The sequence below is a fragment of the Haemorhous mexicanus genome, chromosome 6, assembly GCF_027477595.1.
Source record: "Haemorhous mexicanus isolate bHaeMex1 chromosome 6, bHaeMex1.pri, whole genome shotgun sequence".
In the NCBI taxonomy this organism is placed as follows: domain Eukaryota; kingdom Metazoa; phylum Chordata; class Aves; order Passeriformes; family Fringillidae; genus Haemorhous; species Haemorhous mexicanus.
In genome coordinates, this window is record NC_082346.1 from 30,791,525 (window position 1) to 30,859,275 (window position 67,751).

Below are 67,751 nucleotides of genomic sequence, written 5' to 3' on the forward strand. Positions count from 1 at the left end.
ATCTGATCTGAACTGCAAGAGGAAAACTACAGGCAGTAATTTTGCAGAGCAAGCAGACCTACTAGAGAAGTGTCTGCTTTTTTAATATCTGGTCTGGCAATGTGCAAAGGAGTTAAGATCTCACAACAAGCAGAGTTGTCTGGAAAGTTCCTAGTTTGGCAATGTCTTTGAAAACCAGGGCTTACAAGAACTGTCTTGCATATCCCATCCATTTCCATTGTCTTATGTCATGACACAATCTTCAATAAGGTAATGGTTTAATGCCTACTAACTTTGTCATTCCTGAGAGGTACCAAACCCTGGCCTCTCGGAAGGCTCTTGCTGTGCTAGGCATACTTGCTTGGGCTGATGTCAAAGAGAGAGTTTTTGCTGTTTTCCTGCCTGGTCTCAAAAGTTCCTGCAAGTTGTTGATGGTGATTACAGTGGCCTCTGAGGAGAAACAGGTTATTTCAGGAAGTGTGGCTGACGATACAGTAAATGGTACTGTCCCCTAAGAGAGCACTTAGCCACTCTGTTGGCAGACTGGCAGGCCCTGCAGCTCAGATAGCTGTGCTATCCTTGGAAGAGAGGTGAGACAAAGGTGTTTTATGATCCTGACCTTTAACATGCCTGTGCTGTTATTGAGTTTGAAGGGTAAACTGCAGGGCCTGGGTCAAATTTCAGTGTAAAGGCATTTGTACATGTTTTCCAGTTGGATATAGTTATTCTGCTTGCTTTTCTCTCTCTCTCTCTCCTAATATGCTGAGGGTGCTGCAGAGCACAGTTAAGCAGATGGCTCACTTCATCCTAGAGACACATCCATTTCTGAGCACGGGGATACTTGTATCTAAAGAAGTGCTCAAATGAAACCATTTGAGTAAAAGCTGCATGGAGATAGTTAAGCTCATTTACCACATATATGGGTGATTTGCTTACAAGAAAACGGAAGAAAAGCTACGAAAGAGGAATGCTTCTTGCTGTATCTCCAACATTTGTCCTGCAGCATATGGGGTTTTCCTGAGGATGTGCATTCCCAGATTTCCTACAAGCAAATTTGTGAGGTCTGGTGAGCACAAAGCCTCAGGCAGTGTGGTCACAGACTTACCATCTGTGTGCAATCCCAGTAGCCTCAGCCCTGCAGTTTACGTGAGGTTCTCTTCTTTCAAATTGTGTTACAAAAATGGTTCTGTTCCCCATCCAGACAGCTTTCCAGGCCAGGCCTCATCTTCCAGGACACTGCAGTGATGGAAGGTGGCCAGCATTGTGTGGCATCAGTATAACTGTGTGTATACGGAAAGCTTAAATGAACGTTGGGTGAGGAAACATCATTGCTTCATCCTACAAAGAGAAGAGAAATTCTAATGGATCTTGATGTGTGAAAGATTTTCAAACTCATTTAGTTGGTCCATGTAATATTGCCAATGTAAGGTCCCAAGTGTGGATGTGTAGAGATTAGTACTATTCCTATTTAATCAAAGCTCACTGAGGAGTTCACTGCAGAAGATTTATTTAGTGGTTCCTGCAACACACTGTCATTGCATTGGTAGGCTGTTTGAATGATATTTCTTTCCCCATAAGCTGTCATGCACAGCTTACATAAATGATATTGCCCTGAGGAGAGTCAGATGAGCAGTCCGTATGGACCTACTTGTCTGTGCACACCTGTCACAATAATTTCTTAGCCCTTAGCAGGAGTGTCATGGCAGCTCAGGAAATAAAGATTTCCTTATGTTGAGGAGACTGAATAGAATCAAAAAGGACCATTTTCCTCCAAAATGAAAATATCTGTATTAATATAGATTTTTTTAAAATTACTCATTGACTGTGCCTCTACTTGATTTTCTGATTGCATGTCCTGTCAACTAACTACCCAATGACTGCAGTAGCCACACTTCATTTCATTTTTAACCCATTGGTTTTCAAGTAAGTATGGTTTGCTTATGAGGATCAGCCTAGGTTAATCTCTGATTGGGCTGTTGCTTTCCTTCATAAAGTTGTACAATTATTTGATTGTTTTCATCACAGTTCTACGGCTTAAAAATACCAGTACTAAAAAATGCAGAGTAGTTAGAAGAATAAGCTATGCTTGACCTTATTAGCAAGATTGCTTATTCTCTACTGGGAGGCTTTAGTAATTTTGTAAATTGTACTGAATAAATTTGATTAAAGAGGACTATGAAACAGACAAACATGTGCATTTAAAAAAATGAAATTCCTATAGAAAGAGAGATATGGGATGAATGCGGCTTTCTATGTCTACTTTTAAAAAAGTTCAAAGACAGAAGAGACATTTGATCTGCCATAAAAGCCAGTATGGATAAGAAAGTAGAAAACCCATGAACAACACAAAAGTTCAGGCAACTGCTTCTGTGTCCTTGATACTCACCTGAGAATCAGTTTGAAGTGATCGATTATTCTGCTCAGATGAGAGTCCAAGGTTTCATCTCAAAGGCTAGTAAGTCATTAGCCATATAATGTTCCTCTCCACTCAACTTTCCTTTTTAGGAAGGAAAAACAACAGTGAGTTGAATAGATGGATAATTTGGATGGAAAATATACTCCAGTAATCCTGGAGCTAAAATCTGGAAGATATTGATTTCACCACAGGTCAGACAGCAGATTTACAAAAGCAAGAAAACTCATTTAACCCACCCTTCTTTAAATCCAAATCTTGTTATGACTTGGAATAAAAAAAAATTAAATAGAGAGAGACTTGGTAAAGTGTCAGACACTAAACAAGGATTATTTTGGGGCTGTACAGCTGTATAAGAATGCATAGCTTGGTACAGCTTAGCTGTCCTGTTTCACCACAGAGCCCCAGCCAATTATGTAAGGACATTTCCTGCTGGGCAGAAATGCAGTTTCCCACAGATGCAATTTTTTACAGATGCAGCACTCTACATGTGAACAAAACACTTTGCTTCTGATTTGTCCCATACTGGGGAAGCCCATCCTGGAGAAACAGCCCTATTGATGAAGGGTGATCATTGCCCAGCCTTGTGGTTTTTTCCCTGGGACAACAGTATACGCTTCATGGCACTGAATCAAGCTGTGAAGGACAGTCATGTAGTGTATGCTGATGGCAAATGTAAATTTTTGACAGATTTGTAGTCATACAGTTTGCCTGTATTCATCTCCTGATGTTCCTATTACCATTATTTATCACTGCATTATGATAGCTTCTGAGTCCCAGCGCAGCCCCAGTGTGCTAAGTACTATGGAAACACATTCCTGGCTTTGCTGGTTTGGCTTCACTCCAGTAGATCAGCTATATTAATGTATCTCCTGCCTTGCTACTCTAATTTTTTTCCTGTTCAACAAAAAGGAATGTTTAAAACGCTGGGGAGAAGAGACTGGGGGGAATGATCAAATAAGATAATTTGATTTTTAATCCATAAGTGTCCTTGGTCTACTCTCTATTGCACTGATAGAAAAACATGACTAGTTCTTTGCTGGATGTGCAAATACCAAAATGTTCTGTAAGTTGCCACATACCTGCTGACTTCAGTATGATCTGCAAAGTAAAGGGGTGCTATGGCTCTTTCAATTTTACAGACGACACTCTGGTATCAGTGTGTGTTCATCAGTTGTTTGGGGCAGATGCTGAGTCTCTGTGATGTGAGCATAATTAATTTAACCTACTCTTTCCTACCAAAGCCTGGTGTAAAGTATTTACAGCTGGCTCACTCTTGGCTGATGTGGCTGAGAGAATATCCTAGATGGAGGATTCTCACATGTGCAAAAATTTACTGGACAGTGCCCTCCTACTAAGCTACCTTGTCCCAGCTTTGTGCATCCTGAGCTCAGGGTCTCAAGTACAGGCTCTGGAAGTTTCTGTGAAGTGGCATAGCAGCTCTGATCTCAGTCTCTGATGATGGACAGTGCAGCACCAGCATGATGGACTGATACTGTTCTGATACCCAAGGGATCTACCTTGCTTCTTTGGGACCTACTGAAGCAAAGTATAAGATAACCTGTATTTGGGTAGGGAAATCTGGAATTTTTTAATGCAGCCTGTGATAGGAATTTTGTAAGTCCTGCAGAAGAAGGGATAGATCCTCCTGAGAGTGGGATTTCTCTATAAATTGCAGATATCAGAGCCCATGCTGGTCACCAATTCACTAGTAATTTCTTACCCCATAGAGGACCTTGCACCTTAGAGGCTATAGGGCAAAAAAGTGAAGCCTATAATGATGCTTTCTGCAGCCACTTCTGAAGGCAAGGCAAGAGGAACACACACCTTCTCAGCCACATTTGCAGTGACCAAGGAAACCCTTCTCTGGAAATACCTTGATCAGACTAAGCAGTCAAAAGGCCATGTAGCTGTTGAGATGAAAGGCCCCCATAAACTCATGCCGCCTCTACCAAACTGGGTATGTTGCGTTTCCTCTCTTCAAAACAGTGTCCAATTACCTTTGATAAATGCAGTATTATCCAGCAGGGAAGGAACACTTTGTTATAGATCATTTTTCACAGGCCCAGCAAATAGGTCAGGTTGCCCACCTTAGACATTAGTGTAAAATTCCCGCTCGCTCTGGACCCAGGGAGGAGCAGCCCTGGCTGTGCAGCCATTACCTGGACTCAACGCTTGGGCCACTTGCCTGCTTTCAACTTTGGATAGTGTGGAAGTACAGATGAAGAAGAACAATGCAGCCAGGATGGAAATAAGGTTTTTTTCTGTACCTGTTGAGGTGGGGACATGTAAAATTTCTCTGAAGGAAGAAAAGATATTAGAGTTAACAGGCAACCAACAGCAGTAAAAAATAATGCAAAAGGAGAGCAGGGAAAAAGAGCTCAAATTAAGGACCGGCCCAGCCCATTGGGTACCTGAGACAAGTGATGAAGTGTGCACAGTAAGATTTAATGGTAGGTGAGGATGTCTATTTTAGATAGACAGAAGGTGCAGAGAAAAAGCATTTGTGACTCATTGGACAGAGCAGAAATTAAAATTTTTCACTGAAGTGAAACGGACACCTTTTAGCATCATGAGGCCTGCAGTTGTTGAAACAGAGATATTGCTAGACAGTTTCATTAATGTTCTGCCACCATTGCTGCTTGCTGGATTTTGTAGCTCTCTCCAATCCTGAAATACAGAAATTAAGTGCTTCTTTTTACTTCCTGATCTGGTCAGCCTGTCCATGCTTTGCATCCTCCCACTGGGAAGCACAGGGCTCACTGCCAAACTGAAGCCCTCTGTTTTTCAATAGAAAATACAGTAAATCAGGAAAATAAATCTCGATTTCTTCATCAGGCTAGAGAGACCCTATTTTATTAAAGAACTCTTTCAGATCAGTCAAGTGCCTGACTTCAAGGTGTAAAAATCAATGACTTTGCTGTTTGGCCATATTTGGGGTTACAATGCACAGTAAAATGATGGCATTCAAAGCTTACTGAGAGGTATCTACCAAATGCCAAGGCTGTGGTGCAGTCCAGAAATTGGGAATATTAGATTGCTAGACATGTGCAATAAACAGGATGCATGGTGAGAAGATTGTTTTGCTTTTTTCCCCTTCCCTGTCCTGGTGTCTTGGTTTGGAAAGAGTCTGCTAAGGAAGGCAGGAGCCTGCCCTGAAATGGAGAATGTAAACCCTCCTCACCCCTCCAAATTGCTATAAATTTTAAATTAAGGGGCTCTCAGGCAAAAAATATGGGAGCAGGAAATAACAGTTCTTTAATAGGGAAGAAAAATAAAAGGATAAAATAAATAATACAGTACACTAGAACAACACTTACAGAGTCAGAACTCAACCTGACACCCTGTGGGTCAGGGTGTTGGTAGCAGTCCAATTGGAATTGTGGCTGCAGTTGTCCTGAAGTGTCAGGTGTGGTTCTGCTGGAGCAGGGGGTCCTGTAGAAAAGGATGTATTCTTCCTCCGAAGATCCAGTGGAAGAAGAGGCGGCTGCTGTTCCTCTGGGGAATCAGTGGAGAAGCTGTGCTGGTGTTTCAGAACCTCTGGATTATGTCTGGGTAGCAATGCTTGGCTCCTCCCTCTCTGCGGAGCATCTCACAATGGGATGTTATAGTTCTTATCAGTCATGCAGTGACATTCAATAGCTTGTTATCAGCAGATGTCCCCTCCCGAGGGAGGAGTGATTATGATCACTCAGAGAGAGAGAGAGATATGGAAAATTTCCCACTTGACATAAGACAACTGCCATACAGAAGGTAATAGAATACATCTTGCCTTGCAATCTGGAACACCTGGGCAAGCCTGCATTGTCAGCAGACACTGTTTGCTTGTTGGCAGTGACTGGACCATGGCTGTACTCCAGGGCCCTGCTCTGCCCTTTGGAAACAGGGGGGGAAATAAAACATTGGCTGGTTGCCAATCCAGCGAACAAATGCACACAAGTAGAGCTGTATGGGATGGAGGCCATGCTCCAGAATTGCCTGTCAGCTTCATCTGCCTCTTGCTGGATATTGGCCTGTATGTGACCTGTGATGCTCTGGGGACATGGGGCAGTTCTGCTTCTCCCATCAGTCCCCTCTGGGTGATCCAACAACTGTAGATTGTACTTACTGCATCATTCTTTGTCATGGGCTTTTACGTTGACAAAGCCAATGCAGCAGCAGAGATGCTAAGGTCAGAGATGTCTGCAGAGACACAAAAGTCAGCATCTGCAGTTGCTGGTTTTAATACATGATCATATGCAAGATGACATAGCTTGTGCTCCTTTGCTTGGAAGCTTATTTCCCCTCCTGCCTGCAGTTGTTAGCAGCCATGTGGCATCCTGACATTTCATCTTTATTAACTTCTTGACAGATAGCCTTTTGGGGCTTACTGGGAGATTAATTGTTTTCAGGAAGCTTTTAGACTGTTAGCAGGGTTTCATCTTTTCTTTCCCCATTCTTTCAAACAGGAGACTCTAATAAAGCACTATGAGATGTAGTTAAATGCTCTGAGGATGCCAGGAACATTACTCCTAGTGTCCCCCAATTCCTCTGCTCTTTGCAGCCCAGAGCTGAGAGCAACAAGGGGTGGGGGGGACACACAGTTTTGAGAAGGGCAGCGGCTGCAGCCATCATTGCAGCCACTTTAGTTAGATTTTCCCAGTGGCATTTTTCCAGGGGAAAAAAAAGAGCTTACAAGCCTGGCTATTTTTTTTATAGTCAATGCATGTGATTAGCAGTATTTATAAAAATGGCGCAGAAAACAGCATCTCAGGAAAAGGAAAAGAACATGCAGATGCACTGAGCGAAAGGAGAAATTAACAGACTTTGAAGTCAGCAAAAGTGCCTGATTAAGGATTTAAAAATCAGAATTTTGCAATTTGGCTGTGCTGTGGGTTTCTAAAGCATAATTCAGAGATGGCTTTTGAGGCCTATGGAAGCTATTTTGTAAATGACTGCATGTGTAATGCCATCTGAAGATACCAGCAACATAAGTGTTTTCAGGGTGGAAAGAGAGAAACTTCACAAGCAAAAATGTTAAAACAGAATATGGGTGATGAACTCATGACAGCCCCCTCTAACATTTCCTTTCGCTCCTTACACATTTTGTGATTTCAGCATTTTCTTTGCATTGCCCATACATTTCTCTCTTTGGTTTGTTTACATGCCTTTCCCTCAAACCATGAGATAAGGATTTAAAAGAACATTTTCCCATTCCTATTTATTATAAACCAGTGGCAAATTGCTCATTTCAGAAGTAATTCAAGCCCAGCAATTTTTTATTAGCATAAGAATTTAAATTTTCCTTGTGCTTCATTGCAGATCTAGATTTAATGGAACATAGAATGGGACTTGGAGATATTTACTATTAATCTGTGAGTTCAAATGCAGGTGGGAAGAATCTGAGGTGCTGTGATGATATCCTTGTTAGGAGCCTCTATGTGTTTTGGAAACCACCCAGAGTTTAATGATAAGGCTTCATAAACAATACTTTTCACCTGATGGCATATAGCTAGCTTGTTTGTTCAGTCTCTGCAGACTGTTAGAAATGTGCACAGAGATGGTTTTCCGTCCTTTTTTAGATGTAGTCCTCAGTTTAGCTGTGCTTATTTGTAACTATAAAGGGACTCCTTGGTAGTCTCCCTGCTGTACCCATAATGTGGTTTGGAGCACTCAGCGCTAACAATCCTGTATCCACTGGAGATAGCAAACGTAAATTAGGGACAGTCTCTTCTGTTATGCATAGGGGAGCATAGTAGCATGAGAGTCCTCATTAGCTCTGACCATAGAAATACAGAAAAATAATTCCACTGCAGGGAGAGTGACACTAAATGGCACCCGAACACCAGGACTTGAAAAGGTGTCAATTTTTATCCAAATGTTTTATGCATTTTTGAAGCACACAAATGAAATGAATACGTCTAAATATTCATTGCTTAAGGTGCCTTTCTCTGACATCAAAAGGTCTGTACACAAATTCCTCATTTTATGTGATAGCTTTCATTATCTCTCCATCTGTAATCCACACCTCCTGCTAAGAGGGACAGAACTCCAATGCTCATTAGGACTCTCCCTTCAGAGGAAGCCAGGTGAAAAAGCCCTCATCTTTTATGCTATAGCTGAAGGTGAAAATGTTACCAGATTAACAATTCTTTCCAGCAGTGCTTTGGCTAGTCTCACCATATAATTGAAAACTGATTCCAAGCAATCAAACCCCATTATTTCCCACCCAGGAATTTTTACTTTTCAGCCCCTTGCCCATCTGAAGACATACTTGCTAAGGAGAGGTGCACAGTCAGCAGGAAAGATGAGCAACATGAATAATTAAAATAGAGGTCGAGTTTACATTTGCTACTGAAAAGAAATGGTTTGCACAAAAATAGAATGAAACAGGGCATCAGAGATGCTCCAGAAGGATGGCTGTTAAGTCTGGTGGCATTTTTCCCTCCAGGAGGATTGTTCATGACAGGATCATAGAGGTCTTTGGTGTAGAATGGCGACCTATCATAGTATTATTTTGAAACATTCTGGTGTGGATAACACTAGAGAAATGTGTTTGGCAAAGGTAGAAACTGCTAACCAGTAGCAGCTAACTAATTAATGGCGATCTGCAGTTTGCATACATGAGAATTACCCCATGGAAAAGCACATATTACACAAAATATTATCTCAGTGACAAAGACAAGGACCCAGGAATCATGAAATTGAAAAATTAAGGTTAGATTTGATTTTTAATCTAGTTGTGCTATTAAATGATACCAAGTACTGTGTTTTCATGGCTTTCTTCTGAATTCAGTATTACAGGTGGACAGTGCACTTCTGTTCAGTACTTTTTCTTCCATTGTGCAATCTTTTTTACTTATTTTTACTTACTTTGCCAATTAAGCAAATCTTCTTTTGAAGAAAAGATTAATTTTCTCAGAACACTTACCATCCCAGCCTCATATTTTTGCAGAAATTGTTAAATTTATTTTCATGAACCACTCAGAACCAAAGAGCCTGTTATCACTCCCCTTGCAGAGATGTAGCTGTGAGACACTGAGATTACAAAAATCTTATTTTGAATAATAAACTGTGAGAGATTTTAGAGACCTTAACTTCTCAGTGTGCAGAGAATTACAAAACACACAAAGCATGACCAGCGTTACTTTATTTGCATTGAGGTTCAGTACATCTATAAATCCAACTCTGAAAAAACTTCATTAATCTAATGCATGACTATACTACTGGCACGACTAGAGTCCAGTTTTCCAAACCAGCATCTTTCTGTCTGATCTGGTCACTTTCTGTAACCTTTACTTGGTAACTTCACATCTGTCAACACCTGAAACATGTAAAGCAAGTATTTTGCAGGCACCTCTTCTTCATAGAAAACAAGCCCAGAATATTCACAAACTATACAGTGACTTTAACATATTGAATGAGATAGGAATCCTGGGAAGAAAAAAATAAAAGCGTATGTGGTTTTGCAATTACAGTCTGTCTCCTAATGCATTAGTATGAGAGGACTGAATAGAGAGCAAACAAGCCGCATGATCTTTCTTTTGCTCTAAATTCTTGATTGCTCTTGTACGATAACAATATTCCTTTCCTGTACATCATGCACAGTAAAGTACTTCCTATACTTTTTTCACACAGGCCTCTAATGGAAGGGCAAGAGATTCCATCACCCATTACAGTCATGGGCCATCAGCAAGGTGATAACTCCAGGCTCTCTTAGACTCTGCTACTGCCAGCAAGGGAATGCCTGATCTTAGCAGGAAAGGCTCAGGCACGGTGAGTCCCTGGAGGTACAGCTAGCTTGACATAGGGCTATTGGACACTGTACAGCAGATTGGGAGTCTGTAGTTGTCAATCTAAATAAGGAGCTTATTAATCTTCAGTTTTTTGTTTATTCCTCCACCCACTGAGTGTTGTTCTTCACTCTATAAATGACTGATGACTGACGATTTCACTTAAGAGCCAAAATGCCAAGGACCATACCTAGGACTGGAACCATAACATCTATTGTTCCCACATGGCTAACTAAATTAGGGCTACCCCAGCCAGCTCAAGCTGGATGGATATGATGCTGAGAAGCAACCTGTGGCCCACATCTCTTTCACTTTGAAATGTGAAGTTTTCACCTGACCTTGGCCCGCAAATACCAGCGGGCCAAGCTCAGGTGAAAACTGCAAAACCCTGGTATCTCCTCTTTTGAGCAAACAGCTTCGAACGAGCATGTCCATTTTCGGCACTGGCGCCGTCCTTCTCGTTATGCACCACTCAGGCGAAGCGCAGCTCACTTTTACTTGTGGTGGGACGCTGGGGCAGCACAACCCTTCGCTTCAGGAAGATCTTTCCCCGGCCAGCGACCGAGGGGCGTTCTCCGGGCACCTGCCCCCCGCCCCGCCCCGCTCCGGGGCCGCTTCCTGCGCGCCGCCCCGCCCTCTCCGGACGTGCGCGGCGCGGCCATGGCGGCTGTGGACATCCGAGGTAGGCCCGGGGCTCGGGCGGCGCTCGGGGCTCTCTCCCCGCGGCTTCGGGGCTCTGCCCGCCGGCCTGGGCTCAGCTCCGCCTGCGGGGCAGAGCCCTCCGCGGGGCGGCCGCAGGAGGGGGTCGGTGTGGTGGTGTGACGGTCCTCGGAAGCTGGAACGGCCGGGCGGAAAAGCTTCCCAAAAAGCAGCTTTCTTGGATGTGCGGCAGGCTGCGAGCGTGTGCTCAGGGCCGCCTGGGGAAAGCAGGCTTCCTTCTAGTAGACTCTGCCTTTTCAGGGGGGATAAAAAGGTCCTGCAATGAGATGAGGACGTAAGGGAGAAGCTAAAGAAGAGAGTTCCAGCTCTGAAGTGTGGGGGAAAGTGGGAAGCCCTGGCGCGTGTGTGGGACTTGAACAGGACCAGAGCAGCGAGTGGGGTTGGTCATCTTAAGAACACTTCAGGTGGATGTGGTGAGGCGGGCCAGGTGTTAGGAAAGCCGGAAAAAAGCTGAAGTAAAAAAAAAAAAAAATTTGAGTGTGGAGTAAGGGATATGAATAAAAAAAAAATTATGTTTGAAGAAGTGATATTTGACTGAAGTGTTAAAGAATATTTATGTTGTAAGCAAAGTAGAAGTTAAATTGTTACCATGAATTTGAGCTTTGAGAGAAGTTGTGGTTCAGAGGCCACAGGAACGGAAGTTGTTTTTCTCTGTAAGAGTGTCTGGATGGAATAACATCAGAAGCCTGTGTGGTGGAGTCTCAGAGAATGAACAAGAGCAGGTATTTAGGGAAATCTCACGAAGGATCAGTTTTGATAATGCCCCAGGTGTTTTCTCCTTTTTTGTCTTCAAATTCTTAATGGTTATGTGTGGTCCTGTGTGTTTTTCTGACTGCCTTGTTTGAGATTACATGAAGGAGCTATGTAGACAATTAATGGAGGAGCGCTGTTTTAAGTTATTAGCTGATGTGAGAGCCTTCTGTCTTACTCCAGCTAATTTAAGCTCCCTCAAAGTCTTTTATCTCATATAGTTCAATATATTAAGTAGATTTTGAGGCATACTTCTATTTTTAATCTATCTGCAGTGGATTAACCCTGGCTGGGTTAAAGCCACTCTGTCACCTCTTTTCTCGACCAGACAGGGGAGAGAGAATATAATGAAAGCCTTGTGGATTAAGATCTGGACAGGGAGAGATCACTCATCAGTTACTGTCCTGGGCAAAACAGACTCGCTTTGGGGAAATTATTTGAATTTATTACCAATTAGATCCAAGGAAGATAATGGGAGATAAACCCAAATCTTACAAACACCTCCATCACTCCTCTTCTTCCTGGGCTTAACTTCACTCTGAAGTTCTCTAACTCTTCTCCCCCAAGCAGCAAAGGTGGACAGGGAATAGGGTTGTGATCAGTTCATGCATGCTGACACTGCCACTCTGTCCTCCTCACCAGGAGGACTCTTGACAGTCTTCACTGCTCCAAGGTGGGATCCCTCCCACAGGAGACAATCCTCCGTGAATTTCTCCAATGCTGTTGTTCCGAAATGGGCTTTTTCACCTGGTGGAAGAAGCCCACCTACACAACAGAGTTGAGGTATCTGATTTACTGCTCTTAAATCCCGTATCAGCCTGTATGTCTGAGAGCAAGGCTTCTTTACATTAAGTTCATATTGCTACTCTGAGCAGCAATCAGTACTGCATCCAGGATGTCCTTTTCAGGATCCTTTGAGGTCTGGTTCATTGGTAAGCAGATTTGAGCTTTCCATGCCTTTTTCTTTGAGATGCATACTTATAAACAGTTCTCAGAAAAAGTTACTTCAGCATTCAGCTTGCATGGTAAGTCTTGTCCTGACAATGGAAGGGGACATTCTGGCATGTAGAAACTCATGAGTCAGTTTAGTAGGTCCAATTGGGACAGTCCATGAGCTGTAAGAATGGCCATAAAACCCTTTTTCCCATTGCCCCAGCAATCTGTATTGTAACTTTACTAAGCAGGGCCTTGCCTCTCTTTATTACAGAATGTGTGGCTCTGCTGTTGATCAGAAGTCTATTGTTCTATTTTCTGGTTGTACTGGAGCTATGAGGTCTGCCAGGAATGCCTTGATGTTTTCCACCAGTCCCCTCCTCTCATAGTCAGAAGTAATTTTTACATCTAATTGTCCCTTCCTGCCTGCCAAGAATACATTGATTCAAGCCAAAGGGTGGGAGCCCTTTCTGACCCCAGTGCCCCCTGCCTATTGCTTTCCTTTTACCTTCTTTAGTACCATTCTCCTCTTCTTCACTGTAAACAGGTATTGAATATAGCCTGCATAACTCCCCCAGTTAGGGTTATTAGTCAACATGATAGTTTCCAAAAGCTGATACATTCCAGTAAAACAGATTTAAGCCTAGCCACTTTGGTTAAGTACCTAAAAAATGAATGGGACTCAGGTAGGGGTGAAGCTGATATAATATTCCCTGAATTTGGGGAACAGAAAGGTTAGAAATTAAGCTAGAGTGTTGGATGATCAATGGGTCTACCTATGAAAAACCATCCCAGATGTCTCTGCATGACACATCAAAACAAGTAATGAAAAAGCCAAAATTTTGCAGCTCTGAAAAATGGTGTAATTTTACCATGTATCCCTTTGGGCCTACCATCATGTGGGGCTATCATTTAAATTCGAAATGGAATGTAGTATTAGTGAAACTACAATGAAGTATTAGTGAAACTACAACAACTGCATTTTCACCAATCCAAGAGTATTAGAATATTTTCTCTCCACAAATTTTTGAAATCAGGCCATGTGTTGTCTGAAATACAGGTCTTCAATAAATTTTGTTTAATCCATCTTGGTCTCTGAAATTGGCAGAAGTAATAATGCCGATCAATATTCGGCACTTAAACCAACCTGCTCACAATTTTTAAGTGCCTTCTGTGCAGGATGGTTATCTTGGTTACACAGGCAATCCCTCACTTTTCCAAAATTACCAACATTTCTGCAGCACCCAGAGCTGAGTCAGGATGGACCAGTGCCCATTGTCACAGTGACCATGGCCTCTGACCTGCCTTACCCTCTGGACCAGCTTTGAGGCTACTTTGCCCAGGTGAACATGACCTGGCAGCTCTGCAGGGCCTGGCAACTTGTGGGGCTGCTCGGCGTGGCTGGTATTGCACTCGGCATTGGGAGAAATGTGAACAAAGTGCTCCAGCATGGGTCCCCCAGAGGGTTGCAAGTCCTGCCAGCGAACCTGCTCCAGCTTGGCCTCCTCTGTCCAAGGGACCAGAGGTCCTGTCAGGAGCCTGCATCGGCGTGGCTTCCCATGGGGTCACATTCTCCCTTGGGCATCCACCTGCTCCAGTGGGGGGGTCCTCCAGGGGCTGCGGCTGGATCTCTGCTCCACTGAGGGGGACAGACACTTTATGGTCTGTGCTTATCTCTGTAGGACATGGAGGAGCTTCCAGCAGCTTCTCACTGAAGCCACCCCTGTAACTCCCCCTACCAAACCTGGTCAGGAAAACCCAATACCCTGTCAGGCTACTTTAGTATTCTTCTTGCATTGTCAAAGCATAGTGCTGAGCTACCTGGCCAATAAGGCCAGGTTCAGCACATTGTGTGAATTACTCTTCCTTTTTGCCATGGGTTGCTGGCTTGTCTTCCAAATTGTCTTGAAGGTCATGACAGATTGGCAGTATTGTCAGAAGCAATTTACTTTTGTATCTGTGATGCAAATTCCACAAGAAATGCTTTGCACAAGATGTCCTATTTTTGAAAGGAACAGGGAAGCAGGAACGCCATTCTTTCTTATACCCAAAATAAACAGTACACCCTTCAGTATGACAGCTATGTCGGGTTCATGGTTTGTTTTATTCTTCCCAAGAATAGTTAAGAGAACAATCTTGCGAGTTACAAAGGCAATTATAAATACTGGCACTAAGCAGCTGTGGATAATTGAGTCTTAGAGTCCAGCTTTATATTCCATTTTATGATACATTCATCAGTCTATATACAGCATGATAGATATATATATATATATATATCTCTAAGGCTCGCCTGACAATCCTCTGAGAATTGCAGGTATTGTTAATCATACAAACAAAGAAAGTTTGTATTTGAAGTATAATGTGAGAGCTTATTATGAGAAGAATGCAGGTGCTTAAGATTTTTTGAAAGGATAGCTCTTTTGGATTTGAATGGCATTTGGAATAAACAGCATTACCAACAACTTGGGTGCTTAATAATGGATCTTAGTGCTGTGTTTCTGAGATTTCCTTTTCTGTAGTGAGGAGAGAGAATAGTCTGTGTGAAATAACTTGAATGCCTCTAGACTTCTCCATCCCTTTCCCTGCCCTGCATGAAGCAGTTGGGCTAAAAATGCTGACATTAGCAAGGAGAAATGGTTTACATGTAGCTATTTCTGTTGCATTTTCCCTGGTTTGCTAAGGAGGTAGTGTTGCTTTATAACTCTTCCTCAGAAAAGCTGCTAGTAGTGTAGAGCTGACATTTTTGGAAGTGATCTGATGATCCTTAAGCATGCTGAATTGTCACAGAAGTAAAATATTCTCATTGGAATGATAACTAGGAGTTCAGGGTATGTATATAATGTGTGAACTTTAGGGAGTGGTTCCTGTGAGGAGGGAATTTGAGATCTTCAATCAGTCTTCAGTGACTTCTCATCACATATGTTTTTTTTTAATCTAAACAATGCATGTCTCTTCCTGCTTTCTTGTGTCTAGGAAGTTCTGTTTGCTGCTGCTATGAATCAGTGAATTTCAGGGCTTTTTTCCAAGGTTCCTCCTGGATCTCCAGTGTTAGCAAGTTTGTTGCCTGTGGAACTGGTTGTTGACACTGGTTTCTTTGATGTGCCTGAAGAACATTTTGCTGCAGCGTGATAACAAAATGCAGGGACTTTAATTCCTATTTCCCTAAATCTGCAAGAATTTAACTGGCCTATTATGACTTGTAGCTTATATGATCATTTAAAAAGCTTGCTTTTTAATATAATTGTTAGTGTTCAGTAGTTTGATACCTGTAATATCCACTGAGTTATGGAACAAGTAATTTGCTGCAGGCAATTTAGCAGATTAACTTTTTAGCCAGGAGTAGAATCTCTTGTTCAAGATTAGTGGGAAGCAACTGCCCAAATATAGCATCTTTGTGTTTACTGTTGGTTTTTGGGTTGTGTTGGGGTTCTTTTTGTTTTATTTGTTTGTTTTTTGTATACTGCTAAGAAACCTGAAGAAGGTTAAAGGTTATCAATTATTATTTGAACTCTATGAAATAGTTCTTTCTTGTTAACTGGTGTGTTTGTGTTCCATCTCCTTTCTCTGCTGTTGTTGTTAACTGCTGTAAATTTACTCTTGGATGTATTTGTAATGGTTTTGACTGCTTTGATATTCAATGTAGATTTATTTTCCCAGATAATCTGTTGGGGATTTCCTGGGTTGACAGCTCCTGGATTCCAATATTAAACAATGGGAGTGTGTTGGACTATTTCTCAGAGCGAAGTAACCCTTTCTATGACCGAACATGTAACAATGAAGTCGTCAAAATGCAGCGGATGACCCTGGACCATTTGAAGTAAGTTGTAATTTGCATCTGGTTGATGTGCAGTATCCCTTGTCCCTCCATTCAGAGGCTTTGGTGACTGATTGGAAGCATGCTGGAAAGCTCATTCTGTTCTGTGCTTTTTAGTCCCACCACTTTCCAGCAAGGCCAGCTTTTTCTGTATTTGGATGTTTTCTCCTTCTTCTTATGCCATCTCAAGGAGGTGTTAAGCTTTAAGGATTCTGTGTATCTTTTGAGATTCCAGTAAATCACCCTTTAGATATTTCTCTGACATAGAAAAGCTGTATTCTCTAATCCTCCCTGCTCAACAGCACCTGAGTAGTGTAATGTAGTTAAATGTTTTTTCTGCAGTGAATAGAGTTTATGTTGGGGGATACTTTGAGTTCATAAATAGTTTGTGTTTCCATATACTGCTGGCTGTGTGCCATAATTAGTACATAATTCCTCCAAGGAGCTGGCTTTTTAGTTTGGATAATAAGAGTAGTGAGTGTTGTAAATAAACTGGTCACATATGGTTGTGTATTGAGATTGCATGTGCAAGTTAACTTTCTTTTCAGTTCCCCATCTGCTATGCTGAGCACAAGCGAGTTGTTCGAGAGCTATTTAAAGACTCCACAATATGATAAGGAGTTTGCAAGCAGAGTTAGAAGTCCATTGGTAAAGTCACTTGTGCTCAGTGTGGTTGCAGAGAGGCCTTTACAACAGACACACAGATGGTCACATCATACACCAGTTCTTTGTTGCTGTATTTAAATGACATCTCCATGATGACAGATTATCTTTTTTGCTATTTATCTGTTGCTAATATATTCTAGTTGTGTTGTGTCAGGTTGTTATAACTCCCTTTGTCTATGCACCTAGGGTTTGATAGCTCAGTAAAGTCCTTTGCCTTTATTTACTGCACATTACAAAGAAGAGCTTTCAAAGCATCAGGACTTTGTTGCTTTGTTGCCAGACCCTTTGGTTGCTCTTCACGTCCTACAGATTTTACTTGGAGGAAGATACTTACTGTGGTTGTTTCTTTCTCAGCCAGATGGTTGGAGTGGAGTACATCCTTCTCCATGCTCAGGAGCCCATTCTCTTCATTATCCGAAAGCAGCAAAGGCAATCTCCAACACAAGGTACTGTCACTCACTTCTTGCCCCTGTTGAGAAGCCCAATCAGTCAGTTGTTTTTATCAGTTCCTAAATTGTGTTTAAGCATTTCTGCTTCCCCTTTTCTGTCTTAATCTCCAGTCGAACTGGGAGGGTATGAGGCTTTGTGGTGGGGAGATCCTTTCTGCAGCAGTTCCCTGCAGTGTGCCAGCAGCAGGGAGTGCCATCTTGTGGGGAAATGGGAACAGCGAATGAGAGAGAGCAACCCTGTGCTACATTTTCCTACAGGAAATTGCTAATGGCATTCATTCCATTTATCTGTTAGGCCATCTGTTAGCAAGAGTGTCCATATCTTGTTATGATGGAGTCTTGTGGTAACAGCACCATTCCTTCCTATAGTGTCATTTTCCAGTTTTTAAATCAAACACCTTAGCTTTTTTTTTTCCCCATCTGCGTGCAGTTGGCTTTGTTATTCCTTTTTAACCTTGAATTTGTTTGCATCCGTGTGATTAATCAAACATGTAGCCACATTTCACTAGTTATTGGATTGTCTTATCTGTTTACTACATGTTCATATAACATAATTTAGGTTATTTCAGAGTAAGCTTTGTAGGAAAGAAAGGCAGGGTTAGTGCTAAATATTTCTTCTCTTTGTTAGGGGTTTAGGTTCTGTATATGCATTTTGGTCTTTACAGGGCTTTGCCTTGTCTTGTAATGTTTCTTATTTGCTTGTATCAGATAATAGTCTGTTTACATTGCAGTTCCAAACTGAGAAAACATGTATGATTGATTCTTTAGTATGTTGTTTTATTTCTTAATTAGAGATTTTCAACATAGCTTCTAAAAGTGAGTATAGAATTATTGTACAGCCCTTAATTTCTGGCTTTGACACCTTTCAGATTGAGACTAGAGTTGGAGCTACCATAGTATGTGTGTTTAGACTTATGCTGTAAGGCAGATGTATGTTTGGTGGAACTTAACTGAGAATTTTTTTCCCACTGTGACTGTAGAGTTTGTGCTGGGTACCTTAACTGAGTTGCATAGTTCCCTAGCTGAGATGTTACCATGTGTTTTATTTCATCAGGGTACAAAAATGAGTGTATTTGCCACATGGGAATGGGGATGTAAAACTGAGATTTAATGAGTTCATAGCTAGTGTAGGATACTCAAATACAACTGATGCAGGCCTGTCTTATGACTTCTGTGTGTTTTTAAAACATATTTATTTATATATTAAATTCTTAAAGACTGTTTGAAGTGATATTAGAAAAATCTTTAGATCAATGATTAGGGAGAGTTGCCTGTCTAGGAGAGTAGGACCTGGTACAGAGCTGTGAGACAAAAAAACTGCAGTTCTGTGTCTTGCTCGATTTGTAAAGAAGTGCTAAGCATCCTTCTTCTTTTGAGAAGTGGTACTGGCTGTAATATGCACCCAGCTGTCTGGGACTGCTAATTTAAGTAGGTGTCCATGCTTCATAAAATGCAATTACTGGATGAATTGTTAGTAGAGATGGAGGAACTGGAACACACATGTGCACAAGTAATGTCCTTAGGAATGTGAAGCTGGGAGCATTGCTATGGTTTCTCAATTGAACAGTGTTTGGCAGAGTTACGGGGGCAACTGTAATGTTCCTCTGCACTGCAGTTCTAATGAACAGGAATTTTTGATTGGTCATGAGAGGTTCCAAATCTGATTTAGCAAATGCTTTTGGAAGGTAGTCTTTTTTTGGCAGAATGTTACTAATTTAGAAAAGCATGCTCTGTGTGTGCTTCACTCCATTGGGTCTGAGAAATCTAGCTGAGAGGACTGTAGAAGTTAGAGAAAACGGAGTCCAGAACAATGATATCTTACATTGTAGTGGGCTTCTATTGGTAGCCAAGGCTAGTGGAATTACTTCCAGAGCAGTTCACTTGACTAGTAATAGCTCTAGTGTACTCTGAAAACCCCGGTTCTGTGAAGCAAATCATTTGCTTGCAGTAGGACAGGACTTTACAGCGCATACTTTTCTATCTGTAAAGCAGACATTGGTTTTTCTCTCCTTATCAGTCTGTGCCTAAGGTGCAAATAAAGCACCTTGAAGGAAAGGTTAACAAGAGAAAATTTTGTGATAAGAGATTCTCAGTTGCTGCTACGACTGACATTCAGCAACAAATACACAGCCTTCAGGCAGAGCTTTAAATTGATTCCACGTTTTTCTTCTTTTCCTTCCCACAGTTATGCCATTGGCTGACTACTACATTATTGCTGGAGTGATTTATCAAGCCCCTGACTTAGGATCTGTCATTAACTCCAGAGTTGTAAGTGCTCTGTGCATTTGATGCATACTGGTTTATATCTGTTTTTACTTTTGGTTGTCCCCCAGGTTGTTTAAATATCTCCTTCACTATTCTGAGGAAAGATCTTGTGTAGTAAGGGTGCAGTAACTTAAAACAAACCCCACTGCTTAATATTGTGTGCATCCCACATGAAAATGCAGGATCTTGTGAGAATGCAGTATTGCCCAGAAACTAGGATACATTGTTTGAGGACAAGGGATCAGAATAAGCGAAGCTACACAATTGACAGAACAGCATGAAGCTTGAATAATCAGAATTTTAAAATTATTTGACATATGTATGTAATAGTAATTAAATACATAATAGTGAAGCTTGCTTCGGAAAGTTAATGTTAAGCTAATAGGATATTTCTTTTTAAATGAGGCATATGTTTTTAATTGATGTGGTATTTCTTCTTAAATTGGATGCTCAAGTTTATTTTGATTCCTTCTGTTCTTGTAAACTATTGGCTTTTTGCAAGTTTTCTCTGTCAGTTTAAAAAAGCACTCCAGAAGAGCCTTGTGAGAACCTGTTAAAGAAATTACATTCTCAGTCCAAAACTGGATATTCCAAGTTCCCTTCCCAGAACAAAAATGAATATAGAATATTAATTTTAAAATACTTACCTTCAAAAATTTACATTGTGTTTTCTCCTTGAGTTGTGAACTCAATGCCTTACATTCTTGTTCTGAAAGCTCACTGCAGTGCATGGAATTCAGTCTGCTTTTGAAGAAGCTATGTCCTACTGTCGCTATCACCCATCCAAGGGCTACTGGTGGCATTTCAAAGACGAGGAAGAACGAGGTATGATTGCTAGCTTCTCCTGCATACTTTGGGAGAGGAAAGGAATGTAGGGAAAAGCTTGAGGCAATGCACAGTGATGGTGGAGAAGTGAGATAAAGTTTCTGAAGGGTAAGTTAGGGCTCTCTACCAGCTGAAAGGAATTTTGCCCTTCTGTGCTGGTGGGAATGAACATCGAAGCATGGGTGGGAGATGAAAAAAATGAACTGTGTGTCAACAAAGTGGGCAACTCTTCAACCCACTGGGGACCAAAACACATTAACACATTTTCAGAAGCCAGACCAGTTTGTCAGGAGGTAAGAATCATCATTAATCTGTCTTCCACCAAAAAAAACAACCTATGTCAGTAAGAAAATGGAGGAAAAGTTCAGAGGAGAGACAAATACCAACTTGTCATACAACAAAGAGCTGCTAAGAGAAAATAAATTTTAATACATCTCTCTCTAATATTTCTGTGACTTGCAGAGAAAACTAAACCAAAAGCCAAGAAGAAAGAAGAGCCAAGCTCTATTTTCCAAAGACAACGAGTAGATGCTTTGCTTTTAGACCTAAGACAAAAGTTTCCACCCCGATTTGTCCAGGTATGACACTCAAAAGCCACAGTTTTACTGTAACTTAGAACTTGAAAGACAGTCATAGGTATTTAAACAGGAGAAACTGAATGGGAACTTTGTGTATTTCTGCAATAGTAATGTGGATAGGATCACAAACTTGACGTGGAAGGCTCATAATAGTGTGTAGGATCTCCATTTGTAATCACTGGAGTCATCAAGACCTTGGCAAAACTATGAGAGTGAATTTTATTATACACCTTCCTTATCTGATCACAGAGGGTCTGTTCTCAGCTATCTGATGTTGCTGATGCTTCCAGTTTCCTCCTTTGTGAACTCAGTCAAGCCCCATCACAGTATTTATAGTTACTCCATTTTTCTAGAAAATCATTAGTTAGCATGGAAATTCTTGGCATTTTGTGAAGTTGTTGTGGTTACCTCTGATTGTCTTCAGTAGCCATTTGTTCCTCCAAGTCTTCTGCTTGGGAGCAAAGGAAATTATGTTTACAGCATCTCACAGAAGTGCTCGTAAGCCAGTCCTGGGAAAGACTGGCTAACTGCATATTTTTGTCTTTAATGTTTTTCAGTTGTCAAGGAAAAACTGGATGTTATAAAATACTAGCTGGATTTTGTTTAAAGTGTATTTAGGGACCCATTCTACCCTCACCTCTTAAATATAAATGCTTGCATTTAATTCCTAAATTAATCGCAGGAAGGGTTGAGGATTACAACTTCGCTTCCACTGATGTATTGGTTTTTTTTTTCTTCCCTCACAGCAAAAGCCTGGAGAAAAGCCTGTCCCAGGTAAAACTGTAATATTTTCACAAGATTTAAAAAATAGACTCTATATGCAGTATCTTTCAGTTGCTATGTAAGCTCTTGCTGCTGCTGCTGTGAGGTGGTTTGGAATTCTGGCATTACCAAATTGTGCAAAGTAATGGATAAGAGTGGAGACTTTGAGTTGATCATAGGCAACCTCCAAACAGGAAATGCATGAACTGTATCACTTCAATCTCTTCCATCTTTTTACAGATATAAGTATGAATTTATTCTCTGCTTATTATTCTTACACCTTTGAAAATATTGTTGACCTTGTGACATTAACAATATTTTCTAAATACTCTGAAGAGTGTTTTAGGAATGAAAATCAGAGGTTTAATTTTCTTTTGCTGTTACGTCTTTAGTGGATCAAATCAAGAAGGAACCAGAACCAGTCCCTGAAGCTGTCAAGACAGAGGAAAAAGAGACTGTAAAGAATGCTCAGAGTGCTGGTGCTAAAGGACCACCTGAAAAACGAATGAGACTCCAGTGAAGGGAGAAGCTATTGCACATCTGGATTAGTTTGAATCTGGAAAACAGAGGATTCTTGCTCTCTTTTCTTTATATTTAAGCTCTTCCACTGAGACTGACAATTCAGGGACTGAGATCCCTGTAACAGCTTTTTCTGTAGAAACCGCTCATGCAAATGTTAATGTCAGGATGTGACCTGCCTCAAATGAGGCAGTCTTCATCTTATTTTGAATGCTGACTTCTGAGAATGGTTTTTACATGGACATGTTCAGCAGCCTCCCGAAGTCTTTACAAACTCCTGCATCCTTTGTGTCTAGGTTTCCTATGTAAAAAGAAAAAAAAAAACCTTTTATATATAAAAAGGAATTGGAATTCTTGGCAAATAAAATTCCTGGCTGCTGGAATACCTTTCTTAAATGTATACCTTTTTAGTAGCAAATATGTTATATATGCTGGCAGCATTTTTTTTTTTTTTTGGTTGGACATTGGAAGATATTGTCTTCTATTTTGAGGAAGAAAAGTTAGATTACCCACTACATACTGCTGTGCCTCTAGTGTGCTTGGGATAAAAATAGAAGATTTGCTAAGTGGACCCTCAAATCCCTGTAGTTAGATGTTAGAATGGTCTCAGTTTCTAGATATTCTTGGACAAGGGTTAAGCTGATAGTTTATTATAGAAGTTAGTGTTTTGGGAGAGAGATTTATGGTGTAAAACAGGCTAAGATTTCTTGATGTTGCACACTCAGTGAAGCTGTTTATACTTCTAATTTTCCACTGTAACTCAGATACCAATCACAGCTCTTCCTCCTTGCTCCTGGCACTTCCTTGTTCCTTCATTAGGCACGTGCCTTTCAAACTTGCAGAAATGGGACAGTGGAAGAGAAACATCACTGACACCTATACACTTATTTAAGCATATTGCTTACATAAACCTTTTTTTTTCTCAGAAAAATTAGAAATCATATGTTGAAAAGAAATAACTATTAGTTTGGTTTTGGTTTTTCACTGAAGTAATGGAGCAAACCTTGAAATAGTTTGCTTTCTTTCCACAACTATTACCTGTTTTCATGCAGTAAACTGTGGTTAGCAAGAAAAAAAAATCTACACAGCAACCAAAATTTAGATAGGCAGAAAGACTAAAGTATGCTTAGATAGCTGTGTTAAATTTACCTTCAGGTTACAAAACACTCTTTTTCAGTAACTTAGCTATCCAGTCAGATCTGTTCATCACGGAATGATAGAAAGACCTGTCAGGGCTATTTGTTACTGAATGACAGATCCATGTCAGTTTTGTCATATAATCCAAAGCTTAAATGTTAAAAGATGCAGATATGCCAATAGCTGTTCTCAGTTAATGCAGATACAGATCTGAAATTCATATATTCATGTACTTGAGTGTGTATTAGGTTTATTTCATACCTGGATCAGGTTTGAACAGCCATTTCTCAAAATGTTGATAAAAGTAGGTAAGAAAATAGTGTGAACTATCAGATCAAGTGAAAATAGTTAGCACTTACTCTGGGATGCTCAAAACCACACAAGGTGTGTGAATATACTTAGAACAAAAGGGGTTTTGTTCATTTTTGTATTATAGAAATTCCTCTGAAAGCAAGTAGTGGAAGAAGCACAAAAGCCATTCCCTCATCTTACCCCCATGAAGGAAATGCAGGATTTCCAGAAATGAGGCAGGAATGGTGAGGCACCTCAGCAGTCCTTGCTGTTGATGGCCAGAATAAAGTCCTTGGAAATGGCCATTAAATGAGCTCAGAACCTGTATGTAATTTGGGAAAAGTTACCAAGACAGATGAAAAACTGCACTTAATGAAGATCTAGGGTATTGGGCTTCAGTTGTGTGGGGGTTTTTTGGTGTGGTTTTTTTTTGTTTGTTATGTTTTTTTAATGGAGAAAATTATCTATTCATGCACCAAGGAAATATTTAACACTACTAGCAGAAGAAAGTCTTGCTTATAGCTGAAGGCACACACAGCTGTGGCAAAAAATGCATGCTGCAATATAGTATGAGCAAAATATTCTATCAGTTGTGGGACTTCAGTATTGTGCAAGTCAATGTCCGAAAAGGAATTTCCCTAAAGTAGAAGGGTTAGATTAAGGGCAGTAAAATGAATAGGACAGAGTTTCTCATATGAGGGCACTGGGAAGACGAGTATTAAGTATTTATAAAACTGAGTAGTGAAACAAATAGAAAAGTGGACTCTTGTTCCGTCTTGTAGTACGAGAAGAGAGGGACACGTAAATGAATGTCAATTGGAGTTACATTTGGACTGAACCATTATACTCCATGCTCTGAATTTGAGCTGATCAGAGACAAGGGTGGAACATGAAGAGGCAGACTGTCCTCATATTTATATCTCTCAGCAGCCATTCTGTCTTCTGCAGAAATGCCTGGTGTCAACGGTGTCAGCTGGTGTCAAAGGCCATTAAAAAGGATGGATTCCTGGTCTGATCCCATCTGAGTTAAAGTGTCAGCATCTAAGCTATTGAGAGGATAGCAAATGGCTCCCATTCATGAAACAAGAATTTGAATGTGATAAACCTTTTCCAGGGGAACGATCTTTCCCTGAGCAAATTACATTTTAAAACAGTAAGGGATGTTACCAGTGTGTTGATTTCCTAGTAGCTGTCCAGTGCTGAAGGTTTGCCGTAAGGGGAACTGAATGATCTTCTGATCCTGTTAACTTGCTGACCAGATATTCTACTATAATTTCATCACTTAAGTGAGCTGAGATATTAATTTACTGAAGTGACATTATGTCAGATATTACTGTTGAAATGTTAAACAGATATCTTGTAGTCAGTAATGTTTTTCAGTGCATGAGAATCTAAACCTTTTCTCTCTTGGTATAGAGTCTGACTGTGAAGTCCAAAATCCTTCCAAAGGACGTTCAGTATTTCTAGCTTGTAGATGAAAGGGAAAGAAGCAAGCACTTCTGAAATCTGTTTGTGCATCACTTTCTTTTGTATAAAGGACATCCTGTCTTACCACAACCCAGATCACTGTCTTACGGTTGTGTCTTGCCAGAGCTGTACCCAAAATGGGGATGGTAGCCAGTGGTAGATGTACCTGTAAGTGTTCTCTTTCCAGTGATTTCTATGAAATCACAAGTCTTTAGAAAGGACATGATGTCCTCTTCTGTGTAAGGAAAATGGCTGCTGCATAAGTGCTGTCTGTAATTAAGGTACATTGTTGTAGGCATGTAGCAGCTGTGGTGTAGATAGGGTTGAGGATTTTATACTTGGTACTATTAGTTTACATCTATATTCTAGAACGTAGTGGAAGTGAAGTCTCCCCTGGTTCTACCTTTTTTCTTGGAGGGTGTGTATGCTGTAGTAGGGATATGCTAAGGTCACCACAGGGAATATTTCTGTACTTATTAATTTCTGACTCTAAGCCTTAGCCTGTTTCTGATGTCCACTCACAAATTATCCTATAATAAAAACAGCAAAAAAAAAAAAAAAAAGCAAAAACCAACCTTTTGAGATTTTATAACAGATTTTCCCGCTTGTGGTCTACCCAAATGATCCCTTTGCTCAACACAAACATCTGTGACAAGGAGTGTGAAGCTGAACTGGGGTTTGTCCTTGCTATGTCTGCTCAGGAGGAGAAATACCCATTAATTTGAAATGAAGATTATTAAAAGCTGGGAACGTGTTTGTGAGAGGCAAATTTACTGATTCCTCTCACAAGAGCAGGAATCAGTAAATTCTGTTCTGGCTCAAAGAGCAGAGTGGGCTGCCTGGAGGCGCCCGGGCAGCGCTCGGCGATGCCGCAGGTGCCGTTTTCCGGGCAGTGGTCCCGGCCCGGCCGGCACGGCGGCAGTTGGAGCCTCGGGGCGCTTCCGCCCGGGCCGGGCCCTTCCAGGTTCTATCCCCGCTCGGGCGGGGGCGGCCGATGCCGGCGGCCGCGATGGGGCCGCTGCCGGGGCTCCTGCTGCTGCTGCTGGGCGTGGCGGGGTGCCCCGGGGCCCGGGGGGCCCGGCCCGCGGAGCCGCGCGCCGCCTGGGTGACGGTGCCGCGGCAGCTGAGCCCCCGGGCCGGCGACGACGCCTCGGCCCTTTCCTACTGGCTGAACGTGGCCGGGCGGCCGCGGGTGCTGCGCCTGCAGCCCAGGAGGGGCCTGGTCTCCCGCCCCTTCACCCTGGTCACCTACGGCCGGGACGGGGCCCGCCGGGAGGAGCACCCTTTCGTGCGGGACAACTGCTTCTACCAGGGCGACGTGGTGGGGAGCCCCGGCTCCCTTGTGGCCCTCAGCACCTGCGGCTGGGGCCTCCACGGCGTGCTCTGGGTGGAGGACGATACCTACCAGATCGAGCCCGTCCCCAATGATCCGGCCTTTCGGCACATTCTCTACCGCATGGAGGAAGACACCAGCCCTGAGGGAACCAGCTGCGGACTGACGCCGGAGGTGCTGCAGCAACAAAAGGCTGTGCTGCCGTGGTTCAAGGCTCCCAAGTCAGCGGGGGAGAACGAAAAGCTGAGGGACTGGTGGACGCACATCAGGTATGTGAAGATGGCACTGGTCGTGGACCACGTGCGGTTTGTAAAGTCAGGCAGGAGCGAATCCCAAGTCTTGAAGCACGTCATGCAACTCATCAATACTGCGGACATTTTGTTCAAACAGCTTTCTGTCCGGCTGTTTCTTGTGGGACTGGAGATCTGGACTGAAAAGAACTTCATAAATATTACTAACTCTATTCCCCAGGTACTTAGTGCTTTTAACGGCTGGAGAAAGTCAAACCTGGCACCTCGGATGTACCACGATGTTGCTCACTTACTTGCATATCAGTGGTTTGGAAGCAGCCTGGGATTGGCATATATAGGGACAGTGTGTGACAGCCACTGGAAAGCAGCTGTTATTTCCTTCACTGACAAAAAGTTGTCTTCAGTTGTTATCACATTTTCCCATGAGCTGGGCCATAATCTTGGGATGGTCCATGATAAACCGGACTGTAATTGCAAACGCAAGACGTGCATTATGCATGAACACAATAGTGAAACGGATTCGTTCAGTGACTGCAGTTACAAAGAGTACTTTGAGCTGGTTGTAAATGGTGCTCCGTGCCTTCGTCAGCCACCAGCACCTGGCACTTTCTACACTGGGATAAGTGAATACTGTGGGAATAAGATAGTAGAAAGCGGAGAGCAATGTGACTGTGGTTCAGCAGCAAGCTGCCGAAGGGATCCTTGTTGCCGCGTAAACTGTACATTTACTGCAGGTTCAGACTGTGCATCTGGAAAATGCTGCAAGAACTGTAAGGTCCTTCCAGCAGGAACACTCTGCAGAGCAAGTGCTGGCAGCTGTGACCTGCCAGAGTATTGCAATGGGATTTCCCATCAGTGCCCACTGGATGTATACCTACAAGATGGAACTCCTTGCAATGATGGTGTTTATTGCTATCAAGGAAAATGTTCTTCCCACAGTGAAAAGTGCCAGCGTCTCTTTGGCAAACAAGCCAAGGTTGCCCCTTTAGATTGCTTCAAAGCAGTGAATACTCAAGGTGACCGGTTTGGGAATTGTGGTATTCGTGACAATATCTATTTTGCAAAATGCAGTGCTAAGAATGTCTTATGTGGTAGGATTCAGTGTGAAAACATAGTCATAATACCTTTCTTGCAGAACCATGTAACTCTAGTCCAAACTCCTGTTCGAGATAAAAATTGTTGGGGACTCGACTATCATGTAGGGATCCCAACAGCAGATGTGGGAGCTGTGGAAGATGGCACACCATGTGGCAGTGATATGCTTTGTATCAACAGGACGTGCATGAGTGTATCAGTGCTGAACTACGACTGCAATATGACAAAGTGTCATGACAGAGGAGTGTGCAACAATCTCAAGAACTGTCACTGTGAGTATGGCTGGGCTCCTCCATATTGTGAAACGGAAGGATATGGAGGTAGTGTTGACAGTGGACCCCCTCCACCCAGGAAGACTGAGAGAGCAATAGTAAGACTAGTGCTATTTGGGTTTTTTGCTATGTTTATCGTTGGAGTAGCCCTTTCCATCTGTTATAGGCAGAAAGTAGAGGGATGTCTTGCGAAGATAAAAGCCCAATTCCATAAGGCTTTTCAGAGACGGAAAAAAAAAGAAGTTCCTAAAGAAAACTCACCTGCTGGTGAGTTAAAATCCACCAAAGATAAAAAAGCAGTATCTTGGGATGCTATTGAGGAAATATCCCTTGGTAACTCATCAGAATAATTTAGCAGGTTCTGAACAGCCCTAATCTCATGTGATATCATTAAATGCAGAGTAAATCTTATCTCTGTATATTTTCTTTTAAATTAATAAATGCAGGCAGTAAGGTATGCTGTTCTTTGTACCCTCAGCTCTTAAACTGATGTAATTAAGTAAACTGCAGGTATTGTGTTTATACTTCATATCAACAGTATAAAAATGCAAACTTCTTAAAACAGGAGTAGATAGATGACTTATGTGGTAGGATTCAGTGTGAAAACATAGTCAAAATACCTTTCTTGCAGAACCATGTTACGTAGTCCAAACTCCTGTTCGAGATAAAAATTGCTGGGGTCTCTCATAGGGATCACTATCACATAGGGATGCCAAGAGCAGGTGTCAAACTACTTGCTACTCTACATCCTACTCTACTGCTTCAATTTCCTTCTTCACCTAATGTTTTCTTCAATTCAGTGAGAGAGATGTTTATGAACATCTTTTGTCATTGGTTAACAGCCAAAGAGAAAAAATTGCACTTGCAGTCTCCACTGGGTCCTTCCGGGCAAACCTTGAAGGTTCTGTGTCTCTGTGATTTAATTCACATCTGTGACATACAAACAGGTAAGGAACAGGTATTGCAGTGAGATACAGGTGTCTGTTTCACAAGTGCTTACAGCTGCGTACAGGGAGCAGCCCTTCAGGATGGAAGTAGACCACAGGGAACAGGGTCTTCCTTTTGTGGAAGAGTAGAGAAGGATTATCCAGATCACAACCAGGAAGCATTGCATTTCTGAACCATAAAGTATATGTCAGCAGTGTAGTGACACCAAATCTGGCATTTCACAAGAACAAATTGGTTTTATTTCCTGGAAATTTTCCAGTGTCTTGACTGCTGACTGCTTCTGAGAAGTGGTGTGTATTTTATAATCTCTAAGAGGAACTGTCTGTGGGGCTCCCCAAGTTAACTAATTTCTAAAGTATTTGGAATTATTCTGCACGTGTCCCCTACCTAGAATACCTGCAATATTTGATAGATACTTTATCTGACTATCTCAGGGGGTTTCTTTTGACTTATTCTTTGATTCTTTCTTCAGCTATAACAGAATGTGTCCTTGCAGCTCTTTGGAGTGCTACACAGAAGCATTGTCATTTTAATTTTTTTAACACAACATAAAATATGTCCAACTTCTGAAAAATATTAGGAACATGGAAATACCATTCAGTAAGTTTTATTATTATTATTTCTATTACAGTAGTAACTAGACCGTTCTATCAGATCAGCATGGAGAGGAGTCCAGATCACAGTTAAAACTTTTTTTAAAGGTGTTTCAGGATAAAGGGCTATAATGCACTTGTCTGCTAACAAAAGAATTATTTGTATTTAGAAAATAAAGAGCACTCTTTTGGCAAACATTCTGTAAAGGCAGGATAAGAACCCCAACACTTGGGAACATTTGGGAAGAAAGATATTGGTGACTCTACAAATTATTATGGTCAACTCTTGCTGCGTCCCAAATATATATGTTTTTAGAATATGTATTTTCCTGTAATTTTTTATGTGTATTTTGTGGTGTCCTGTTTCCAAAAAGGGCCAATTACATTATGATGGGATGTGAAATACAAAGCATGTGATTCACACTTTTTCCCAGCTTTTTGTCTAGAGCAAATGTATCCTTAAATATTTATCTATGCTGTCTGCAGAAATGAGGTAACACATTGTTTGTGTAGGCTGTGCTTATTGTCATGATAGAACATGGATGGTTTTGATTAGATGATGAAAACTTGATCCTGCATTTATGTCAAAAGGCAAGATAACTGCACTTGACTAACACCACATCTATTCCTCATAACCAGAGACCTTCTTTGGGGGTTGGGGGAGTGGGAGGGGTGTCCTCTGAGAAATAACAATTGTAATTCAGATATTGCAAACAAAGGATAGAAGATGGACAAGAGAGATGTGAGTTAATTGAAAGATGGAGATAAAAAGTAACAAAAGCACTACACCCAGCAACTTCCAACTACCTATGCACATCTAGTACCTACTAAAACGTTTTTATTTTGCTTTTTAAATACAAAAAGAGTGACAGAAGTTTCAGGTTGCCACCTTGATTGCCTGCCATTGTTGATCAGTAGTGTACTATAAATTGCCAAGTACAGATCTATGTTGAGACAGAGAAACACCGGAGTCAGGGAGTTCTTGTTTACAGAGCTGCACACTGAAGAGACAGAGGTGTAAATGAAAGCACAATTTAGCACAGAAAGCTTACTTGCAAATGCAGTTTTGGGAAAGATAAAGTAATAAAATTCTGTAGTTTCTGTTTTTCTCTATGCTTAAAGATTGTTCTGCAAAACTAGGACTTAATTGGGAGGAGGCTTTCAGTGAGCTTTGGATAAGAGTATTTCTGTATACTTTTCTCCCATTTCTTCTTGGGCCATATGAGCAAGACAAACATGTATCTCAACAAACCTAGTTTATGTTTCATAAAATGTGTAAGCTCCCTTTCTGAGATTTTCTCCTTAAAAATATTGTTGTTTCTGATTTCAACACAGCAATGAAAAACTTGATGTTTCTGGTGGTTTGTTAGAAATGTCCCAATACTCTGAAGGTGCTATGAAGGTGCAGGTCTAAATTCAGTCCTAATCTTTCTGGTTTCCTTTTTCCCCCCTCCTGGTTCTTAGTGCATTTTAAAATGCTTTAAATGGATGCGAGAACTTGGTTAATATGTAAATCACTTGTACATGAAGAGGCAATTTGCAAATGTTGCTGCACTGTCTCCCAAGAAATGTAGGTCGCTGTAGTACATGAAATGGTGCTGGAGGAAATAAGAAGACACAACCTGCACTAGTGGAACGCCATTGCAGGGGGGGTTGGAACTAGATGATCTTAAATGTCCCTTCCAAACCACTGTATTCTCTGATTCTGTGAAATGGTCTGTGCCTGTGCAGTAAGGGTAGTAAGGCTTAGGTAGCTGTTAATATGTGGCAGGCCAGTGATAGGTGATGCCTAGAGCTGCCTAGGACTAAGTTACAATATACCCACGTTTCCTGTTTGAAATCTCTTCCTGGCTAAAAAAAAATTTTTAGAAACACTTAACATTGCAGTTAGATCAAGATAAAATTGTTTTTGTTCTAGGCTGTCATCTCAAAAATACATTAAATTGCTGCTAAGGAACACTGTGTATCTTGAAGAAGTTTGCCAAGTACCTTGCAGCTGCTTGCTCACTCTCCTCCCACCCCTCCCAGTGGGAAGGAGATTCAGAAAGAAAAGGTAAACCTTGTGGGTTGAGATAAAAACAGTTTAAAAATTGAAACAACTGTATAATAACAACAACAACAACAACAACAACAATAATAATAATAATAGTTGAGAGTAACAGAACTCAAGAGAAACAAGTGAAGCCCAGTACAACTGCTCACCACATGCTGCCTGATACCCAGCCTGTCCCAGAATGTGTTGGGCCCCCTTACAAATAACTTCCCCAGCTTATATTGGGGACATTCTGTGGTATGAAATATCCCTTTGTCCACCTGTCCTGGCCATGCTCCCTCACACCTTTTGTGCACCTCCTCACTGGCAGAGTATGAGACACTGGGAGGTTCTCAACTTAGGGTGAATGCTACTTAGCAACAACAAAAAAGTCTGTCACACAAATCATGGTTTTGCCCATCATTGCAAGTGTAATTGGACCTTGAATGCCTGTCTCCCTCCTCGGAGGTGTGTGTTCTAACACTCAGTTTAGCACTATGCATTAATGTTATAGCAGTCAGAGATCCAATGCCCAGGTTGTCTCTCCCTATTAAATTCAGGAATCCAGAAGATAATCTTGGAATGAATGCAGTCAAAAACATCTGTTATTTTTATTGCAATACCAAACAAATACAATGGTAGTGAAACATCGAGGGCCAGATAAGCTGGTCCTTATTTTCATCAGAGAGGTTCCTGCAGCATGTAGATGTGGCTGTCCTCATTGTGCCAAGCAGTCAGGTGGTTCAGCTGACATTGTTCCCTGTTGTCATTGTCTGTATTGACACACTTGTAGCATGTGCTGAAATAGATAAGGATAAATTTTTCCTTGCTATTTCCTGATAATCTATTGGTTCAATAAACTCTGAGATGCAGAGTCCCAGGTTCAAGTGGCTCCTCTGTTATACAGCAAGTTGAACTACTTTGCCCTTTATTGCTGGGTAATTATCTAGAGTTCTGAGGAAATTTCTCAGATCCTCAAACCAAACACTTTCTATACGATCTAGTTAAGTATTTCTCGCCCCAGTGGCGGCACGGTGTTTCTATGCACCGTTTGTGTTTCTGAATCTAGATCACTTTATTGCACCGCAGGGTAACTCGGCGTTGGCATGCATGCTCTCTGTGCTACTTGCCCGTATTGGGCTTTTGTTCCTGCCCAGCACGGTCTGATCTGTTTTTCAGTTTGCTGGGAGGACAGTTAAAAGGGCTGGGAACAGGTCATGTATCCCCCTTCTCTCCTACACCTACCCCAGACAACTATGGCCTACTCCTTAACCTTCCTAAGGAAACCAGCTCCAGCCTGGGAAGCAAGGCAGGGCCAGGCACAGATGCCGCGCAGGGGCCTGGGAAGGTGCGGGGGCAGAAGCTGTGGCGCGCTGTGCTTGGCTCCCCTGGGCCCGCTGCTCTTCCGCCTCTGCGGTGAGCGCCCGTGGGGGCCCCGGGCACCGGTGGGAGCAGCCCCGTCCCGCGGGGACTACAACTCCCAGCGCTCCGCGGAGCGGCCCGGCGGCGGCCCAGGAGGTGAGAGCGGCTGCCCCGGGAGTCGAGTTCTCCTTCAGGCCGCAGCATGAACGGCAGCGTGGCGGGCGGCGGCTTCGCCGAGGAGATCATCAGCCTCACCCGCAGACCCTCAGGTAAGGTAGGGGCGGCCTCTCCGCGCTGGGTCCGCGGCTCCTCCCGGGCCGGGGCAGCGGCGCCGAGGCCTGCGCAGCCCCCGCCGAGGCCGGAGCGGAAGCCCGGGGTGGCGGCGGCCGGCGGGACGGCCGTGGCGGACACCGGAGCGGCGGAAGGAGGGTCCCAGCGGCGAGGATCGAAGCGCAGCGCCCAGAGGTGCAGGGCTCAGGGGCTTTCCCTGGAAATAGCCGTGGCGGAAACGGTGCTGCGGGAAAAACTCGTGCCGTGCGTGAGGGAGAGCTGGCTGGGTCAGAGTCCGTCCTCTGCGGGAGCTCCGGTGGAGGCTGGTGTCCCTGCAGGCAACTCGCCTCCGGTTTTCCCTGGAAGTTGCCATCTCCGGTGGAGCTGTTGCTTCCAAGTGAGGCGGCAGCCGCTGAGCGCCCAGCCGCGTTGGATGCCCTGAGTCAGGGGCCGTTTGAAAATCATGTGCCCAAGTGGCCGTCCCCTGTGTAGCCAGCTTGGCGTTCATTGTGCAGCGTACCTTGAGATGCTTTGGGGTGTTTAGAGAGAGGAGCATAGGCTGGAAAAAATAGGGAATAGGGCAGTTCGTGGGGCATTTTTTGGCTTTGCTTTTCATGTCTCAGCAGCAGGTGCGCTCATGGAAACCGTAAATTTTTAGAGGATTTATGGTGCCATTCAAATGACCTCACTTTCTAAAGTGAGACAAGTAAGCACGAAATGTACAGCTCTGGAGCAAAATCCTGGCTATAGAGAATGGCAGGCTTTTAGAGCCAGAGTTGTACTTTGGTGTTTGAGGCCTTCTCTTTAATTTAAACGAGTAGGAATGAAAACGTGGCAGCCCTTCTGTTCCGCACAGCTGCTGGGTGCGGCTGCTGGCCAGCCTTGGCTCCAGGGGCTCCCCAGAGACCCCAGCACCCACGTTGTTGGTGTGTGTGTGTTTCCTTTCTCTGGGATGGAGGTAGGTCCTGTGCAGGGCTGGGGTTGGTCCTGGCCCTCATGCTGGTGATCAGAACCCAGATGGTGTGAGCAGCCCTTTGCCTCTGCTCGCCAGATTGGCCTCTGGTCTGAAAGATGTGTAGCCCTACCTGCATAGCCATGAGCTTCAGCTAATGAAGCTGTGCTTGTCAGGGAAAACTGTGCCAAATGGAGCTGGTTCTGATGGGAATGCTGTTTCCATACGTCTGGGGAGCTAAAATTTTAAGGAAGGTGTAAGGGAATGTTAAAGGGCAGAGTTGAGAATGGTCTTGAATATGACCACTGTGATTTCAGTCTCAATTACCATGAGCAGCATTTGTCCAGTCATTGAGATGGGCTGTGCATCTTTAGATTTAGGTTGCTAAGTATTTTATTTGATTTGAAGGTCCTACATCCCCTTCCGGCCTTGATGCACTTGCCATGTGAATTATTACTCATTTCTGTGGAAGGAACAAAACACTTATCTATGAAGTACAATTGGGTACTGTAATATCTTGAATTGGAGTTTTGACTGCAACTTTAAAAATAGGTCTGATGCTAAACATGTCTGGCAAAAGTTTGCATTGGTTGTGAATGTATTTCCAGTGGCCCGACAGCATATATTTGTCTTTTTCAAATTTTCTTGTATTCAGTCTCTCATTTCCTAATTCTGCAGTTCTGTTTTTTTTAAGGGACTTGATTTTTGAGGGACTTTTTTAGTTCAGAGAGGATAAGTGAGGCATAGGGAGGTCTGCAGCCTCAGGGAGGGTCAGTAGTTTAGCCCAGAGCCTGCTTTTAAAGCTCGGCCATTCTGCTTCTGATCTCTTATAGACAAGAGATTTAGTGCTATGTGCTCTCTCCCCTTGCTCCTTTTCTTCCAGCTGTGCTGTGTTTCTTTCTGTGGCTGCATGAACTGGAAGGAAGAGAATAGCAAAGAGCTTGAGAATTGATAGGGAAGATATTTTTAGGCAGAGTGCAAGTCTGAGTGCTGGAAAGGAAAGACACAGTGAAACAGCCCTGTGAATACTTAACTTGGTCTAGCACAAACTGCTGCCTCTGTCATGAAGATCTGCCTCTACTGATGAAAGCTGTGAATCTTGGTTATTTTTCCAGTCATGGGTAAAAAGTTGCAAAATGTATACTTTTTCATATATATATACACACACACACACACACCTATTTTACAGCTTCTATATATGAAAGAAAATCAGTGTGTTCTGAGATCCTGATTCCTTCTTTCTGGCTTTTTAATAAATGTTGATTAAACCTTATACTTTCTGTAGTATTGATTTTCCCCTTTCCTAAGTTATTGGCTTTATGGCAAATAATTTTTAGAAATGTGGATTTAAAATTTATTTTGTTTTCATTTTCTATTGAAAGGTGTATTACTGTGCACAACTGGCCCTTCTTGGAATAGATATTGTTCTAGTTGAAATGTCAGTATTTCTTCGATTTTCTCTCACTTTCATTTTTCCCTCACTTGTCTGAAGCTGCCAGGAAGGGAAGGAAAAAAAAAGGTGTGGCAAAATTGCTGCTAATATTTCTTTACTTCCCAGCTGTAGATGCACACTTAATATACCATGACTCATTTAGTAAATGCTTTGATCTCCTGTGACTAATTTAAAATGCTGCTTCCCAGCAGGCATAAGGTGGTTTTACTTTCATTTGAAACTCTGTTTCCCAAGGTTTCCAGTTCCAAGTTCAAGAGAAAATAAGGAAGAAAACAAAAACAAATAAATCAGTCTGGGTAAACGTGGGCAGAACTTGCCCTCAGCTGTTCTTGACAATAGCTTTTGGATGACTGGTTCATGTCAGAAAAAAATGTTGGGTTTCTTTTCCATTTACTTTGATTGTGTATTTTTTTTTTTCTTTGGCTTTTCTCTTTTTTATTGCAAGCCTCTTAGGCAGTCTTTCCTATCCCTTTTTAGAGAGAAACTTAGCTGCATGTACAGTGGGAAATCTTGTAATCTTTGGGTTTCCAAATTTTAAATTCAGTTTGTTCTTCTGGCTTTCAATGAAACAAGAAGTCTTAACTTTAATCCAGAAGCTGGATCCAGCTAGATATCTGTAACTGAGGCTCTCTTTAAAGAATAATATAAAATGGCAAAAATGTATATGGACTTCTGTTTTAATAAATGTATTTGTATTCCCTTTTGGTTTGCATTAAATCTGCAAACTTTGTCTTTATTTCCTGTCATGTTTGAATTCATGAAACACAGCAAAGTGATTGTGTACAATTTGAAGTAGCTTCATGGAGCCTAATCTTCTTGGAGGCAAAGCACACCATTTCTAGCTCCTGGGATGTGAAAGGGGAGTCTTCTGAGCTCTAGGTGCCCTCCAGCTGGTAGCACAGTTCTCCTTGCCTGTTTCCTCATCTGTAGACGGGGTCTAAAGCTCCTTGCCTTTCCTCACACTGTTTTCCAGCTCACAAAATGCTTGTCAGAGATGATTTCTTGTAGCTCAAAGATAGTGATTTACTATAATCTCATGTGAAATGCAGAATACTTTCATTTTCTTTCATGTTGTGCTGAAGAAGTTTATTCCTGCTGAGGGCTGAATCAGCATCTCAGAAATGATGGCAGGCCCCTCACTATTCCCCAGCCCTTGCCTGAAACAACTCACAGGTGTTTTGTGTAATGAAGTATTACACAAATGGGGTCCTCAGGCATTTAATGTCTCTCCTCTGCTTTCAAGACCAGTTTTATGAGAATAACTTTTCTAGACAATGGAAAGATAGTTGGAAAGGATAATGGAGATTTGTGTGCTTTGTGTTTTTGTATGGTGGAGAAAGCAAGACAGCGTGGGAGGGTGCAGTCCCCAACAAGCTAAAGAGCAAGAACATTTGAAGCTTTGAGCTTTTTCTCATCAGCTTTCTTTTTGGCTTGCCTTAGGGTTGGGCTTCAACATTGTTGGGGGGACAGATCAGCAGTACATTGCCAATGACAACAGCATCTATGTCAGCTGGATCAAAAAGGATGGGGCAGCTTACCTTGATGGCCGATTACAAGAAGGAGATAAAATTGTAGCGGTAAGCCCTTTCTTCTGTTGTCCTCTGTGTTCTTGATCAGTGATGTGATGTGAGAGGCAGGTTTTCCTTCACAGTGCATAGAGAGGAGGAACGGGGTGAATGAATTAGATGATCCCAAGCAAACTCCATGGAGGAGTCACCTTGGGGGTCTGGGGAGAGCTCTGAGCACAAGGGAGGTGAGTGGCTCTACATGTGGGCTTATCTCCTCTTGATTTGCCACAGAAATGCTCTGTGGTGCTGTACTTGTGTTTCCTCTGTGACTTGCCTCCCTAAGGTTTTAGAATCCATCAAGTGTTCTCTTGCATGCAATGGATTTTCGTTTACACACATGTAAATAAAGGTTTTCCACCTCTTAAATTTCCATTTTTTGACTGGTAATCCATGATTTCTAATCCTTTTGCACAGGGGGTTTTTAGATGATAAAATTTCTAGGCCATAATATTCTTCTCTTCATTTAAGCTCCTCAAGAATAACATAGGCTGCTTCTCCTTTTAGAAATTTGTTTTCAAGTGTCTGATGTTCACACCCACTGGTTCTTCAGACAGCTGGCAATCATACAAGAAAGCTTTACAAAGTGATGGGTGAAAAAGTAGCCTCTCCTAGTATGATACACAACCTTTTTGTACTCCCTAATTTTATTTTACACTTATTCATTTTGTTCCACATGTGATCTTTTTAGCCTCTATAGACTACCTTGCACTAATTGGAGCCTATTATTGATCCAGAAAGTGATATTAAGTTAAACAGAGAATATTCTCTTTTTCCTGACAGATTAATATTTATGTACTTGTGTTTGGGATGTCTACATATGAAGAGAAGGGAGGCACTGGATGTGATCAGTGGGGATACAGTTAGGGATAATGGGGGTGAAAAGGAAAAGGTAGGATAAATTCACTCACTGAATGAAATTGAGTGGGTTATAAAACCCTGTGCCATGATATATTACTTTAAATTAAGAAAAATCCCAACACTTGCAAGTGGATCAAGTGGATGCCTAGAAGTATGTATGTAATTTTTTTTTGTTGGTTTTGCTACATCAGTGTGCTTATAAAAGTGTGTTTACAACACTCGCTCGAACAGAGGGATTTCAAAGGTATACCAGTAGATGAAACAAGGGAAGAGACTTAAAATAATAATTTTGCTGTAGCTGCTCTTTTATGTTCATTAGCTGTTAGAATCACACCTTTGATTTCTTTCCAGTAAAGCAACAGCATCAGAAGCTGCTGTTGACAAAACTGTGGTCTTTTATTCTTACTTTGCTTCTAGGTAGTTTTTTTTAGTACCTCTATGTTTTCACTTGGAGTTTCTCATGTTCTGTCTCAACATATAAAAATGCATCATAATATTAATTAATTAATTAGGACCTTATAGTATTATGCCTCAAATGCAGAATTTTGTGAAACATGAAGATTTTTAATGTCTTATCCTTCATATGTTAGCCTGCATCATTAAAAATGTGCTTTCTTTACCTTCAGCATCTGGCTCTCCTTTTCCTTTTTTGCTAGATCAATGGCAAAGACTTGAAGGATTTGCGGCACAAGGATGCTGTGGAACTGTTCAGGAATGCAGGCTATTACGTGTCTCTGAAAATTCAGCGCAGGGTATGTTTTACCTCTTCCTTAGGGTTGTTTCTGGCTCAGTTTAGACTGGTTTCTATGATTGGTGGCTGTTTCATGAGGAAGAAGAGCACTGTGTCGAGATGCTCAGTGTGATATGTGCATATAAAAATTTTGTTTGACCTATGACCTTCTCTCATTGCCTTAGCTGTGATTATCTCTGTAAAACTTTGTAACCTTTGTATCAGTGAAAAGGTGAGTTTGGCGATGTCCCCAGGTCTTTGTTTTGCTGGCGTGTGTTGTGTTTGCCCACTGTTCTCCTTTCTCAGAGGTAAAGCTTTGTTCGTGAAGACAGAATCTCAAGTTGCCCAGTTTTATTTCAGTGGCTACAATCTTACTGGAGACAGAAGTCCTTTTGTTTCAGAGGCCATCAGTCAAGTTAGTGTTGAACTGTGTGTACAGCCCAACGCTACACGACAGACATTTAGGTGCTGGAGCGTGTCCAGAGAAGGGTGATAAAGCAGGTGAAGGATCTGGAGCACAGGTCTGATGAGGAGCAGCTGAGGGAGCTGGGGGTGTGTAGCCTGGCGTTTAGCTCAGGAAGACCCTATTGCTCTCCACAGCTGCCTGGAAGGAGGCTGTATCCAGGTGGGGGATTGGTCTCTTCTCCCAGGCAACAAGTGACATGACAAACGGAGACATTCTCAAGTTGCATCAGCTCAAGTTTAGATCGGGTATTCGGAATTTCTTCATTGAAATAAGGTTGTCAAGCAGTGGAACAGGCTGCTGAGGGAAGTGGTTGAGTCACCATCCCTGAAGGCATTTAAAAAACGTGCAGATGTGGTGCTTAGTTTAATGGTAAACTTGGCAGTGCTGGGTTAATGGTTGGACTTAGAGGTCTTTCCAACATAAATGATTTTACAATGATAGGAAGTATGGACTGCTATTCTTTAAATATACTGACACCATTTTAGATGTAAAAAGAGATAAACCCTTAATCCCCAGATATTTTGGAAGGTGACAAAAGAAATACTGATCTACCCAAAGCATGCTGGGGAGAGGTGGCTTGAGATCCCTTTTCTACTCCCTTAACAAAGGAATAAGTCTGCTGGACCAGTGTATAAGGCAGGTAAGAAAACCAGAGAGAATTATTGATGTCTTTTTCCTGGTAAAGAGATCAGGAAATGGTGTGGTGGCAAGTGCATCAAGGGGTGACTGGGTATGTGTGTGTCATTTTTCTGCTGTATGAGGTGCATCCTGCTCCACTTGAGTCCTAGTTTAGAAAGTGGCAGAGAAACATGAAGGTGCCTGGTAGTGACTGGGTACCCTGCATTTAAGTTCAGTCCATCCTAAGCTGTTTCAACCCTCCATGTGCGGAGTCTGCAGGTACCTGGGGAAACTATTTTGACCATTCTTACAGAACCACCTGGTCCAGACACAGAACTGGGGGCTCTCTTGTTATTGCTTCTGACATAAATAATTTTTTTTTCCTTGTAGTTGCAGCCACAGAATGGCCCTGTGGGTCATGGAGGAGATGGAGAATCAGGTGGGCTTCCTCTGGCAGCCATTCTTGTGCCAGGCCTGGCGCTTGCTGTGACAGCAGTCTGGATCTTGCTGAGGTATCGACAGCGGATGTGAAGAGTTCACGGCTGGGATATCACTGCACATTTTACACAGCTATGATGCAATTTAAAGATAGAGAATCAACAATCTTGTCACAGACTGGTGCCAAAAAGGATCATTGCCTATCATCAAAGTTGCTGCTGATGTTCGTATATATTGATTTTGTTGCAGGGTGGGTAGAAGCAGAGAGAAAAAAGGGAAGGGAGAGGACTGTGTTTATGTAAAGAATGGGATAGCTGTATTTTTTGACAAATTGAGGAGGCTTTGCCATCCTCCTCTATTCTGCACCATGAACTTTCAAATACACTCATCTATTCCACATTTTAAGGTTTAACTTTTGGTTAAAGGGAGTGGGAGTGGTTTTAAATCAAAAACATTATCTAGAGGCTTTGCCTTGTTTCCACAGAATTTTTTCTTGAATTTAATGAATTCTGTCCAAACCATGAATAAAGAGAAGCAATGCAAAGGATATATTATTTTTCCCATTGAAATTTTCTTGGTTGTTGCTTAAAAAATGCCTTAAATGTGTAAAATCTGATCTGTGGTTTCACAGGTAAAATCTTCAGTGTAGCTGCTGATTTAACAGCAATATGCAGTATTGGTGAGACATTTTGCCAGTTGTGGAAAGATAGAAGATAACTTGCTGCTAGAATAAGATTTTGATTGTCAAAATGATTGCTCATTTTTGGGTCTGAGTTGTAAGAGAAAGTTTTCCACAAAATGATAACATACTGGAGAGAGACAAACAGACAACTGAATCACAAGGGTAGGTGCTGGCAAGAGATTCAGGCATGCTGCAGCTGCAGAAGAGTTTTTAAATTAGTAGTGAAGCAATAGTTCCTCCATTCATCAGGTGGGTTGAAGTCTGCATCTCTCAGGTTAGAGGTCTGTTTTGGGGGTTATTTTTTGCACAGGGAATACTTCAGGTAAAGTTTTCTGTAGCAGCTAACTTGCTCTCTGCAGTCAGGAGACTCTTATGATGATTGAAAGGGAGAAGCTGAGAGCAGGCTGGGATTGTCCTGGCTTTTGCTTGTTTGTGAAGAGTTATGTGATGTTCAGGAGATGGGCAGTCAGCTTTAAGCCAGGTAAAGCCTACCAGGTAAAACCAGAGGGGAGAGACCCTCCTGTGGAAAGTATATGGCTGAATTTACCTCCAGGGTCTCATCTCGTCACTGTGATTTGAATAGATTTAAATGCCCCAGCTTGATACAGGCTCTGTGGGTACGACCTGTTTCTCTTGTCTCCAAGAAATCAATGTGTTTTGTTGTTTTTGTAAAAGAAAAGTAAAATGCATGGTCTGGTCTGTATGATGCCAAAGAAGAGATCGCATATGCAATATATGTTTTCAAAGAAAAACTGGTGTCCTGGTGCTTTACTTATCTCTATTCTCTATGTACTTGAAATTGTTGTGTTAGCTCAGGGCTATGTTCCTGCTGTCTGCTGGAGACAGAAGTGGTTATGCTGTTGAACATGGCATTCCTAAATCACCTTGGAGTTTCCAAGCACTTGGATCACATGAAATCTTGCTTTGGCCTATAGACTGCTCTAGTGTAAGGGGAAGAGGAAACAGGAGGAATTTTGCTCCATGTTCTTAGGGGACTTTAGGAGCAATATTGATGTTGACTGGCCTGGGCTAAGGCATGTGCTGACTTGCCTTGGCCTGCCAACCAGTTGTGCCTGATAGCAGAAGGGCTGTTGTGTAGACAGATCTTTGCAGCTACAGCATGAACCGGCTTGTTTGTGACGTGCTCTGAATATTTGGCTGTGGTGTCCATGTGCAGCACATGTGTGTATTAAGATGGGTGATTAGAAATTGATGCTGTTTTATCACAGCCTTCAGAATAAAGAGGCAGACATTAAGAAAATGGCCTGTCTTGTTAGCTTTTGCTTGAGTTGAGTTTCTGTGGTGAGAAGTAGTGTGTGGAACAGGCTAGGAGGATGAGAATTTATGGAAGGTAATGGTTAGTTTTAGTCCCATTTAGTCCCAAATGGTTAGTTTTATTTCCCATTGAAGTAAGAGAGTGCAAAACCTTTGGGATTTTTTGTTTGTTTAACCTTTCAGCTTTGTGGCTTTGAGACTGTTCAGACTTGATTGCCATTTATATTGCAGGCAGTTTATTAGGGAGGGGAAGGGTTATAGTCAATGCTCAAAAAATTGATGTGGCTTATTAAAAAAGAAAAGGCCCTTCTGGTGCATAGTATTCACAATTATTGAACTGCCACTCAGTAGCTTTTTCAGAAGTCTGGGTAGTAGTTTTTACTCAGGATTTAAACCATCCAGTCTAAAAGTGACTAACACCTTTGTGTACCTGCCCGGTACCAAACAATTCTTTTTCCAATCCCCATTTCACCTCTTGTCCCCTTTATTGACAAAACCCAAGTGGAAAATACCTCAGCCCCAAACTCTCCTGTGAACTGTGGCTCATACTACTTTCTTTCAGCAGCTGGACTGACTGTCTCACCTAACCTTTCCATGATTTTCCAAAGTATTTTCCACCATGTGGTTTCTGAAGCCTTGAGTATACATTTTCTATCATTGTAGAAGAAGCAAATTTTAAAAAATCTTGTGAGGACAGCTTGTAAACACAAGTGATCAGAGAGAGCTTTACCTTTTGTAACAACTTAAATCTCTGGATTTTTTTCAAAAGATAAATTGAAATCCTGAAGACAAACAGAAAGCATCCTAACTGTAGTTTGTGTTCTGTTTGAGAACTCATTTGCCATTAATACTAAGGGCAGCTGAAACTCTTAAATACCCATGTATCTCCCATTCTCATCTGTTCCCTCAAATGTATTGTGAATGTGCTGATCTGCTGAAAAATGGATTTTCAGGTCCATAATTTAAAGACAAATCTATCTAGTTTGGCTTTATGTATATTCTAAGCATTTGTGTCTCAGTCTTCAGAACTGTAAGTGCTAATAATATATATTTTACTAGAGCATAGCAGTGAGAGAGAGCAGCTAAACTTGATCTGATTGATAGATGCACTACTTCTGGCAGTTTTTAATTAACACAAACTAGAAAGCAGTGTGTGGGAAGGAGAAGTGTCTTGCTTTCAGTTTGCCTTTAGGTTCCAACAACTGGTTTGTTAGGTTATTCAGTGCTAGATTAAAGAGGCTTCTAATAACTGATAGTCCCTCCCTTTGAGGGAATTCATTGTGTTGTAATTGCCTTACCTCTCACATTATTTTTAAGAGATGAAGCCAACTGAGCCCTTTCAGATTTCTATGTAGGGTACTTTCTCTCTTTTAGTAGTTTCTGTGGTTCTGTGTACCCTTTCCAGTTTCTGTATTGCTTTGTAAAATCCAGACCACAACTCCAACCACATGGGACTCCTACTGTTGACCATGCCAATGCCCCATACAAGGAGTTTTTAACACCATCTTTGTCTGCAAACTTAAATTTTTTTGGTTAAAGTATGGATAAGTACAAAGCACATTTAAGCCAACTCCCAAGAGCTTGCTTTTTCTTAACTAGATTTTACAAGTCTCTTAGCAGTGGCATACAGCTTTCTTCATGTGCTGTCTCAAGTGTCCTAAGGAGTCTGTAAAAAAACACCCTTGCCCCATGAGGGGTAACTTCTCTTAGTTTGTAGGTCAAAAGAGTGATTCCATTTGGTTATAGTGGGACACAAGAAACGTGTTAAGTGCCTGTATATTCCAACTTTTAAGTTCTTGTCCATGCCCAATGTAACCTGCCTGGTGTGAGGGAAGGTGTCTGACTTTGCATTTTGTTGAATTGACAGGACCTCCTGTTTGCATTCACTGTGCATTGACCAGCCAAGATTACTGTCTGGTTTTGCCTTCTGCTAGATCATCAACAAAAATAGTGACTGGAGTTTGGTACAGGGGAAACTTCTCCCACAGTTATGGGTTTTCAGTAGCTGTGGACATCTGCTGATTTTGGGATTCTTTGTCTGTTTAATGGATGTATTTTGATAGCATATGGCATTGGTTTTTAAAAAATATGTGTATTAATTTTTTCAGCATGTTGTATAGTACTAAGTAGATTATGTCTGAGTGGTAAGTAAACTTCATTTGTTCTCTTGCTGGCAGGAGCTAATACAAAGGTAAGGATTAAGTCAGGTGAGCTTTATGAGCTAGTATTTTTCCCCATCCTCTTTCCTACCTTATTGATGTGGGCTTTACTTATGGAAATTATTTTTCTCTGCTTATGTTGAAGGAAAGAACAGACAACTTACTAATGGGACATTGTCCTCCAGGCTGGGGGCCCAAAGGAAGGCTTACACAGAGAATTCTGAAGGAGGGCCTTGACTATACCCTTGTTCTCAAGGTTTTCCTTGTGACACTGAGGCGGACTCATGCTACATCCATGCTGCTGTGAGTGGTACCTGTCATCTCTGCAGCTCTGCTCTCTCTGCCTGTGCAGCTGAGGGGGACTCCAGGCCTTCCAAAGCTTCATTCAAGAGAGGGCCATGTGTGATGTGAACATACACAGGTGTTACTGAAGAGCAGTGTTGATCAGATCAAAATAGCTTTCCTTGTCATACTTGACAGCTTTTGTCCTTGCTGCTACAGCTGTAACCAATCATGGGCAAACTTCACTGCAGAGTGAGTGTATATTTCCTACCTGGCTGCCCAAACTAACTTTCCTAGGCTGAAACTCTTAGGAAGAGTAACTATGATGTTTATGCAGCGTAATTATTCAAAGCAGTGTGTGAATGATAGGAGGTTGGTCACCAAGCTGGTATGCTCTTGTTTGTGTCCAGTCTTCCAGCCATGTTTCCATTTGGTAGAGTTCTCTTTCCTCTCGTATCTCTTTACTGCCTCTTGGCAGCCTAGCATTTGTGCCTGGCTTGCATTTTTTTGCCATGACACAAAAGCACTGATCAACTGAATATGTGGTTCTGAAGTTGTGGAATGAAGCTGGAAAATAAACCAAACACAATCCTGCACATGGACTTCTGTGGCTGTGGTTATAAAACAAGAAAACTTAGTCAAAGTGCCGCATCAGAGAAAGCACTTTGCTACTGCTGTCTCTAAATGCTGTTTCAGATGCCGGTGCCAGAGCATGTATGCTGCTGTTCAAGGTGAACAGTGCAGTGTGGAGATGTGGGCTGCTGTGAAAGGCCCTAATTGTGAGATGGGCTGGAGAGGGAGAAGGGTTTGTATAACCCTGAGGATTCAACAGCTGCTGCTAAAGGACAAGGTTTGTGCTTCTGCCAATGACTTGGAAGTATCTGTGGTGATTGTTTGCAAAGCAGGTCCTACTTGCCTAAAAGGCAGGCATTTTTTTGCATAAGATCTAGGGATTTGTTCTCAAAGGTTGCAATTGACTGAAATAGATTCCAACAGTCATGGCATTTAACATTGCAGAGGTGAGATTGTAGGCTGCCCTTTAACAGGGCAACCATTCCTGATGCAGAGCTAAACAGCAGAAGATACAGAGGTTCAACATCTAGCATTGAGGAAAACCTCCAGTGTTAAGCTGGTGTTCCTACCGTGATTCCCCTGGCAGTGGGGAGAGGTTGGAGGAGAAGGAGGATGGCAGATAGTTGTCAAATGGCTGTTACTTGTCAGGTGCTGATCTATTTTAAAAGCACCAAAATGCAAGCTGTGGGACAGGAATGAGTTAACAGGAGGGCAGTCCAGGTGTGCCACATACCTGTCCTCCTGAGATTTTGATTCAGAGAGAAACTCAGCTTGCTTGACATGCCTTTTAAAGGTATTCCATACATCTCCCATGTGGATTAACTCCTAAGGTGCTGAAAGTAGAATGCTTGCTTTGTGAAACCAGCAGTGATGGCATATTTCTGTCATTTAACAGTTGTCCACGTAAATACTTTGCAATGCATAGTTGCTTTAGCACCCATACTTTTCATGAGGGCGCTTGATACACCTAATCTATCTGAATGTAGCTTGAAGTGTGTAGCAAAGTATGGATGAAAAGAATGCAATAATACTGTGAAAATACAGAAATGACCCATTTGAACAATCAGTGCCTGTTGAAGATACAATCACTGAGCATTAGCGATTCATTAGCAATTCTTGACCCATCGATTTCCAAGGTGGAAATATCAAATTAGTGCAATGTTCTTGTTATCTAAATACACATTGGTCGTTGTTGTTTTATAGGGAAGGATCATACAAATGTTCCTGCAAGTTGGGAAGCATGACTGCTAAGAAGAATGTAGGGCAAAGAATATGAGAGATTAGTGCAAATGACACATTGTGCAGATGGTGAAAGGGATGAGTCAGACTTGGATGTGCTAATAGCTGTTATTGATGAAGGAACTCTTTCTCAAACAGTTGTTAGTATGGTTTATCATTTGGGGGCTTGTGTGTTTATCCCCAGGCCTTAACAACACAGACTGTTCAAGAGCTGACACTCATAGCCACTTGCTCACAGCTGCTTGCACACATGGCTGCATGGAGATCTTCTCCAGCAAGATGATCTATGCCAGAATCAGGAGCTGGCTGTACTGTTTTCCCTTGGCTAAGGGGATACATGTCAATTATTGAAATAACCTTAAAAGGCAGGAAGAGGGCAGAGAATAGAGAGCTTTAATATTTCACCCAGCACACCTTTAGCTTTACATACCATAATAAGTTGCATACTAGAAGTATCTAGTTACATACAGCAGGAGGAAAATCTGCCCACCAGTGGAGTTATCTGTGTCCAAGAGAGGGGATGTTCTTCTTGCCTTTCACTTTTTTCACTGCCTAAACAGTTCCCCACTTTTAGAAGAGGCTGCATTGATTGTGCTTCTTTCAGGAGGATATTAATGAACATTTGCATGGTAGGGACAACTCCAAACAAGGGAACTGGGTCCAAATGTCATACAAATTAAAATATGCTTTGCTGGACCAAGTGTTTGTTTGGAGTGGCGACAATGCCGTAGCTCTCTGAGCGATAGTTCACAGGCACCAACTATTTTCTAGGAATCTGGTCTTTTTCCAAATCCCTGCTGGTTTTGGATTTGCAGAGGTTTTGTTGAAGTTCTGTCCTCTCTCTGAGTGGAAGACACCTTCATACAGATAACTTTGCCTCTGGTCAGCTATTGCAAAAGGTGCCTCAGATGGTTACAGGAACTTGGGGAAAGGCACAGCTGCCCCAAACATTGAACATCTGGTCTCAAGTGGAAAGAGATTTGACTATGACCCATAGCAACTGTGTCTGGCCACAAATCCTGCTACAATAGCAGCCTTAGAATACTGAAGTAATGTAAGAGTCATCAATATGAAATATATATTTAGGTGCTCTTTCACTCATTAGTAGCACAACCTGTAAAAACACACCATGAAGTGTAGGCACACAATTTGTGGTAATTGGGGCTGCAACAGAGCCTCAACCCCAATGGGCTACAGCTATAGTCAGGTGAGCAGTATTGAAGGTAATGAGACGCAGAATGCCCAGGTGCACTGACCAGTCACAAAAGAGCACAAAGGTGCAATGCTTGTACCATAAGGGTACAAAAGGCTGGCCTAAAGAACAAGAAAGAGCAGATGCTTGCAACTTTCTCAAGTGACGTTATGGGCAGATACTTGAAGCCTTCTGGTGAGGTAGGTGTTAGTCTGTTTGGGTAAATGCTTAAAGCTTTCTGATATTGTATGGTGATACTCTGTGTATCATGGCTGTCTCAACTGTGACATGCTGCTACATGAAGATTTGGAGCTTTTGATGTCTTCTGGGCACGAATGTCTTGCCTTGTCTTCATAAGACAGGACAAACTATCTTAGTACCCCTTTCATGAAACTCTGCTTTTCTGACTGTGTGGGAGTACATTTCTCTCTGAAATGAAAATGAAGTTTGGCCACTAGCTTTTCTACCAGGGAAATGCTGCAGGAAGAAGTATACTTGGCTTCCCAAATGGTTCCTGATTACAGTCCTTGTTCTTAACAGTATGAAACTGCTTTGTATTCTCTAGAAATAATTGAGAAAGCCTTATCAAACCTCTTGGATATTTGAAAAAATTTTTGGTGGGGAGAGCTAGTGGTTGAACTAGATAGGTGATATTCTTTACTAGACTAGAGGCTTAGCAGAAGGGAAAATTAAGTCACTAACTAGAAAACCTGCTAAGACAGTTTTATATTTTAAGCTAGTCAGGTAAGGGTATCACCTCCCTGTATAAATCCTACATATTGGTATCACTTAAAATACTGTTATTCTATTGCTAGTCTTCTCCTCCAGTTCTCAGATTTGAACAAAATATATCCAAGTGTTAAAAGTCGATGGATCCTACTGTTGACCTTCTGTCATTGATGGAAAGTTGTTTATTTATTCCCCTTTTTCTGCCCTCAGTCATGGGTCAGAATAATCAAATTTTACTTCTTGCAACTCAAATAAAAATTATTCATTACTGCACCATGAGGAATTTCACTAGATGCGTCCAAAAAAGAGGAGTTGTTCTGTTGTTCTTTCCTGCTAAATGTTTTATTGATAAAATCAAAGGTTTACAATAGAGGATGCTTTTTCTTTATGCCATAATTCTGGAGGGTGTCTTTGGGATTCTGCTTTCTAGGAGCCATTCAACTGATTTATTACGAAAGCGAGCAAGGCATAACTTGCCCATGTTGTTATTGGAACCTTTTGAAATTAGGTAAAGCAAGCATGTTATCCAGCTCTCTGGAAGAGCTGCTGCTCTTAATAAGGCTGCGTGTTTTTACTGTGTATCTAGTCACTTAGAAGTTCAAAATGTAGGCCTCACCCTTTGCTGCACACAGTCCAAATCCCTTTGGGTTGTTAATCCTAAATAACATGATAATAGAATTTAGGAAGGATAGGAATCTTTGATGTTCCCTTTCAATTTAAAAAAAAGCTATTGAAGTCCTTTTCTCATCTAGTACAGCAGGTAGTGTTTGTGCTTGCTCCTTGTCTCTTTCAGGGTGTTACCCAGATCTCACCCCAACGCTCTCTGAGTTGTTCTTCAAGACATATTTGCTTGTTCTGTCAGGTTTTTTGCTTTCTTCTCCTACTCTCCTGGTTCCTGTGGTGTTTCTCCTGACTTGTCTCTCACTCTCCTGCACCTCTGTATGTGCAGCCCTCTGCCAAAAGCAATGTAATCCTTAGCCTCTTTCCTAGAGTGCCTGAGTGACCCCAGAAATGCCTTTCTTCTGGACAGTGATGTATGTTCATGTTTGGAGTGCAGACTGCTAAAGTCCTTTAGAGAGCATATTAAATAATTCCTAGCTTTTCTACTGGTTTCAGTATATACTATGCTGATTATGATAGATTCTTACCTTTGTTATCAAACTTCAAGTCAGCTAAACTTCCACACATGGAGATAGGCTTCAGGGTGCTGATGTGGCTGGTTGTGTGTCATTGACTGCAAAGATTGTCCCAAAGAGAGAGCTCCAGTCTCCTTCTGCATGTGAGCTCTGGGTGGAGATTCTTGTTGCTTCACTCCTCCATGAACTTCAGGTTTTTCTATTCCTTCATGACTCAAATTTACCAGAAATGAAAGTGAGATTCTTTCTGCTTATAGTTCTCCAGATTGCTTCCTGTGCCTTTTTGTAACAATACAGTGTTTTCTATGCTCCTATCCTCCAGAGAAGAAGCTGATCTTAAGAGATGGTATGATTTTTGGTTGAGATGCCAGTGGAAAGCTGTGCTAACTCTCTAGTCTTTTTGCTGATACTTTGCAGGTCAGAAGAGTGCCAACCCAAAAGACTGCCTCTGGAAGGAGCTTCTCTTTAAGGGACTCTTCTGGGAAGCTGTCAGTTCTGAGCTCATTGAAGAGTCACTGAGTTGTGTCTCCCATGAACTCTGAAGCTGTACGGTGGTCAGAGCCAGTCCTCTACAGATGTTGGCACTGAGAAAGGCTCAGGAAGGGGGGATCTATTAATACTGAAGTGAAGCAAGTGGAAGATCTCCCAACAGGTAGTGAATTGTTTTCTGGGACAATTTAATAAAGCTATGGTGACCCTGTAGTGTTGAGGGAGTAATACACATGTAAACCATTAGAGGTAGTTATCTTATTTCTGTGGAGAACCATGTGATTGGTGGTGTTCTAACAGCTGCTTTCCATTTACAGGTTGTTACACTCTTGTATCTTGTTCAGAACTGAAGATCACTTAAGAATATTGGCAGATAAGGTTCTTTTATGTGCAAAATGCCCTTTCCTTTCCTTGGCTTTATCTTTCCCTCTTTCAAGCATCAACTGTTATGGCAACAGGAGGGTGGGAGGCAAATAAGCAGCTGGCAGTCTTCCTAATGGGCAGAAACATAGGCTGGAATCCCTCCTGAATTCAACAGCACAGTGGTAGAACTGCACTAACATTGCTAACAGTGGCATAGAGTGCATTTTGTGCTTGCAGGGTAGCTGGGTTTAATGAGGTGAGATACTGGTCGTGCCCAACCTTCTACCAAACAATGCGATGCATACAAATGCAGAAAACATAGTTTTAGGTTTTTAAATGGCTTTCCTTGTTTATTTGTTTTTCAGAACGAACTGATAAAATATGGTTTGGGCTGCAAAACTCAGTCTGACCTAGTTGCTTACTTGTTGATTCTGGACTACTTCAAGAAGGAAAAAACAGGGACATTGTGGTTGCCTCTCTTAATCTGGCTTTAGTGCAATGCCCTTATTTTAGCCTTGCAGGTTTTCCACAAATGAGAGGAAGTGTGTGTGTGTGGGGAAGTAGGTTTGACAACTATGGAATTAATACTGCCGTACCAGGGTTTGATTTCCAATATACTTGTATTTAATCCCTTCTGCTGCTGGTATCTTTTGTTGGACCCTTACTCTGCAGACTGTTTTTCTGACATATTTCTATTATGTTTGAATCCATTCTTTTTTTGTCTGCTGAGAGTTTCTTTAGCTCAGACTGTTCCCAGTTATAGGATAAAAAAAGGTCATTTTACAGTCAATTTGCCAATAAAATGACAATGTTTGGTAACTTACCTTTATTTGACCAAACATCTAAATTATGCAGATTTACCAGGTTTAATGTGACAGATTAATTCTTGATGTGATTGAAAGGCTGAATGTCCGTAGTTGTCTGTGGATGGAGGTGAATGCATATTTCTGATCTCAGTCTTACTCTCTTGAACTTTGATTGAAGTGTCAATCCAAACTCCATTGCTTGCCATCATCTGCTTATTAAGTTGAAATGAATCCTGAGTTTAAACACTCTCCATGCTTCACTTTAAACACTCTCCATGCTTCACGGCAGTTCAAATTTGAATTTCAAGGAGGAGGAGGAGGATCTGGAGGTAGACAGGAGGGAAAGCCAGTGGGGTTCCCTAGTTACTAGAAGTGTTTTAATTAAGTGGAGTAGTGTTCTGGTCTCTCTGCATGCCACTGGGGGAGCCCCAGCCAGGCCCAGACGGTGAACAGCGGGGGGAGGGGCACTCTCCTGTGCCCCGGGGGTACAGAAGGCAGCCAGGCTGATCGCCTGCGCAGAGGAGGTGCCAGAACAGCGGCAGAAGATGAAGGGGCCGACTCTTAGCAGAAGTTAATCCAAGGTTTATTTCAGGAGCTCCGGGGAACCCCTACGCCTCAGAGGGCCTGCTGCTGAGAGCCCCGGGAGAGGTGCCAAGGTTACATTTAAAGGGAGGAGGAAACCTAAAATAGGTAACATTATACTTGCCAATAACTAAACTTAAGGGATGGATACTGGGGAATGGATATTTAGGACAGCATATGGGGTAACACTTGGGGGGGTTGACCCCTAGCCTCTGGCTAATCACTCGATGTCCTGGACCGAAAATTCTAGATGGAGGGGATGGGATGCTGAGTGACTGACAGAGAGCCAGGTTGGGGATTTGGGGATGATCTCAGCAAAGGAAAGGGATTACGCAGGTAGAGGGACAGGTTACAATCTGGGGTAAACCATTTGGGGAAAATAAGGGGATACAAAGACAAAACCATTATGAAACATAAAAACACACTACAACAGAGTAGAGGTACACAAATTTGATAATCTGAGTTCCTTTTCAGACTACTCCTGTCTATTTGGAGATACCTGCACTGGTAGTGGTTCCTTCTCACAGCACCGCTGTTGTGAAAGCCATTTTATCCTGTCATTTTTAATGGAAGTTAAACCAGGAGTGATAGTATTTGAAGACTGTCACTTCTGGCTGACAGCTGCTTCACCTCCATTTTCATGCATTCAGCTTTGTTTCTAAGCATCCCCTGCAAAGGTATGTCTTAAATATCTGAACTTCTGTATTAGGTTTGAACTACCTACAAAATCCATTTGTTTGAGAGCTATTCAAAAGTCAACATTTAGACATGTAAAGTATGAGAATGTGTCTCTTGTGGCAGACTTTGGATTTAATCCAGGCTGCAGCTATAAACACAGCTGCTGTAAGCAGCAGTGGGTATGGCCAGCTCAGCATGTGTCAAGGTGGCAATTGTCAATAGAACAGCTCTTCTAGAGTCACTACTACTTTTAGTGCTGGGGCATCCAAGAATACTGCAGCTGCTGCCTCTTACACTGAGATGCTAAAAGCCTTACTTTGGCCCCTGCTAGCTTCTACTCCCAGCCGTTTAGAAGCAGAGCAGAAGGAATTGGAACCATTACAGCACACTGGGGTTGGAAGGGTGGAGGAATCAGGGTCTGGGCTGCCTGAAACCATGTGGCAGTGAAAAAGTACTGAATTAATTTTCTGTGGTGCTCAGGGCAAGCTGTGCCCCAGCTTTTCAGGAATGAAAAGGAGTTGCAGTCTTTACAAACTCCCCTAAAAAGTGTAGTAGTGCTGCTCACATAGAGGCCATGAATCAAAGCCTCCTGGGAAGCATGTTTGCAGTGTGGGGATCAGTAGAGGCAGTGACAGGGATCTCCTCTATGGAGCAGCATGTGCACAGTGATGCAGTCCTGGCTATGTGACCCAGGGGCGGCTGCCCAGGGCCTATTCTGTCCTGCCCCCCTGGAATCATGGTGACATCCAGACTCTGCTACTGTCTATAAACAGCATGGTGAGTTCAGATGGAATAAGTGGACATCAACCAGTGGGCATATATTGAAAACTGTAAGGAGGCCTAGCAGCAGGGCGAGTAGGGGTATTCTTCTTTTTTGTTGTGGGAGGAATCACTGGCAGTTTCTTTTTAAAAGCATTATAGGAGCATTTAGGCTTTAGTGAACAGAGGCTTGGCACCACAAGTTCTCATCACTGTGAGAAGCCTTCAGCACTCTGCAGAATTGGGCTGCACCTCATTGTGGAGGTTTGACTGCTACATGAACTTTCCTTCTTTTCCTACAACTTGCCTTGCTCTCCAGGCATGGTTAGGACCCTTCCTTTTTCCCCCATGCCACAATTCCCAAACCTGTGAAATTGCTCTTGTTTCCTGGCACTAAAATCTGTTCTACTCCCTATGTCTTTTGGGTCTGATTTTGCTTCAGAGTGCAGTGAGGCTTCTGTCCATAGTTTCAATATATTGGGAGAAGGATATTGCTTTTAAAAAGCTAAGCAATCAATATGATTTCTGAGCAGGAAACCCCTTTCAAAGTGTAATACATTTTAAGGTAAAGTGCTTTCAAAAACAGAGAAAAATCCTTAAAAAAGGAATCCTTTAACTACACAAAGGAAAATTAATTTGACACATTGACTAACATGTTAATAAACATCTTTAAGATAAATCACATCAAAATCATAATCTATTTTCCAGTCCTGTGGAGACAGCTGATGAATTATATATATAGTTATGGCACTTATGAATTGTAAGTCTCCTCACAACTGAAGGCAAATGTCAAAGGCACCATGTGTTAAAGACATTTTGTTTGGCAGGTATGGCTTATTCAGGCAGCAGGCTTCTGTTTTATACATATTCTGCATTGCTTAGTTGGATGTATCCATTCTTTGAGCATTCATCCCATGGCTGTCTCATGTGGTTGAATGCCTCCTCCTCATTTAGGTAAACAGCATTTTCCTTGATAGTGGAGAAGGAAGGAGGTAAGATCAGTGAATTCTTTCTCTTTGGCACTCTTCTATAGGTGCTAAGCAGAACATGTCTGTCACCTCTGCAATTTGGAGGTGCGACATGAGCTGGGTTAGAACTGAGTTGCTGTAAGGAAAAATGTTTGTGGCTACATCCTCTCCTCTTGCTGACTTTGTCTTCTTGCCTGAGTGGGAGCAGGTTTCTCCTGCCAGTGCTCAGAGCTCTGGCCTGGCTTTTTTCCAGCAAACAGAAGACTTCCAACATTCAGGCTGAGCGAAGCTGAGCTGAGCTAAGCTTATTTCTCCCGATCTTCCAGGGCTTCTCTGAGAGAGGTGAAAGCTTTCGTAGAAGACCTGGCTCTGAAATGATTCCCTGCAGAGTTTTCATCTGATCTCTTTTAACCTCTCACTTCTGTCAGTGCAGAGAGCTTATTCTGGTGATAAATCTAACAACCTCTGCTGACTTTCGAGAGCAGAGTGAAGAGTCTCCCCCTACTTCTGAGCAGCAACAGCTGTAGTCTGCAGACTTTGCTCAAAAGTGGGTGCTGTGCTTCCCAGGCAGTGTCTGTGTATGTGAGCTGAACAAAAGGGAAATGGGAAGATGATTGAAAACAGCATCATGTTTGCAGCACAGATAGTGGAGCACCTTCCAGGAAATGTGTTGTATCCACCAGAAACCCAAACCAGAATGTTTCCTGCGGAGCCTATGCATGATCTCTCTTCACCTGAGAAGCTAGTGTGACTCAGTGAGATGGGGAGACTCCAGGTACAAGGACCAGCATAACTTTAAGACCTGTGTATTGTTAGTGTTTTAGTCACTCTGCAGGAAGGAACAAAGTATGGTTTAGGCCAGCATGCTGGAAGGATGAGGTTGGTATGAATGAGAGCAAAGGTATTCATTTCCTTATAGATTGACCTGAGCAAGTCAAACAGTGGATAGGGTATGACCCTTGTTGAGTAAATCTAAAGATGAGATCACCAAAGAATTTTGACTCTGTCACTGTTCCAGTAGAACACACATCAAGGAAAAGCAGAGCTGCAAGGTGTGGCAAGCACCTGTACAAATATTGTCCCTAACAGTCCTGAGTAGTTGGAGATGCCATTGTGTACGTGTGAAACATACCTCTGATAGCTGCATTCCCATAGCTCTGGGTTCTGTCTCTTTTTCCTAAATCCTCATTTCTTGCCTACCTGCTCTACTTACACCCACTGACTGCCATTTCTGTGCTGTTGTGGTCCTTAGCCAATCTCTGTAAACTCGGGGACTCTACTGGATGGTGGTTTTGAAATAGTTCTACTTTCTGCTTTTAACTATTTCCTACTTGCTGGATGTTGCCTCCCTCACAGATTCTAGAGCTGTGATGAGGCAACGCAGAGCAGTTTACAGGGAGCTCTTCAGATTACATTCTGTTGTGATTCTTCAGTTCCTACAGAAATGATTGATTCCCTCTTGCATTGTAGTCCCAGGAAAGCAGGCTCATGTTTCACCAGTGATGAGTGGTGGAGTAAAGTACAAGGGAGATGGGTATGTAGGCCTGATGAAAATGCTGTTGGAATTGAAAGTAAGGTTACTTCTCTGCTGTAACACACCCTATGGATTTCTGAAAGACCTCACACGTGAGAGTTTCCTTTCTGCTAGCAGTAGGTTTCATAGATGGATAGGTCAGGTGTTCTGAGTTGATACAGTAGTATCTTGGCAGTAACATAGCTGAGCTGGAGCAAAAGATATTGTTTACTCTCCCTCACCTTCTGGGGTCAGGATGCATTTCTGGGTTGGACAGGTTTAACTGAGTGGCAGGGACAGGAGATGCCACTAAGCAGATTTTAAGACATTTCATTCAAACCAACAGTTTTTAGAATCTAGCATCTGAATTTCTCTTCTTGTACCAGGTACAAGGGATACAATTAACACAGAGATTTCAGAAGCAATGCACTTCAGTATAATGGAAAACACTGACCTGTATCTGATTCCATTTGGCATCTTGGTAACATTTCAAATGTGGCCAAGCTGAATTCCATCAGCATAGCAAGATTTCAAGAGCCCCTCTGGAGTATGCCCAGAATATAAAACACAGCCAACACCCCTGCATTTTAGCATGATGTCTCTCTGAGTGAGTGATGTGGGTGTGTGACTTGGTAGCTAAAGGGGAGTTGCACTCCTTGAATTTCTGAGTTTGACACCTTAATGCTTGGTGAGGTCAGGATGCTTTTAAGCTGAGGAAGGAGAAAGGTTGATCTCCTGCTGGAATTCCACTTTGCAAGGAGTTCCTTTCTTTATATTGACAAGAGCTGTTCTACTGCTATGTGCTTTTCATCCAAAAGGCTAGTTGTTTGGGATCCTTTGCTTGTTTGATTGTTCTCCTTTTCCAGGAGGCATTCTTTTCCCATGCAGTCTCAGTAGGATTTACCAAAAGAAGCAAATTCCCTTCTTCTCCATTTTCCAGGAAGAGACTTGGGGCAGTGATCCAAGGAATTCTAGCAAAGTGTTGTTCAGAGAATAACAATGCACTGAACTCCAGTCAAAAGTTTGTTATATGTACGTGATTTTATATGTAGATGTGGATATACACCTATTTGCATCTATATTTCATGAAAGCCAAGCACCTTTGTGGAAAAATGTCCTTGCCAATATTTTTAGTTTCATTAGACTTTCCTTTTCTGCTCAAATAATCCATGTTCCTTTGGAGATAATCAAAATCTGTACCTGTAACTTTACCCTTCAGTTAGTTTCAGTCTCAAAGTTGTATTAAACCCTTTCATTGTCTGACTGCCCTCTCCCTCATTCTCTGGTGATGTGTGTGGCCTCTAATCTCTGAATCCTTGTGTACTGAAATTGGTACAGTCTCTGCCATCCCAGAGGTGCCTCCAGAGCATTTCAGATGGTAATTTCAGGGCAGGATGGGGGAGGCCTGATGAATCTTAATCACATGTTTCTCCTTCATTACCCTCTACCCACTTATTTCAGCATATCTTCACATTGTGTCTCTGGAAACTGTTTTCATTTTCTTTTGTTGAGGCCATTCCCTTGGCTTAGTCACTCCATAGTTCTTGCTATGTCAGAAGCATGCCCTTGTGTTATAGCAGAGCTTAGCCTAACTTAGTTCTTCTGCTTTGGCACTGGGAGAACTGTCTCTTCTTTTTCACTCAGATAGTAAAGTTTCCCTTTGGTATAAATAGATTAATTGCAGTCTTTGTTGGTTCCCACTTAGAATTGTGTCCTGGGCATGAGCAGGCTGGTGTGTCTGCCAGCCAGGGTGCTCTGATGGTAGAGCCAGTGTGGTGTAGTTCTCATTTGCTCCCTTGGCACATCTAAGCCAAAAAAGGGTTTGTGCTGGGCTTCTGCTTCCTGCCAGCCATTTTCATCTTTCTTACTTAATGGTGAGCAGAAAATGTTTAGGACACACCATTTGGGTCTGTTTCACAAAAAACACTGGTGGTGCTGCTGCAGTGCTATGACTGAGCTTTGTAGCTGTTGAAGAGTACCAGAAGCAGTTGTTATTTCCATGGCTACTTTGACATATTTGGTTTCTAGATCAACAAGGACTGGCCATTAAACTCAATCAATTTACAACTCAGTTGATTTATTTTCCCACCAATTTTTTTATCACTTCTAAAAAGAAAAAAAATCTGCCAGCAGCCCAGTTAGTTCCCTACCCTTCATCAAATAATAGATAGTAAGGGCTAAGCAGAGTTCATAGTGCAAATCAAAACAGAGACTGGGAACAGATAAGAAGCTGAGCCTGGTGTGGATGGGTTCAAGAAGGGTCAGTTTTCAGCTGCTGCCTCTGCCTTTTCCCCCTTTCCTTCCCCTTTTCCCATCAGCTTCTCTGTACATCATCTCCCTCTTCTGGCTGCTTCCGTGTTACAGAAGAAGAGGGGCTGCCCTCTGGCCTTGCAGAGGAGATGTTGAAGTCATTGCATCAGCATGAGCTCTTTGACCAGTATTTCCTCTTGGACTCAGATGTCTTCTGTGGTAAGAGGAAACTGGGAGGAAATTAGATAAGACTAGAAAACAGAAGTTATTTTCTTATCCTGTTGGTGGGAAAGGACAGTGGTGCTGGTTTAGGAGTAGTGGTGATATGTAGAGGCTATTTCTTCTTGTACGCTTCTTAATCCTTCTGCCATTCTCATAATGTCACCTCTGGTGGGTGACATTAGGAGTTAAAATGGAAGAGAGGTGTGCTGGTCTGGGAATTCACAGCCCTCTGACGAGAGAAAGGGAGAGGGCAGACAAGGAGGTTAGTACTCTTCTGCTCCAGTAAGACATATGAAGGATATGAGTGCAGTCTGGGTATAATTGGTATCTTTGGAACTTTGGCTTAAGGACAACCATTTTATCTCTTTAAGTGCAGTGATGCTAAGTTTTTAGTGAATATTCAGGTGTCACTGCAACAACAGTGCATATGAAATCAAGGTAGCAGGTGTGATGTGCTTTGAGGATCACAGCATTATCCTATTGGAGCAGATGAAAGAGCAGGTGGCATAATTGAAATTCCCAGGTTCTTTAGACAAGGTCAACTGGGGACTGAAGGACACAATCCTCATGTGATTCTAAGGCATGTTATAACATTCTATTTAACATGTGACAACCAAAATATTAGTCATAAAGCAGGGAAGAAAAATTACACTATAGAAGTAGGTGAAGAATCTGAGAAGCTGGAACATTTTTTTTTCCTGTCTCAAGCCATTATTGGCCTCCACTGCTGTGACTTGTACTTGCCTCTGTCAGAATACTGCTAAGACTGTTTTGGCTTTTTGAATAAGGAGTAATTTTCTAAGTAATAATCATATAGGAGCTTCTTCTAGAAACACCTGTCCTTTCAACTAAGATCTTCACCCTAATTTAGTGTTGCAGATTCTTCCTTGCTGTTATTTTATACATGAGAATTCTTGTTGCTATAGAAGGTGAATGTGATTACTGCTATGCTAAGATGCCAGTAAGGGCAAGGCAGACACTTTTTGTTTTTTCAAGATGCAGAAAGATAAATGAAATATCCTTGTGGAATAAAATAACCAGAGCCAGGTGGTGGCATCAACAGGCAGTAGATTCTAGGAAGGGGCCTGAACAAGGCTAAAGTGTTTGGTCTGGGGAAGTCTGAAAATGCAGAGAACTGAAGATGCACCTGTGTGTATATGGAGCAGGTGAGATAGAGAGAAGGTGTTGGAAGTTATGCTGACAGAGCAAAGCACAGGGAGGAACAAGCCTGCTATGGGGTTTTTGCTTTGTTGGTGCAAATAGACTCTTGTGTATATTCTTTTGAGCCAGAAGGATGATATGTGCATAACAGCTTTACTGATAAAATAATTTTTTCTTAATAGGAGCATAGATAGTCCTCTGACACTGCCATACTGCGTAGGCAACATAGGAAGAAAAATGCTCCACTATTTTATTTTAAACTTTATTTAATTTTTTATTAAGGTATCTTTAAACCAGAAAGAAGCAAATATCACTCTCTTTGTTAGGTTATGGCTGTAGGTGGGAGCATGTGTTCTTTAGTGTTCATGATCCTGATATGAGGAACTCATATCAAGAACAGGCAAACTCTGATATATGTCTGAAGCAATGTTGACTGAAGTAGTATTTTTATATCCTTATTCCATTACATCAAGCAAAGTTATGAGACTGAGCAGTGGGTTCTCTCCCATTAGCTGTTCATTCCAGCACTGACCATAAGAAATTTTGTGCTTAGGGCCATTGCCTTTGATTTCTTCCATGACTGAGGATTGAAGAAATCTATGTTAGTTATGGGTCTTGTTGAGAAGATCACCAAACTCAATTAATTCCAATAATAATAAGCTAGTCCATTAGTCTGCAGTGCCACCTAGCCTCCTCATCCTCTGGGGAGCAGGCAGTATGGCAGGAATATTTAGGAAGATAAAAACTACTTGGAAAACATTAATGTAATGATCTTTCCCCCACATCATTTAAAGATAACTTCTCATGAGAACATTTTATTCAGCAGTCTGAAAATTGTTGCCCTGATATTAGCCAGTGGCAGAAAAAGCAGGGAGAATTAGAGATTATTTTTCTTCAAAATGTTAGTTCCTTGTTCAATGCAAGCATTGCTCATAATTTGTAAGGAAGCAGAAAGCTGGTGCATGACTATTAAATTTTTGAACAGTCTGATTCATCTCAAAATGATTCAGAGACTATTGATAGTAGTCCTGTCAGGAGTTGCCATCTCTGTGGTGAAGCTGGAGTGGTTAGTGACACACCACTAGTGCTTTGTAGCATTCATGAGTTAGAAATATGCAAGGTAATGAAGGCAGCTAATGTAGTTTTGCTGGAATGGTGATATTATCATCTCTGCCACCTGCAGAAATCATGTAGATTTGGCATCTGTGCTTGGGTGGGTCACAGGGCAGATTTCTGGGAGCAAAATGGCCCTGGGAAAGGGGCCAAACCAAGACTGATGCCTACCCTGTCCATGAATGCCTTCAGGAGCCAGGACTGCTTCTTTCCCATTCCTCCTTCCCTGATTATTTACTGGGTGAAAGGAAGTTGGTGTGCTTGGGTTTGGAGAGTGGCTACTGCAGCATAGCCATTTGGCTGTGTTTCATGGAAAGCCATGGCCCTGGAACTGCAGGAACAGACTGAGCTGTTAGCAAGGATGCAGGGTAGGAACAGCATCCCAAAATCTGTCAGGATTAATTAGATTAGTGAGGAGTAAGAAACATGTCCTTGCATCCATGAACTCCACCAACTTTGCAAGAGGCCTTTGTGCTTCTCCCAGCCTCTCTGCTCTAGCTCCAGTTGAATCTTCTTCATCACTGTTGCAAGACAGAATTGTTTCTCCTCACCTTTTGGGTGTCTGGGTTCACTTTTTTTGCTGTTCAGATGATAATCTGTTTTGTGTTACAGGATTGCTGATAAATGTAAGATGGGGAAGATCTATTAAAATAATCCGTTTCTGACCAATACATACCCATGACATCTGTGATAGCTTCTGTCTTCCTAAATTACAAATGTATTTAATCTGAAGTGGCTCTGTGGAAACAAACACAGCTTTTTGCTTTGGCACAGTTAAACAGCATCTCCCTTCATTTAGACTTGTGAGAGATTAACAGATAGGTCCTTTATGAAAATCTGCAAATGATGACTGAGCATGGGGCCACTCCCATGATGCCAACAAGAATTGGCAGAAAATGGAAAACATGCACTGCCACAGGCTGCCTTTGTGTAGTGGGCTCATTTGCCATTGCCAAGATCATGGACTAAGCTCAACGAGTGTTGGTGGGATGGGATGGGACACCATTGCTGGTTGTCTTTGGTATGGATTTCAGCTTATATTATAACAGTGCTCAAAACCACTGGTACCTAGAATGTGTACCACAGAAGGCTTATATGATAATTTGAAGGTGGGAGTAATGAGAGGAAAAATATGTACTGAGTTTCATTTCCAAATCCTGCTAGATTTTCTTCTTTATCAGCAGACTTTCCTTCACTGTTTTATGATGCTTTTGTATATGAGTTTTGTTTGAGAAGGCACTGCAGTGGCTTGACTGAGTCATTTGAGAAGTGCACACGTGTCTAATGGTTAGGCACAGCCTGTTTGCTCATGTGGATTTCATGAAGGGGCCTGTTAGAACACTCTGGGCACATATTACAGATTGGGTTAAACAAAACCCATCCCTAAGCCTTGTAAAGCTGTAAAAAGCTATCCAAATTCAGAGATCAAGTGAATCAGCTTAAAGGTTGAACACTAAAGCCATCCCTTCTTGCTTTTCTGAGTGAATGAGCTGCCCAGTCTCTGTATCTAACCAAACAAGAGATGAGGTACTCCTGGGGAGTTAGCTACCATTTTTGCTTGGCATAGATTGATAGCTCACTCTTTAAAAATAACAGAGGTTTTAAAGTTGAGGGGTTAAAACTGGTAAAAAAATCAACCAGCTAAAGCTGGTCATAGTATGGTGGTAATAGTAGTATTGAAACTATCCAAAGGCACTTGTGGGTGCACCTGCTGTTGGCCATGGTGTTTGGTTTATTCTACAAACTAAAAGGTTCCTTGTATTGTTGGAATGTTATAAGAGCCCCAGAGAATTGCAGCATTCTATTGTATGTGCTGGCTAATCATCCAACATAAGAGGCAAAGAAAATAAGGAAAGGGAATTACATTGTAGTATTCTGAAAAAAACCCAGCAACCAACCACAGTGATTTTTAAGGGACTTCATGCAATCAAAGAATACAGTGGAGCACCTGTAATTACTAACCACTATTAACAAGCTGTAAAGACTAGCTCTTGCAAGTTGCATTTTACCCTACTTTGAACAAACAATTTAGAAAAGTAATAGGAAAGTTAAAAATTAAGACCAATTTTGAAACACCTTTCAATACTTTTTATTTCTTTACTTCCTTTATAAAAGTTCAGGTTCTATGAAAGGACTGCCAGGAGAGGTTTAGATATAGAAAAAGGAACACCTAAATTCTGTGAATAATGTTGTGATGAGTATATGCAACTCTTTAATATCCTGTACCATTAGCTTTGATCACTTTTCTGCAGAATATGATAGCTTGACTGAGAAAGAGACCCTGGACACTAATCCATAGACAGCTTGAGAGTGCTGGAACAGTGTCACTTAGTAGCTGGGGAATATGTCTGGGAACAAATGCTGGAGCTTCTGTCTCCTTTTCTGTTGGTTGTCTTCACCCAGTGCTAAATGCATAAAACGCTTTTGGGAATGGAGCCCAGGCCTCTTGAATCCTTTGTTGTGTGGTGAGCAAGAAGGATGTAAGGTGTTGTGAGAATGTAAGACTAGGCTTCCAGTTCCCTCTAATCTAACTAACAGGTGATTATACAAAAGGCATTCAGCGGCCCCAACAGGGTTTTTTTGAAGGAGTGTGGCCTTTTTTCAAGATTCTGTGTTGAACACAGTAGGATGCATCAGAGCATATCAGGCAGATTGAGTGATCTTGGGGTATTGCATGCCACCATGCTGATTCCTGGGCCTCTGTCAGACTCAGCAGGAGTGAAGAAGCACAGTGCCTCAGCTGAGGTAGCTCTGGGCAGGCTCAGCAGCAGTACAAATATTGTCCTGGTCCAAGAGGGAGGCTGCTTAGACACATTCAGGGTTAAGCAGACTGTGGGGTTTTGGATTGCATCTTATGACATATGCTCCTATCTTCTCTACAAGTGTGGCATTGCACCTCCCTTCAGTTCTCTTTGGTCCTGACTATACAGCAGATTATGCTGTTTGGCTGGAGTCTGATCACTTTGCTTCCACACACCTCTGTGATATGGGGTTAATGATGTATCTTTTCTCTTGCCATTTGCTGGTCACATCTCTTTAATTACCAGGTACCTCTTTAATGCAGCAGGTGCACTCTTCTCCTCTGTATTCATCTAGTGTCCAGTGCATGGGTCCCTGCCCCCGCCACAGCTTCCAAACATAACATAATGCAAATAAATAGTATGATGATGTTGCTGTGGAAAAAACTTCTGAAACTAAGCCTGTTTTGCTTCCCAGAAATCCAGCACAAATTACTGTGTACTGTCCCTTTAACTGTATCTGTTGGCTGCTTTTGACCCGTGATAGTTTGTGCTGTGAATTTTTAATAGCAATAATAAGAACAACTAGTTCCCTAATCCTTAGTGTAGGAATGTTTGGAATTTTCATCCCGGTGTCCATGTTGAAAGTCTCTGTGTACGTTGTTTGGCTCTGACTTGACAGTGTTGCTTTATGTAAACAGAGGAGATAGTCCTGTGCTCCCCTGGGGCCTCTCCATGGCCCATGAGCACCATTTCAGCCCAGCCTGGTGCCATAAGTCCCTGCCCCTATCACATAGATGGGATCCTGGTCTCCAGCTCTGCTCTGCATCAACCCATGGGCTGATGTCCTGGCTTGAACTTAGAAATGCCTTATTCTTATGAACTTGCCTGCTGATCTGGACTTGTGGCTGAATGTGGTGACTATCTGCAGGCCTGCCCTGCACACCTTGCTCATGGCCTGTAGGACAGAGACCTGGAGAAAGTAGAGACCCTGTCAGTCATGTTAGGAGCTGTCAGCCTTCATTGCTCCCTGACAAGAAGCTTTATATTAAACAGTTGTGAATGAGAAGGGAAATGAAATGTAAAATCAGGCTTGACTCAATGAGGAATTAAATACAAATATTAACTTTGTTTCTCCTTTCTACTAACGCATGCCTAGCTTTGAGCTACAAATCCCCACAGTCTTGGATGAAATCTTTTAAAGTATTGAAGTAATCCAATTTGAGTGTTGTTCTTTCCCTTTGTGGTGCAGTAAGAAGTTAAGTATTTCTCATGCTACCTTACACAAGGAAAAAGCACATTGCATCCTGTGCTGATTTTCTCTCCCCATTTTTTCCCAATGCCCATACTCAGGTCTCACCGGAATCAGTCAGATCCTTCGTATATGCAAGTGCCTCAGTTAGGAGTGAGATTAAACTCCTTAATCAAAATACCTCTTCTCATACACCCAGAATAAGGTTACAAAGCTCCAGCACCTGTCCGGTGATGATTTATTCCTGTAGATGGAAGGCAGGAATTGCAGCTCCCTTTTCATTCTTGCATACCTTCCACCATTCTCAAGGATCTGAAAAAATACTGTCTCTAGTTTTCCAACGGCCATTTTATATTCTCTTTAAGGAGGATAGGCTTGCTAATGTACTCAGAGTGGGATAATAATGACAACTTGACATGCATAGAAGCACTTTATACAATTCAAAATTACAAGTTGTCAAAAATATAATGGACAGCAAGGGTGGTGTACCTGATGTCAAGAGAAGACCATTAAGTGTCTTGAAGTTTAAACTGGGCAGCCCTGCTGTGAAACATATTTGAAAGCCCCATTGTCTGCTGGGTTGCTTCTGAGCCTTTGAAAGTGCATGAGGGTAGATTAAGGAAGTGTTAATTTAAGCTAGAATCCCTGAATAGCAACACAAGCAGACAAACTTGCAGATAGACCATTGCCTCCAATGCAGCCATTATTCCTCTGCTGCACTGCTGTTCTTTTGTTCTTGCCCCCAGTGGAATGTCTCAGCTCTGTTTACAGTGCCCAGCAATGCCACTTTTGTGACTGTGACCTGGAGGAGGCAGCTGAAGTTCTCAGCTACTGACTGCCTTGCTTAATGTACCAGGTAATTCCTTAAGGTTGTACCTGATTCTTATTTTTTTAGTCCATGCTGGGTAGCATCACTACCCAGCATGGACTATTTTCTTTTAACCCTTTTCACCTCTTTCATAATCAAAGAACACACATAAGACCACATTGTCTCCTCTAGACACTGATCCTTGAGGATGCACTCATACCATAATAGTAGGTGGAGATGATCTCAGATAAACTCAAATATGTGAATCCCTTTAAAGGGAGTGCTAAGAATGTGAAGAATCTGAGAAAGTTTGGGCTTGCAACAGGCTGCTTAAGTGTGAATGAAGGTTCTGTCTACCTTTAGGTGTATGTGTGGAAAAAATGTGTCTGCTTTGTCCTAAACCCAGCATAAGTGCTTAAAAGAAAAATTGAAAACATAACCCAAAGCTCTAATTCCAGCTACTCTAACGAGTAGTAAGAAGAATCAACCTTTCCTCTGTATTTGCAATTCATTTATATTGTAATGTTTTTACAAGACATGATATGGGTTCTGGTGCCTATAGGCAGCAAGGCTATCTGTGGGATTGTACTCATGCTCCTGAAATAGAGCAGTTCACTTTCTTAACTGGCATCAGCCTGGGCTGTTGATGAAATATTTCAACACAGCCCAAAACAAACCAAGCCTTGTGTGAAGAGTTTGTGACTGTAAAACAACTCAGATTAATGAGATCTTTGAATTCTGACTGTTTGCTTCTATCTGGAGCTGGAATAAGTTGTCTAGAGTAGAATGGCATAAAAAAGGAATTTTCAAAGGATCACTGAAACACTGATGACGCTAAGTCACAATGTGGAACAACTTCTTTCTGTGAAGGGGCAGAAAAGGGGGCCTGAAGCAATGACATTTGTAATGTAGTTCTCACTGTTGTTTCAAGTTAGAGGGAGAGCATCCGTGTCTTAATGTGCAAATGACATTTACTGTCTGTCCTACAGCAGAAGTCCTTTAAATAACAAATGCACATTTAGACTGGCTTTGATCTCTTGAAGCAATATGATTAGTTTAAAGACATGTTTTGGTTTTAATTCCCCCCTTCTTCTGTCTCTAAAGTTTGGAAGTGGAATTCTAGTAATCTTTTTTTTTTTTCCCTAGGTAATTAATTTTGAAATGTTTAGAGGACAAAACATTGAAGCTTGTGGCTTCAATGTAACCTTTCCCAAATCCTAAGTATTTTTAGATGCCTGTCTCTGGAATGTATATCTGATTTAAGTCTCTAATTTATTTTAGTGAACTCTGAGCATAGCAGTCATTGGAGTTAATTTAGCAATAAGCATGTGGGTAAGTGTGGGAAGACCTTGTAGTGCTGCTTTTCTTTTCTAGTTACATCAGTCTAATATCTGCTAGTCCCCCTCCTTTCCAGTCTCCTTAAAACATCACCATCTCTAGAGCAGGACACATATCCAAAAGTGACAGTCTCAGGGTATCTGTGACAGTTTAGCAGGAGCCTCTTGGTTTCAGTAGGCGGCTTGTCTCACAAGTTAGGGCATGAACCATGCAGCTTAGCCTTTTGCAGAGGAAGATCTCCATTGCTCCATAGCCTTTAAAATGACAGAGGGGGCTCAGTCTATCCTCTGAGGAGTATCTAGACTCTGAGATGGTAAGGAGGAGGAAGCACCCTTACCCACCTGCACAAGCTGCTCTTTCAGATGCACTGCTGAGATGGATGGTTAATGGTGCAGTTTGAATTGGTGGGTTGGAGAGCTAGGGATGGGGGGAATGTCCAGGTGCTGATCAAGTCCCTGTACTGTGTGTGTGAAGTTGTCCAGCCCACCTGTGGAATGACTAATCCAGATGAAATTACTGTGCTGGGGTCCCTGCCATGTTGCATGTCATCATGCCTAAACCTGAGCTGTGGCTTTGCACTTTCAAAATGCATACTAGGGCAAAGCAGTTATGGATCTTCTTTGGCAATGTCTGGAGAAAAAAAAATTATGTCTGACTTTGTTGAGTCGGCGCTTAGTTATGCAGGACATGGACTCACTTCCTTTTCCTACTGCCTGCCTTCACTAGAAATTCTCCTGCACACTGTTTAACAACTCTTTTGCAAGCTTGCAGCTCTGTGATCTTGTCTTTCTGCTCCTGACAAAGGGAGGTGAGCCCTTCTCAGGACGGGATGGTTCCCGTGTGGCTGAAGACCAGGGCTGAGGCA

At 42.0% G+C, this 67,751-nt stretch overlaps 3 protein-coding genes across 4 annotated transcripts; all 3 read left to right on the top strand.

Moving 5' to 3' along the window:
* Window positions 1-10,781: 10,781 nt before the first annotated feature.
* Window positions 10,782-22,828, top strand: MED6 (mediator complex subunit 6). The gene is made up of 8 exons (XM_059849653.1): window positions 10,782-10,846; window positions 16,225-16,384; window positions 17,402-17,493; window positions 19,682-19,764; window positions 20,478-20,586; window positions 21,049-21,164; window positions 21,911-21,938; window positions 22,319-22,828. The coding sequence occupies exons 1-8, from the start codon at window positions 10,825-10,827 to the stop codon at window positions 22,444-22,446; spliced, it is 738 nt and encodes a 245-aa protein (XP_059705636.1). The 5' UTR covers window positions 10,782-10,824; the 3' UTR covers window positions 22,447-22,828.
* A 2,649-nt stretch (window positions 22,829-25,477) lies between these two features.
* ADAM20 (ADAM metallopeptidase domain 20) lies at window positions 25,478-30,615 on the top strand. The gene is given in 3 exon segments (XM_059848217.1): window positions 25,478-25,486; window positions 26,136-26,236; window positions 26,238-30,615. Coding segments are annotated over 3 exon segments (2,514 nt in total). The 3' UTR covers window positions 28,642-30,615.
* A 2,623-nt stretch (window positions 30,616-33,238) lies between these two features.
* SYNJ2BP (synaptojanin 2 binding protein) lies at window positions 33,239-42,013 on the top strand. 2 transcript variants are annotated; one of them, XM_059849656.1, is made up of 5 exons: window positions 33,239-33,495; window positions 37,342-37,478; window positions 38,984-39,079; window positions 40,040-40,163; window positions 40,532-40,671. In XM_059849656.1, exons 1-4 carry the CDS (start codon window positions 33,429-33,431, stop codon window positions 40,124-40,126), a joined length of 387 nt encoding a protein of 128 aa, XP_059705639.1. In that variant the 5' UTR covers window positions 33,239-33,428; the 3' UTR covers window positions 40,127-40,163; window positions 40,532-40,671. The 2 variants fall into 2 exon arrangements, with proteins under 2 accessions (XP_059705639.1, XP_059705638.1); XM_059849655.1 differs by lacking the exon at window positions 40,040-40,163 and having other exon boundaries at window positions 33,275-33,495; window positions 40,532-42,013.
* The last annotated feature ends 25,738 nt before the right edge of the window (window positions 42,014-67,751 follow it).

Coding starts and splice junctions, on each gene's coding strand:
- MED6 (XM_059849653.1), top strand. CDS start 10,825: ATGGCGGCTGTGGACATCCGAG. Junction 10,847..16,224: donor GGCGGCTGTGGACATCCGAG/GTAGGCCCGGGG, acceptor TTATTTTCCCAG/ATAATCTGTTGGGGATTTCC. Junction 21,939..22,318: donor TGGAGAAAAGCCTGTCCCAG/GTAAAACTGTAA, acceptor TTACGTCTTTAG/TGGATCAAATCAAGAAGGAA.
- SYNJ2BP (XM_059849655.1), top strand. CDS start 33,429: ATGAACGGCAGCGTGGCGGGCGGCGGCTTCGCCGAGGAGATCATCAGC. Junction 33,496..37,341: donor CCTCACCCGCAGACCCTCAG/GTAAGGTAGGGG, acceptor GGCTTGCCTTAG/GGTTGGGCTTCAACATTGTT. Junction 37,479..38,983: donor AAGGAGATAAAATTGTAGCG/GTAAGCCCTTTC, acceptor CTTTTTTGCTAG/ATCAATGGCAAAGACTTGAA.